This window comes from Hyalella azteca, unplaced genomic scaffold, assembly GCF_000764305.2.
Source record: "Hyalella azteca isolate HAZT.00-mixed unplaced genomic scaffold, Hazt_2.0.2 contig442, whole genome shotgun sequence".
Taxonomy (NCBI): domain Eukaryota; kingdom Metazoa; phylum Arthropoda; class Malacostraca; order Amphipoda; family Hyalellidae; genus Hyalella; species Hyalella azteca.
Genome location: NW_025930793.1, coordinates 63,568 through 135,656, shown reverse-complemented (window position 1 = coordinate 135,656; position 72,089 = coordinate 63,568). Strand labels below are relative to the sequence as shown.

Below are 72,089 nucleotides of genomic sequence, written 5' to 3'. Positions count from 1 at the left end.
ATAATTTGGAAATAAATTTCATTATTTTTTGTATGGTAGACAAGTGTTGCTGGTAGACATATAATGTACCAAAGTAAAGAGAAAATTTTCTGATACTCGCGATACTTAGCTTAATAGATTCATCATGTCAATTTTCATCTTACACTCAAATATGTCATTTCATGATGGATAAACTGGGTGCAATTTATTCCATGAAATATGTTGTTAAATAAGGTATTCGTGCTCTAAAAGATGCAGGCTTCTAATTTATGTAACCTAGGATTTGTCTTACATTTTGTGAACTGCATCTTGATACAAAGATATTGGCGCTCGAATTTATCTCGCAACAAACTACTAAATCTTCCTCTTTTACTCCTTGTCTATACTAGGACTGTGATGTTCAGTATTAAATTATAACCGGAAGGTTTACATAACTTTACTGTACGTAGGGCTGTGATGAATTGCTTATCGTTTGAAGCGCACTTTACAATGGCAGAGATATTTATCTCATTCATTGCACAATGTGTGCAATGCAATTTGCAATTTATCTCAGTCTCGTTCATTGCACATGGCACGAGTGTCAACATGGCTCCGCAAGTCTATTCCTCGCCTCTTGTAAATTCTCTTGTCGTAATCGAGTGCAAATCGCGATTTGATTGCCTTGACTTGGCTTAGCATAACATAACATAGTGATGTCGGCGCTGAAGTGTAGGCCTGATGTGGCCTGTCGCCGATTCTTTTCCTTATCGTGCCTTGTTCACAGAAGATCTAAACTCGTGTCATTTGACCGGATATTTTCATGACTGGCGATAGTTTGAAGCAGCTACTAGACTTCCACCGGCTTGGCTTAGCCTAACCTATGACTTTCCACCCTTGCAGCCAAAAACTTCGAGCAGTGCCAGCGATGGCGGTGACGTGAAGCTCTCGCAGAATCAGCTTCATTCTCTGAAAGAAAACATTAGCTTGGAGTGAGTATTGGGACTAAGTCTTTGTTAGATATTATTTGTGGTATCATGACGTTTAGGTTAGATTGTGCGGGTTATTGCTGATTTATGTGCTAGTACCTATAGTAACGTGTTTGATGTGAGGTGATATTAAATTCATTTCTCGCAGAAAGAAAAATAAATACAATTATAAGTGTGTTTGCCATAGCGTCATAGATTAATATATATGCCTAATATAATAGGCAATAGATTAATAGCAGCAAGTGAGATTGCAGACTATCGTCTGGTTAACAGCGTAGTTAATAAACTCTAATATTAGACAATTATTAGAGCGCTGAAAAGTTATTCTTAATTTAAGCCCTTACATTTATCTGCTAAAATCCTTACGGAAATGCTGGTGCCAAGTGTTAATTTGTTTGCAGCACAATTTTCAGCCCTGGCGATACAGCTTGCAGTCTCACCTGGTAAATAATGTAGGGTATCCTCGCTTATTGAATCATACGCAATGAGCTAGTTCTGAGCATTACCAACCATATTCTTGGATTCAGGGGCAATATTTTCAAAACTCGCTAAGTGAACGTAAGTACCTACTTTTGCTCTATTTCCTTGTCTATGATTGGTGGATTTTGCTTGAAAGGCCGCCAATGATTGGCTGATGAACTTACGATCTCTTACATTTTTTTGAAAGTACCTATAGGCCCAGGTCTGTTGTGCTTTGTAAACGTCTAGGTAGTTAAATTGAGCGTGAGGTTCACTGTGAATATTAATTTCGCTCGGCTTCATGCAGTAAAATTCACTATTGGCAACACGGGATCATTTTATTGTCAGGAATTTAATAGCAAAGAAAACAGCCAGAATATTAACCATTTCTTAAGAATGACTTTTGAAATGACGTTTTTTTTTCAACTTTTGAACTGACGATGGAGCTGGACTCCGAAACGTTTTCATTCTTAAGAAATGGTTAATATTCTGGCTGTTTTCTTTGCTTTTAAATTCCTGGTAAACTTGCGACTTAAGCAATATAGTAATTTTAATACATTTTATTGTCGGTCCGCATCAAACAGCAAAACTCGCTGTCGTGGCAACACGAGAATAACAAGATCATATAACTGTTCTCCTCCTATTGTTAGGATTGTTATATTCTTCAATTTATATTAAGGCGATCATTAGTATTGGCATATATTTGTGTGAAGGTAAGAATTTTAACTACGTAGTATTTTCGTTTACAGCGCCTAGTCACCCCAAAACCACCCTAGGTGTTCAAGATCTCATTATGGTTATTAATCAATAACCTATGATATTTGATGGCCGCTGTTGATTAGAGTGTTGAATCTGGAGGTATATCCGGCCTTATTCGTTTGCATTATATGTTTGTTACTGTATTGCATCTCAATATTTTCTTCTTTCCAGGAGCGAAAAAATTGAGAAGCTCGTCAGTCGCTTCAAGAACATGAAGAAGAACTTGGAACTTTAACTGCCGTTCCTACAAATGCTCAGTAATGTTACACACTCGTCCTTCTTTTCTAGAGAAATTATAATAAATTTTTTATACAATACCAAAATTATCATTATTACCCATGTAAGCTATGAGGGATCTGACGGCATTGATCAACTGTTGTACTTGTGAAACTGATCTGTCAAGCCTATTTCTTTTGCGAATTTGTGCGAAAAAGGAAACTTTCTTGGTTTCAAAGGAAGTTGTGAGTTCCGAGATGAAGACGTGTGCAGCATGTACGTAAATCTTTTACGGCGTAATTACTGGGTAAATACTGGCCATGCAACTCATCACTTGCCTGGACTGTGGCTGGCAGACGAAAAAAATTGTACCATTTTTAGCGCATTTTCTCATTTATGAAAAAATGCACTATTGTGCTCGCCATGTCCGTCTGTCTGTCTGTCCGTCCGTCCGTGACCTCACGTTTTTGTCGACGAGAAAATGCGCTCTCTGTCACTCACTACAGTGAGTACCGAGTTATATTTTTTTTTTGTCTTCTGTTTGGTCGGCTGTGGAGACATTGGGCCATTCACCAGAGGGGACACAAGAACCTGTCTTTGGGGCCCCCATGATGTACCAATGGAGGGAAACTGTGGCAGCTAACCAACTAAAATTTACAACCCTGCTATACCACAGTACCTGTAGGGCCATGTTGGATTTGACTTCAGAGCCTCCTGCAAATCACAAAAAAAACGGTAAGTTATGAGTCTGACAGTCTGATCCCACTCCCAGGTCCCAGCTAACTGCACGGCTGGCAATAATGCTGGTAATCTGTCCAACTGATCTGAGCCGATCAAACACAGCTTGTTCATGGTCTACTTGAAATCCACAGATGTAAATGTTCCTCTTCTGGCTTAACTGCTCCTTGGTAATCTTGCTTAACATTTACGAGCTTGAGCCTTTGAGGGACTCCTAAAACAGTTGTCAGTGGTGCAGGGAAACCAGTGGCAAAGTCAATTAAAGTCAAAATGTACCTGTGACCATCTGATGAGGAAGAGCCTAAGAGTTTGGGTTGGGTATTCTCCCACCAAGGAGTTGATGGACTGATGGTCCATCTGAGAATGAGTCTGGTAGAGGCAACTCGCCATCAAGAGCGTCATCAGAAATACCAGCTACATCATCAGTTTGATTCCATGCTTTAGAATTGATTGGCAGTGCTTTGTTCTCTGGAGAGCCACTTTCCATTGTTAGGATTGTTTATTGTGGCCAGTAGGGTGCCACAAAAATGAAGAAAAAATGGAAAAATGTCAATATATTTGAAATGAAGAAGCTCTAACAGATAGAATCCTAATGACAAAATTTCTATATGAAAATACTATGTGGTTCTAGCTAAAACAGAAAAAGGTAGTTGATCCTCTGTCGCTGCTGGCTCTTGATTAGAGCAAAACAAAAGGTCGCTACGACCGAATTTTCCGGAGCGAGTAAATTCCGCAGCAATGGAAAAAATAACACTGGCCATAAACCGCAACTCTAATAACCAATTCAGATCAAATTGGGAGCCCTATAAAAAATTCAGAGCCTATTTTCTAGCTTAGCGGTGCTATTATTTGATAGTCATCGTGATTCATATGAACTCTGAGCAGACACTCGACATCTTGTGCATCTGCCGAAGTCGCAATTAATAATCTTCATTTGGAAGATGATGCTAATTTTTTCTGCAGTGTTGTTCTAGTTGCTTTCGTGATTGTCGTAGTGGAGGGCTTTCTAGTATTCTTAAAAAATTATATCACGACCAGATGTAAACCTGTTATTAGAAAATGATATCACGACCAGATGTAGTCCTGTTATTATAAAATAATATCACGGTCAGATATGGTCCAGTTAATTAGAATTGGATGAAATTCTATGTTAATTTAACCAAAAACTAACAATAAAAATAATAAACAATGCACAACTTACGAATAAGTAAAAGATATTCAACGAAATAAGTGGAATTTTTCTCGTATTGACAGCAAAATTAATTCAAAAAATAAATTTAAATTTATTGTATCATAATCATTAATTCCTAATTTCATGCCCTCATCAGAAGCGACTAACATGAAAGTGCTTATGGTTTTCAGCACGGAATCAGCGGTAAATTGTGAATGAATATTGAAATTAGACAACGCAAGAAATCTCTCACAAAAGCCGGACGCTACGCAGTATGTAACGTACGGCAGTATGTAACGTACGGCAGCATGTAACTTTAATTGGCACTTGCGTAAGTAGGGCGCTAATACCTTCGTCGGTGCTGCGCCGTATCTTAACCAAGTAAGTAACTTGCGTAAGTGCTCTAAGAGAAGCAAGGAGTAACTTATGACAGACGAGGCCAACATTCGTGTTTTGACCCACACCCGCAGTTTGGTTTTTAACTTTGGAGTTTGGTCGGAAGAGTCGCTCGAAGTGCCACAACTTAGTTGGCTAATGCCGGGAATAAACTTTGTATTTTTTGCTGATTAATAAAGAAATAAACTTCTTAAGCCTATCAAATAATTACATCAAACAACTTTCAAACACTTAATATTTGAGCAACCTAGCAGCAATTATAGGACTTAATCCATCATAAGTCAGGGTTTGTTCACGTCGCACCTGCGGAAGATGCTGTCTTGTCGGTCCTTGGCTTCTTGCTGCAGACTCTGGAGGCGCACCGTGGTCTGCTGCAGCGTCTGCAGCTCCTGCGTCAGATCGTTCAGCTGCGACACCAACGCTCTCTGCAGGTCAAAGAGCGCGCGCACTCTGCTCAAACAAAGACCGCGTGTGACCCATCAAATGTTCGTTGGCGGCTCATCAGACAGTGAGTTTAAATATAAAATATTCATATACTTCTCATGCAATTTATTGAAAATGTTAATCTGTATAAGAGAATTTAATGTAATTAAAATGCTGTCAGTCGATCTCTTATAATTATTAAGTTTTCATGCATTATTATTAGACTTCCCGCTCATTTACACCAGTTGAGTCAAGTCAATTTATTCAAATGCCAATTATTTTATGAGTAAGCAGTGAGTAGTAAATGGTTTTCTAGCGCTTCAGCTATCAAGCTAATTCGCACCGGAGGTCAAAAAAATACCATCGCCAACAAGGCGGAAGGTCTCAATTATTCAAAATCTCAAATTAATCATCACCCACAATTAAGGGGTGGTATATGTCTCAATATTGTCCAGCCCGCCGAAGCTGGCTCTAAAGAAGCAGCGTTAGCATCTCAAAGAGAAGAGACGGAGTAACAAGTAGTGACAGGTGAAAAACAGAGAAAATGATTTCACGACCAGATTTCACGACCAGACTAATAATGTTCTCAATGCAGTAATTAACGTAGATGGTATCCCACTTTTTAACGGAAGCAGGCGTTCTTACGCATATCCCATATTGGTCCGTTTTGAAGAATTAGAAGGGAGAATTTTTGTTATAGGTGTTTATGTATCAAGATTCTAGATGAAACAAAATGCCGCCTGCTCATTTATTTCTGAAAAAAAATTTGAAGCTGACTTTAAATCATCACTTGATAATGAAGGTCTGTGCTTATCAGACCACGCTGTAAAGGTTGTGATTAGAGCAATTGTATGTGATGCCCCAGCAAGGTCGATTTTAAAAATACCATTAATCACTTTAAAATACTCGTGTGAACGCTGTGTTTAACAATGCGTCTATTCCTGTGCAGGAGGTCATGTCATACTTGAAAGCATCTCTTCTGAACTGAGAACGGATGCATGTTTCAGATAAAAAATACATGGTGAGCACCACAAGCCTACTGTAGAACTGTCACCGCTTTCAAGTCTGAAAATAAATATGGTGCATGATTTTCCCTACAACTGAGACACATAGTAACACCCCTCGCGCTCTGTGGTGGTGCGCTCAGGAACAATGTTCTCATGAACGCGAAGTCCCATAAGACTGCTGACAAGCCGAGACACGCGTTAGAAGTCTCTCTGTGAAGAATTGAAGAATCAACATGGTAAAGGTAGTTAATTAACGGTAGTTTGAAGAATTTATTGACTCCACAATGGATTTGAGTACCTACCAAAATGTTCCCTGCTTCATTTATGCAAATTTACTTACCAATGCATCACATTGAAGAGATGCATTGTGTGTGACTTGGTGCATGTTATAAGCTACTCGAATCTCTGAACTCGAAAGGCACCTCGAGAGCGAATATCATGAGAAAATAAAATATATTAGTGTCGGATTACTTGATTATATGTATGCGCGATGCGAATGCCTTGGCATTTTGTTGCTAGCAACTAGCTGTAATATGAATGCTAGCAACTACCCAGTGAAAATTTACAGACGCGGCAGCTTCTGATTTGGTGTACCAGAAGCTGGGGCGACTCTAAATTTTGTTAGGGTAGCTGCATTGCAATTTGGCAATGACGCTAAATGGAAAAAAATATAAGGGCGAAAGAGTGCAGTAGTGTAAATTATGTAGGCAGGAAAGAACGGTCAGCAATTGGGGACGAGCCATCCAAGAACATCGCGAGACCAGTCACGCTCGTTATTGGTATTTGCTTGCACTGAAACACTTTAATTGCGGCCGTTTAGTATTTCAGTTCTCATTTTATGTATATTATAGAAAGACACCGAGTCAAAATCTGAAAAGCTGCTAGTAGGTTCCAATAAGCAATCATGTGGAAAACAAATTTAAATTGACTTCGACATTTTTTTCTGTTCTAAATCTCAGAATTGTTTGATCGGTAGCCATGATACACATGGAATGGCCTTAAATGCGACTCCACTGAAAAATTCAACTCGCATCGAAATTTTTGAAACTGCAGAAGGAGCGATCGAAAGTACATATCATAATGCCGCCTGTTCGAAATAACATCAGAGCTGCCCGCATTAATAGAAAGTAGCTTCGGGAAAAAGAAATCGAAGCTCGGAACAAGGTCAGGGCATCGGAGTAGAAATTGGAGCAAAGAGTGAGAACGGCTGCTGCAGCGAAGGTGATGGAATAAGCAGCGATTGAAGAGTTACAGCGAAACCGGTTGAACTTGGAGAGGATTCGCGAATAAATTGCTGAGACACGTCAGACAGACGCGATTGCGGTGGCGTAGAAGAATAGAAAGATGGCATGACTACAAAAGTTGAGGGAAAAGCTCTATGGACAGTGATTTCTAAGACCCGTTGGATGATACGATTTATGCATGATTTCGATTGATATAATTTATTGCCTAAGTTATTGTAACATTTCAGTATGAATGAATGACTAACATCGACTTTCATCATGAGATAAATTTTTGGTAATGGAATCGGCACTAACAACTGCATAAGAATGATGTCAGAAAATGTTAGAGAATACAGTCGAGTGAGCTTCTTTGAGTTTATTTTTCCTTCATCAATATATTAAGCATGACGAGAAAGAGAGAAGTAATCGAAATCCATCACGAGAGTGAATGATTGCATGAGCTGGATACATGCTCAAGATAGCAGAAAAAATTGCTTTGACTACCTCGGAAAAGAAAGTTAACTCTTAGAAAGTCTCAAAATGTGCGTGCATGATAGTCAATTTCTCAACGTATGATCGATCCGACGCAACTTATGATTGTAAATTTTAAATATAGAGCACGTAGCAGTCACGTGACTGCCGGCAAATTTAAATTTAATTATAAATCCAAAAAATTCTGATGCCCTTTATTCGATGTTCCTGATAATTGAAGTGGTTACCCTTAAAAATTAGCTTTCATTTATTTTTCAGATTTAGAGTATGCTTTACGTGGAAGAATCCAAATAAAAAAATAATGTAGATAAAAATGTTTAATTCTGTAACCGTCACCTAATGTGGAAAGATAGAGGTGCCAAAATATTTTGAACGAAACGCAATAGCACTTCGTAGTGCATGCACGGAACACGATGATCTGCAGCAGTCCAAAGTTGTCAAAACGATGAGCTCTTAAAGGGAACGCAGTAGCACTTCATAAGTGAATGGGACTTGATCGGCAGCTTCGCTAAATTGTCAAAACGATGATATTTTGAACCGAACGCAATAGCACTTCGTAAATGGGTGGAACTTGGTCTGTAGCTTTCGTAAAAGAGGGTAAAAACGATACGATGTGTGAACGGAAGGCAATAGCACTTCATAAATGCGTGGGACTTGCTCTGCCTCTTTGCAACAGTGACACGGTGTCAAAACGATGATATTTTGAACAGGATGCAACAGCACTTCATAGGTGCAAGGGACTTCATGTAATGCAATTTCGTGTAGGTTGCGAGCGTCACAAGGCTGATTTTGAAAGGAACGCAACAGCACTTCGATCATTGATTCTCGGGATGTGACCTGCCGCTAGATTTCTTCAGCCTACCAAACTAGGACAGAGTTTCAAGTGTCAATGTGGGCCCCATCAAATTAACATTTCTGACTTTACGACAATGCTTCTGAACATAAACATTTCTGACTTTCTGACAATGCGAATAGAAATTTCAAATTTTGTAAGCGGCTCTCTCAAAAAGTTCAATCAGAACCAGAACTTGTCACTAACCCAGTTAAGCGCGTAGTTATGAGTTTGAAAAATAAATGTACATAAAAATAAATACATAAATAATCGAGTACACCGAGCTTTTCTCAGTGAAGTCTCTTAACGCCATACCACATTTTAGATACTTTTATTTAGACAAACATTATCCGTGGTTAAACACTTTACACCTACTCTCTTTACTAGCAAGACGTTTATCAAGGGTAATACTTGTCTTTAGAGGCTTAGAGCATCCAAGTTGACTAGGAAAAGATGCAAAGTCCCTGAGTTCGTTCTTGAGATGTACGTGACCTGAAATTTCCTTTCTCTACTTCATATTTAATACATAAAAAATCCATATCTTGTCGTGGCGATGTCTAAAAACTTTTGATTAGCACCAATAAAAAATCATTAACTAAGTTCTTCGCCTGTGCAAGTTTTTACACAAACTGTTGGTTCTCTTCAAGGTTTGTTACTGCAATCATCTGTGTCTCATACGTCCTGAAATTTGATGGTTTCTTCTACAACAACATGCAGACACGTGCAGGTTTCTTCTTACAACATGCAGACACGGTTTCTTATATATTGACAAATTATTTTCTTGCCGATCACTTGGTAGATATGTCAGGTGTAGCGAGTTGTCCTCGTTGTGAGAAATTGCGAAACACCAAACATGAAAAATATTCTAAGACTGCATGAAACGACGGTTCATATATTTAATTCATTATAGTTGATAAAGTATTTCTTCTCAAGATGGATTTTTATGAGAGAGTAATATTAAATTTCTCTGCAATGATAAGTTTATTTCCAAACTTATGTGTGCTCTAAGTTCGGTACGAAATCCGCGACATGCAGCGCAAATTTCTCGAGGAATATTCTTCAGAATTTCATACCCTGCATTAGGTAGAAGGACGAATTAAAACTATAAACAAAAAGTACTCATTATTAATTGTAGCCTATAAGCCTAAGCACGACGATTGCACAGGGATACAAGGCAAGTGTTTCAATACAAATTGTTGTGCTCACAAGATGAACATATTCCATGCATCGCAGTAAGTGTCTCTTCAACAGTATTGTCGTTCCAATACTCGATAATGAGATTATTTACTCGTACACTTCATTGATTAAGTGCATCACTCGTCAACTAATCTACCCGAGTCGACGAACACGATAATATTTAACAAGTTTTCTCTTTGCTATTTTTCTCTAAAACATATATCCATATAACTAATAACTAACGTCTCCCTCTACCGCTCTACATACCTGCCTTTGTCCAAGGATCGATACAATTACCTCGCCTTAGTCTAACATGCGTTTCAGCTTCTAATTTTCGTCAGGCTAAATGCCATTTTGCAGGACCTAATAGCGAAACGAAAATAACTCGTTGACCGCAACATCAGCTTACACTCGTCACCCCAAATCACCCTAAGGGTGCGAGACTCGTCGCCCACACTGCGCCTCGGGCTCCTTTTAATACAATTATCATAAAATTGAGGTAGAGAAACCAAGCGTTCACGTTCAAAAAATATTAAGGTGACCATAAGTTCGGTAACTAAGATATCGGGTACCGAACCGCCCGGCTCATCAGATCAACACGGCGATTTCGAGATCGCCTCCTGCGAATCGGCCAATGATCTATTAGATGTTCTACATACATCATATGATTAAATATAAAATTTATAACAACAACAAGTTTGAGGATTATAATTAACGAAGTGCAGTGGTTTATACGAGATCCAAATCAAACGTCATAAGGAAGCCTTGTGGACTCATCAAGGGCAACGCGTTCATCACACTCATGACGAGGAGGCACTAAATGACCTGCGCTAAACCTGGCGAGAAAAAAACAGTCTTGAATAACGTAAAGACAAGGACGAGATATTGAACAGCAACAGAGACGAAGACGGGATTGCTGAACAGCAACAGAGACGAAGACGGAATTGCTGAACAGACGGAATATGTGAAGAGCAACCGAGGACAAGAACGAGATAAGTTAACAGCAACTAAAAACGAAAACAGGATAGATGGAATTGCAATATTATGAGAAGAAAACATGGTCTTGGTCGCAGCAGCGATGGGAAAATTATGGCCCATGTTTCTTTAGTCTGAGATGACAGTGGCCAATACGAATGAAAAGAGGTGGAAATAATGTTCAATTTTGCAATATTCTGATGTTAAATAAAATTTTATGATGCGAATCACTCTTTAATAGCGTGTGCTTGAAATGAATACTGCTCTCAAAGAAATCAATGAGACATATTTTAAAAATATAGCCATATTAATAATAATAGCCGTATTATTAATATAATAGCCATATTAAAATAGCCATATTTTTATGGCTATTTTAATAATAGCCATATTAAATAGCCATATAATTTAATAATAGCCATATTAAATTAGCCATATTTTTATTGCCCTCCAGTGAGTTATACTGATCTACTTTGACCAGGCAAAAGGACGTAGGAGAGCTACGTACAGAAAGTATGTCACCTTTAGGACAACATGACACAATCATTCTTCTGAGTTTGACATTAAGTAAAATAATACGGAGGCAAACAACTGTCAGCTATACAAGACCAGGGCCCATACTTTCAAAAAAAGTTAAGAGATCGTAAGTTCATCAGCCAATCATTGACGGCCTTTCAAGCCACTCTTTTAAAAACAGTTAAGAGATCGTAAGTTCATCAGCCAATCATTGACGGCCTTTCAAGCAAAATCCACCAATCACAGACAAGAAAATAGAGCGTGAGTACAAACGTTTACTTAGTGAATTTTGAAAGTATGGCCCGGGTCAAGTTATGAGAAGTTGTCTACTTCGAATCCAACTTAGCCAGTGAAGTTAGTACCAGCAAACTTGTCGCCAATTCTATGATATTACATTCTATGAGAGGATTTATTGCAACTTTCAATGTCAAAAATGTCCCTCATTTCAATTAGAGTTCAGAGTCCTGGACTCTGAATTACGATCTAATATCTTGATGAATATATTAGGATCATTACATCCCAACAAATAAGCTCGTATTTATGATTGTTATCATTTTCATAACATGCATGTAAACTAAATTACACTCATCATGATAAGTCGTGTACTACATTAAACAAAATAACTTTTCCTTGTGGATTGTTACTATAATATAAATCTTTCCTTTCAATTCTACCACAAGAAAAAGCTGAAAAAAATTTCAAAATTTAATAAAAGTACATAACGATTCCCAGAACACAATCTTTTCAGCTCTGCGAGGTACACAATGCGAGGGAGGGCAAGGCACAGGTATATCCGCTCAAATTACAAAGATCGTCGGTAATTTGGGTTGACTTGGACCATTTTCAGCGCTTAATTTTTGTGATACAAATATTCATATAGCGACTATATAAACTGTCTATTTGTTGCATTTGTAGGTTATGTCATGGTACTTCATGAGCCATCAACACAATTTTTCTAAAGCAAGAAATTTTCGAGTTATAAGCTTAAATGTCGAAACACCCCAAGTAACCCCTCAGTGGTCCCAGTCACACCGTCAGAACGTATTCGAAAATAATGATGTCAAAATTTGGTGAAAATTATGAGGCTTAAAATTATATATCGGGACTGAGTATCATTAGTAGGCAAACGTAAAAAAACAGTGAGCAGCACAAAAGTGACAAAAATCTACAACTAAAGCTGAAAATCTATAACAAAAACAACTTAACTTGGGATTTACAGAATTTTCAAACTTCAATAAATAATGAAAATATTAAACGACTAATTTTAGGTCATAACACCGAAAGCACCGTCACGAAATAGAGATAATATAATATATGAATATCACTGTAAAATTTAAACATTACATTAAACGTTGCTGTGAAATTTACTACATTACAACCGATAAAATAACCAAATAACTGACAGTTGTGATTACTTCACTACAATCAGTCACTCATACCGTCTACTTTTTGCGCTAATAATTGCAACCACGAATCCAAAATATTAATAGCATTTTAAAACAAGGTGAAGGCGCCTAACTTTTGAAATTTTTGGCAGTTTAATGATCACCAAAACGTTGATGGAGAAACGCGTATAGGACTTCTGTCCCCTCCTTTCACCTGTCACTTCGTAATTCGCGCTCCTATAGGGGGATTGTTCCTGAGCGCCCCACCGCTAAGCGCGCGGTGTCTGACTGCAGGTCTCAGTTGTGGAGTTATTAAGTAGGTAGGATTCTTTACATTTCCTTATTATTAGTTATTATGTAGATAGGATTCTTTACATTTTCTTTCTCTGTCTATCTCGTGCGGGCGGCCGACGTCCCGTGTAAGCGACCTCTTGTTCAAGTGTCTTAATTTCTGTTGCTTTTCACCTGTCCCTCCTTGTCACTTCGTCTCTTTGAGATGTTAACGCTGCTTCTTTCGCGCCAGCATCAATGGGCTGTACAATTGAAACCTCCCGCCCCATGAGGGTGATGATTAACTTGGGATTCTGAATAATTGAGATCTTCCACCTTGCTTGCGATGTTATATTTTGACCTCCGGTGTGAAATAGCTTGATTGCTGAAGCGCTAGCTCGCCATTCTACTACTCAGTACTTACTCATAATTTGCGTTTGAATAAATTGACTGGACTCAACTGGTGTTGATGCGCGGTAAATCTAAAAATAATGAATGAAAAGTCATTAATTATAAGAGATTGACTGACGGCATTTTAATTACGTTAAATTCTCTTTAACAGATGAATCGTTTCAATAATTTGCTTAAGGACTATGTATATGTTTTATATTTTTCATTTTTTTTTAGTCTTCTGTTTGGTCGGTTATACTCTTGTTAACGGTCTTTCAGTACAATACAATCCTAGTGAGTTTCAAGTAAACTGGCAACTCGTCACTTGCCAAGGCTGTCCCTGGCCGACAAAAACATTCTATCTTTTAGCGCATTTTCTCATTTATGGAAAAAATGCACTATTGTGCTCGCCATGTCCGTCTGTCTGTCAGTCTGTCCGTCTGTCCGTGACCTCAAGTTTTCGTCGACGAGAAAATGCGCTCTCTGTCACTCACTACTGTGAGTACTGAGTTATATTTTTTTAGTCTTCTGTTTGGTCGGCTATACTCTTGTTAACGGTCTTTCGGTACAATAAAATCATAGTGAGTTTCAAGTCGACGGCAACAGTATACCGGTAGTACCTTTGCTGATTCGCCTTGTCAACAATGACAGAACTTGACTTGCACCTGGTAAATCCTAATTCGTTCTATGCACGTAATGAAACAAAGGGTTGCAATAAAAGTTTTAAAAGCGTTAACTTTAATTAAAAACATTTGACGACATGCAAACTTCTATTAAAACTACTTAATGACGTAAAATTTCTTTATACGACAGCAAACACAAAAAAAAATATTACGATACGCATTCAGAACTCTAGTTAACGAAATATATCCTTTTACCAGGTCCTGTTATATAATTTCCGAAATACGTAAAAGTAGTTTAGTTGCAATTCTCGTCAAAAGTATGGAATAGACTTTTGCATTGATGTAAATTCAGCAGAATTTGAACTAGAAGGAAAATTAGCGAGTGTTGAATAATGTCCCGCCTGTAAAGGTTCTTGCACTTCATGGTTTGCTTGTCTTAACTTCCCCCAAGTAAATCAAAAAGTCGGAGACAAAATTAAAATGAGCTGAGCGTAGAGCACAGAATTGTGATTATTATTTAAATACAGCCTCAGTCAACTGAACCCGTTATAATTTTGCAGGCGGTTATTTGTTAAAGCTAGAAGCTAATATGTTCCGACATGATCTGATACAGTTTCCCGCAAGAGAAAAGCACCTTTTATGGCTAGCTGTGATATTCGTGGACTAAAACTGCGAACGAAATCCCAGTTAACAAATACCAATCCGTAAATTTAAACTAGAAATAGCTCAAAAATTCTCTAATAATAATGGAATAAGACTTCATCGTAGCACCGACCATTATAGAAGAGGCACCATAATTCCCTAATGTTCTGTCTTATAAACGAGGGACCAAGAAAGCAATGCTAGCATGAAAGAATTTGACGCGTCAATGAGGAAGATTCCAACACGGTCAGATACACATTATCAAATTCCAGTTCCTGACTGGCAAGTATTTTTCAGCCTTACTTTATACGTACTTCAGATTGTCGCTGATCTCGTAGCACCAGAATTGTCATGGTATTATATCACTATAGAACAATAAAGCTACTGATTTTTGAATACTCTATTTTGGACCTCACTTTCATGTGTCCATGCGAATGAGGTCATCCGTGTGATCATTTTAATTAATCATACGAGAATCATGGTACTAAAACAGCTATTAAATTTTCACGAATCTCATCAGATAAGATTTAGTATAATATCTAGACACGATATACGAGGCTTTCAGAATACAAAGGCATACACTCAAGCACGAGATGATGAGGCATGTCATCAAGATTGGCTTTAGGATAACGTACTTGCCGAAAGTTACGAAAGTCATTATAAAATTGAATGAAAAAATTTAAACCCCAAACCATTTGAGAAACTTTCGGATTATTTCCGTAAAAACATTCATACATAAAAATTCTACTGCCACATACAGCCTTAAAAAAAAACAATTGCCACGTCACCACTTGGAATTGTCAAAAAATATAACTCAGTACTCACTGCAGTGAGTGACAGAGAGCGCATTTTCTCGTCGACGAAAACTTGAGGTCACGGACGGACGGACAGACAGACAGACGGACATGGCGAGCACAATAGTGCATTTTTTCCATAAATGAGAAAATGCGCTAAAAAACCACTGATTTAGGAAACACGTGACCTCAAAGATTCTGAAACATGTAAGGACCCTCTGATTGGAATATCTAAAGTAATGTGCAGTCGCAAGGTGTCTGTTTCCCACATAAGATCATCAGGAGGATATTTTGACAGCCTCGGGAAGAACAGTCACGAGGATGCAGCATATTGTGCCAGAGCAGGAATACGTCCTATAATTTATATAGCATCACATGAATCCTTATTGAATTTACTGGACATTTCACCTTCATACACAATGGCTACCCATTCCGAGTTCCTCAGTAACCGCGTGGGGGATGTTCGAATAGTCTGATTTGTAAATGAAGAAGAAAAATATGTGAGAAAAATAGCCTACCATTTGAATTTCACGGTGCGGCGCTGGGAGTAGGTAAGTGGAGTAGAACATCTATTGCCCCTAATATTGCCTAAGTCCCCCAAAGTGTTCGCATAGCACCTGGAAGGTTTTCGCGGATCGAAAGTTGGAAAACATTGTTCTAGAAGAACTCAGAAAGAGCGTGATACGAAGAGCCGAGAAAAGTTTTATCACATAGGATGCTCCAGAAGAGTCAGCTGCACATCACACGAGAGGGCCCAAGAGGAGTCAGCTGCACATCACACGAGAGAGCCCAAGAGGAGTCAGCTGCACATCACACGAGAGGGCCCCAGAAGAGTCAGCTGCGCATCACACGAGAGGGCCCAAGAGGAGTCAGCTGCACATCACACGAGAGGGCCTCTGAAGATTCAGCTCCACATCACACGAGAAGGCCCCTGAAGAGTCAGCTGCTCATCACACTAGAGGGCCCCTGAAGAGTCAGCTGCACATCACACGAGAGGGCCCCAGAAAAGTTTGCTTGGCCTCGTCTCGTCTTCGCTCAGGAAGAAATCTCGGCCGAGTTTGACGAACTCCTGAAGACTGAGCTTGCCGTCGCTGTTGATGTCGATGGCCTGGAAGGCGGCGGCCGCGGCCTGCACGACAGTTTACGGTCGGTTTACAATAACACAGGGTAACAGTTGAAGCAAAATCTTCGACATGCTTCGTCTTTTTTGTGATTGTGCACAAAATTATCAAAAATGAACGATTGATGATGGATGGTCGACACTAGTGAAAGTTTTTTGTTAATAAGGTTTAACAGTTATAGACAAGATATCATGTAACATAACATGATAACAAATAATTCAACATTTTTGATAATTGCGATGGTTTTTGCGTCCCAAACGACAAGATTAATGACTTCAGATTCAGACATCATTAAAATATCGAGTTTTTAGTCAACCTCACCTCCTCGGTGAGGCCGAGGCACTTGAAGTAAAGCTTGAACTCGTCGATAGAAATTTCCCCACTACCATCGTGGTCCACCGCCTGCAAGACAAGAAGATCTTCAATGACTAGAAAGGTGCAGTTCTATGATAGTTCAATGACTAGAGAGGTACAGAGAGGTACATCACACTTCATCGGAAAGAATGTCATTACCGTGATTTTATAGAAGATTTCGAAACACGAAATTAATTTCAGACCCAACTCGTTAAATGTTGAATTGGTGTTTTATGATTTACGAAAACTTTAGGTAGACTTCGGATGTTGTTTTTATAGGAAGACTTCGGTTTATGTCCAGCTACAGATGGCATCACTGGACGAATAAGCGATATATTGCAAGCCAGTAGAAAGCTGGACAAGTTCATACCTAATAAATATCAGAAAAAAATCATTGCTGCTCCTTGAAATTCAAATGAGTCCAAAATGACTTTATCTATGAATCTTTCTTTATTCGAAATCTAGGCCTCAAGCTAATGCACGGGCTTTCTACATTGCCAAATTGAAGACATGCTAGCCAGTGCAGTTAACTGTCATACGGTAGGTATATCTTTTCCATCTTAACTCTTATCGGGTCTGGTGAGATACGAAGTGGAAACAACTCACGATAATATTTTTTATAATTTTCCCATTATTTCACCAATAATTAAATGGTATTTTTTGTGAACGGATATCTTGCGCTTCGATGCGCAAGAACATTACGACATTCATCACCAGTTGTATTAGGAATTGTATTAATGATGACATTGATTGATCCACATTCTTTTAAGAGAACAGATTCGTTCGCATATGATATAATAATTGAGTAATAATTCACAAATTAAGGAAGCTACTAACTAAGCTATTGAGGCTTCTATATGCAAGACAGCTCTATATGCACTGTTAGAAAAATGACCGTTAACGGTATTACCGGCATTTCAGTGGCCGGTCGGCACGTGAAAAGAAACACCGTTTCACCGTTTTTATTCCAATTTAACACCAGAAATCCGTAAAACATCTGATAAAAGCGTCGAAACAGTTTATTTTCACGGGGCGACCGGCCACTAGGATGCCGGTGGGACCGTTTTTTTACCGTTTTTTTCTAACAGTGTGTTATTGAGCAGCATGCCGACATGGCAGTGCACTGCATCTGTGAACTGTCATCTTGGTCCTGAGATGCGACGACAGCTCCACACAAACCTGACTTATGAGCAATAAAACATAAATCTTATGATCTGGCGCAAGTCAGATCAGTTAAAGGCGTTTGATCTGTTTGATCTGGGAGGCTGGCGTTGTTGAAAGGATTTAGTACCATGAACGGACATCGTTAACATCTCATTACACGGTTATCTTATCTACCGATCGTTCGGCATCTCATCGTTCGCGATAGTGGCTCGAGCTGCAATATCATAGCTTCGATATTGAGTTGAGCTGCAACATAATAGCCTCGTTATCAATATGAGCATACACAATAAATTGTGAATTACGTGCTGTGTTAATTATTGAAGGTTTACTGCACCTGGAAAAAGTATGGCAAGGGCCTGGCGATCTTCTTCCTGAGTTCATCGGAGTTGACAGCGCGCTCCATGTTCGCGATGAACTGCTCCTGACCGATGAAGGCGTACGGGTCGCCAGACGCGCCCCACTCCTCCTCCCAAACATGCTGAGGTAAAACGTCAAGTTAGTCAACAATTTCAATTTATATACTTTAATAGTCATTAATGTGCACTTTTAAAAATTATCAATGTGTGCTTTTCAAAATTATCATGTAAAAGTATTTATTTAAAAACACGTAGACATGTCATGTCTGCGTTACCGGTCAGGAGAATTTGTAAATTTTAAGATACAAAACCACTGTCATAAAACTCTTTTTATTATGAAAACTTTCATGCAAGAAGCATGATACCCTGGCGATACAATACACTGGAGAAACAATGGAAGTACTCGCGTCTCACTTGCTTTTGTGCTGCGATAAATTTCTTCAAGAATTCTAAGTGAGTGATCTGGCATTAGCACCACAGTGCAATTATCTGGCTTCCATGGGCCTTGCATGGCTGTATTGCGGAGCTTTTCGAGTGTACTTAATTGGCCAGGATTAGGATTTGTGCTCCTTATCTATGACGTTAGTTGATGGGTTTATTATTTTAAAGTTGATGGGTTTTAATATTGTTAAGTTGATGGGTTTTATTATTGTTAAGTTGATGGGTTTTATTATTGTTAAGTTGATGCGCTTTATTATTGTTAGTATTGTTGAAGAGAGGAGGAAGAGGTGAACCTGATGTCGTTCATGCGACTGCAGGTTCGTGTCAGCATTGGGCCAAAGTTATTTGAAGTGGAGATTGCTAGTGTATTAGAAACAAATGAACAAAAAAAGAATAAAAATAACATGTAAGTTCAGTCCTTTGCATTACTATAAGGAAATTTTTTACGTGATTATAAATTAAATTGCCTAAGCTTTTTATCTTTGCTTGCTTCGTGTTTATCATTTTTTCAGTTGTGTTGTGTTCAAATAACGTAATGAATGCCGTACGTGAGAGGCAAGCACTCGACCATCGGTAAATAGGATCTGATTTGGGAAGGAACTTTTTTATTGTCACAGACCACTATAACTCGGCGACGTGGTACGGAGTGCTACAATTTCAAATTGTTTCAGCACATTTGAAGTCAAATGTTGTAGTTTCATCATTTGGCGATACGCCCTCTTCTTTTTCTATTGATTGAGGCTTTTTCGATTATAGAGACTGAGCGATATTCAGAATTAATTTTTATAAATATTCATTAATCATTAAGTGATTCTTTTCAATATAGTAAGAAATTATTAACATATCAGAATTAAGAACTAAGCCAAATGTGACAATTTCCTTGTATGCCTTAATTTTATAAATGCGAAATTTCAAAGTAAGAAAGAGTCTCCGCAAGACGTTCACAGACACGAACAGTCATTTGCTGCGGTGCTTGCATTCCAATTTTTGCGCGCGTGGATACTGCTAACTTGGCCATCGAATACCAGGCGCTTTCTTCTCATTAAAGACTTGTTGAAATCATATTTTGGTACTATTCTCCCTGTTTTGATGTGACTAGATTATGCACTGAAACTCGTCATATATCAAAGGCTTTTGCACTGGATGCCAGTCATGCGGCACGCGAAGCAATACTAACGACGCCCAAACCCGTAAGGCGCAGACACTCATCACCTCAATAATAATAATAATAATAAGGCCGTAGGCCTGTCGCCGATTCTTAACATCGCAGAACATTCACAGCATTTTGCGGTATCGAACTCGCAACTCACTGCTACAATTCTGCTTTTTTTTAACCGCCCGGCCTCCTTCCCGACTCTGACCAGAAACTGGCGCACAGAGCTGGGATCGAACCCGCGCCTCTCTGCGTCAATCTTGGTACTCTGAACTTTAACCACTGGGCCACCCTGCCCAGTAAAATGTTGTTGACTTGTTGAAGTTACATTTCTCTCTGTTCTGATGTGACTAGATTATCCACTGAAACTCGTCATATATCAAAGGCTTTTGCACTGGATGCCAGTCATGCGGCACGCGAAGCAATACTAACGGCGCCCAAACCCGTACGGCGCGGAGACTTATCACCTTGACAGCCTCCTCAAAGCTCTGTTTCTGCTCGTCCTTGAGGAGCCCCGTCTCGTTGAAGCGTTTGATCATTTGCTCGAAGTCGTCCCAGCTGACGACGCCGTCTTTGTTCACGTCCATGGCGACGTGGTGAGTACGCATCTTGCGCAGCCAGAACTCCGACTGGCCCTAAGTCACAAGCTTCAAATTACCATTTTATTATTCAGACCTTAATACTACACTAAAGTTACATCTGAATTGTCGTACATTAATAAAATTGTATTTTACATTTATAAACGATGTCCGAAAAATATGTATTAGATCAATCACTTACAGTATGTAATAGAAGGTTATAAACTCCCACCTATTTTATAACTATATTATAATATACTATTATATTATAAACTATATGTCTATATTATATTATTCATTATATTATACTCACCCTTCGCCCTTTCTTGGGCTTTTTCTTCTTCTTTTCTGAATCGGAATCAGAGTCTGAGGAGCTGCCGCTGTCATACCTCTTTCCGCCTTTCTTGCTTCCATAATAGCGCTTTATCTGCCAAACATTAAAACAATGTATCATTGCAATCAAAAGTACTTACATAAAGTTGTGGTGAAAATATTGATCTGATATTATATATTATACTAAATATATAATATATAATGGTGAAGATAAAGAATGCTCGTGACTCTGTATGGTAAGCGGCGTAAAAAATAAAATCTCGAGATTTTATGGCGGCAGCAAAAGGTGCGGCCATGGTTCTAGCATTCATCTTACAACAATTCTTATCTAAGAGCTTAGACTTAGATCATGCACGTATTTATAGACTCCGTTCATTTCTACAGTGATCTGAAATTGCAGAATCAAAACTCGCAATTTGAAACTGACAAATATCACGAAAAGAAATGTATTTCTTCATCGTCCCACGCTACGATGAGCGTTCCATGCTTTCGATGTGAGGCTCGTATATCTAGCTAACCGACCGCACCTCTTGGCCCGGCTAGGTTCTGTACACCAAACCAGCATACCAAGGTCAAACCGATTCCGGGCCTGGAGTACAACGCACAGCGTATGAATATGGGAACGCAAGCCTGACTTTTTTTTAGATGATTTTTATATGAGTTTAACTGCTAATTCTCATTATTCTGTTTTACTCGGCGCATTTAACGGAATACATCACAGGAGTAGCAATGATTATTAAAAAAACTGCGTTGTAACACATCCATGCGACAACATTTCTTCTCGCTTCGAGTCACCGACATGTGGAACAGCCTCCCTGATAGCATCGTTGACGCTCCGAGTATGAATGCCTTCAAGAACAGACTAAACGAAGCTATGCAGGAGCATATGTTCAGTCTTAAAATGCCTAGCAAATTACGGACCAGGCAATAAGCCCAGCAGCTATCTCAATCAATCGTCAGCTAAGGAAAGATCGCGTTCAGAAGGCCGGATCCCTTGTGAATCAACAGGCCATGGGCCTATTTCTTTATTGAGCCTATCATTTTTATTTCTTTCATGGGCCTATTTCAGTGCCGAAACTTCTACTCTATTATTAAACGTAAGAACGACCGAGCTGCAAGTCATGGGCGTTTGCAGTCTCAGTCTCAGGTTTTGACATCGCGAGACTTCTTAATGTCATTCACACGTATCATTTGGTGCTGACTATTTGCACAGTAAATATTAGTACATTCATTCTAGAGGAAAATTATAGTTTACGAACGTTTATGGAATCTTAAATGGCATATTTCTAAATTAGATAGGCGTTGAATAAACGAACTGTTAATTGTAGGTTCTTGGTATCAAGGTTCATGTTGCCTTCTCCATACGCTAGGGTACAATACATTGTTAATCTTAAACGCAAGCGTGCTATACAGTGTTACTCGTACACGTTAGCGTACAGTACAGTTTTAATCGCACACGCTAGAGTACAATACAGTATTACTCAGAAATGCTGGCGCACGATACAGCATATATCGGACATGATAGCGTACGATAAAGCTGTAATCGTATACGCTAGATATATTATAATACAGCATTAATCGGAAACTAAAGTGAGCCTAATAGTACAAATCGGACAAGCTAGCGTACAATGCAGTATTATTCGTACACGCTAACGTATAGTCGTGTTCCAGGGCAGCTGCAAGTACACCTGCAGTGACCACAGATGTCGCGTTACTGTATTTTATACTCAGTTCGCTATATAGGACCGTTAACACATCCCGCTACCGAGCAAATAAAGAATTTGAATGTCATGCAATCATTCCGTTCTCCATGTCATTCTGCTTCAGAGGCGTTCTAAAGTTTCATGATAATGGATGAGCGTTTTCTTTATGTATTAGGACTTTTATTTGAAATAGGAACGATGGTATGTTAGAAATTGCACACAAATCGATATTGCATGCAATGAGTAGGTAGAATACTGAGATACTTGATTGTTCACTTTTATTTTTTTGCAACCAGACATTATTTACTGTCGATTATTTACTATCGACAGTTTTGTAAGTAGTTAATATATAAAAAAATAATAACGAGTAAAGAAAACATTGAGAGGACAATAATGAATTTAAGTAATAAAATAGACCGATCAATGATATTATCTGGTTGATTATTTCGTCATCAGAATGAAAAAAATTGTCCCGTGTTCATTCAGTAAGCATGAAAATTAAACTTAAATTGAATAACAATCACGTACTATGCCTTGTTTGCATTATTGAATAGATAAAAAACTATATCAACCAATTGCGACTTCAAGGTGAAAATTTATTGTTAAAATAAAATATATTAAAGAGTAATTTCAACGGTAATTATAAATGTAGAGTGACTTAGAAAATGCAATCATGCTTGCTCTGCGAATGACTGGCAGACATGAGAAAAAAATATTTATACATAGCGAGATCTTCGTTCCTAGTGTGAGAGCAGTAAATAAACTCCTACAAATTCATTTATATTTTGAAAGTCACGTTTGATCCGAAAAATGAGCAAATTTACATGATGCCTTGCAAATTTTACTATGGAAACAATCATACTTGCTTGATGTCGAAAATTTCTCTCTGTTCATTCATGATTGGAATTAAGGTGCAGCCAATGATGCAAGTTATCAACCCTAAACTGTACAAGTCCTCCTCTCACAATAACAGAAGCTTTGTATAGGGGCTTGAACTCGACTGGCTGCATTTCTCTCACAGAGTTACTTACTTTGTTAACGTGAAGTATGGACAAGGTTTAACATGTTCGGGAAGTATGAAATGTCAAGGGTGATGATAATGGTAGAATGGTAGTGATAATAATGGTAGAAAGCTAACAAGGTCGGGAAGTATGGACAAGGTCGAACTGAGTTACTCAGTTTTTTAACTTGAAAGACAAGCTACGGGTGGCAGACTTTTTGGTCTGTAAAGACAGGATAACTTCTTAACCAAGATTATTTTCACTTAAGTATACGCGTACGTACCGTTCGAATGGATGGCCAGACTGCAATCGGGTTTGTATGTTTGGGGAAAACGAGATGAAGATGTGAGCCAGTAAATAAATAATTTTACTGTAGTTCGTATTATAAAATATTTGAATATATTTTGCCATGAAAGAGAACATGTTAATCAATACTAAACGATCGAACTACAATTAAATAACGAAATCTTTTTTACTTGGTAAATGCGATCAACATATGAAAACTACCGCATTATGTATGAAATTATTTTCAACGTGCTTGCACTTGAGTTTCTATGAATTTAATGCTTGCACAGGATCTGTCATAAAAATAAATAAGTCCGACAGGGCGACAGTTGAGCTCAAGTGCACAAGCAAAGCCAGGGTCGCATGAGTTGCGGCGGAGCAGTGAAGGCAGTCATTGAGTCAAACGACTGCACGATTACCATTCACCAAGCTTGGAGCTCGTGTGGTAAATACATAACCTCAAGCAAATGTTCAAACTGTTCGTCAATAGTATCGTTGAAGCTCCGAGTATGAACATCTTCAAGAACAGACTAGACGAAGCAATGCAGGAGCACATGTTCAGTCTTAAAATGCCTAGCAAATTACGGCCCGCAATAAGTCCAGCAGCTATCTCAATCAATCGTCAGTTATGGAAAGATCGGGTTCCAAAGGCCGGATCCCTTGTGAATCAAGTCACGAAAAGTTCAAGAATCGGCAACAGGCCATGGGCCTATTTCTTCAACGCCGACACTTCTATTCTATTCTATACCTTCAAGCGAACATAGGACTCACCAGCGCAGCTGTGGAGGCGTTCACTGGCAGAGCACAGCTCACTGGCAGCGCTGTACTGCACAGGCTGAGGCGGTGTGCGTGAAGTGCACTGCGCACCAGCAGCGCTGTACACGCGCGTGCTCCTATCGACATCGCGTAGGAAAATGCGTAAAATATGTTGTAAATTATCCGGAATAATTACACACGGTAACAAATAAATTCAGCAGCTGGAAGGTTGACGACAGAACCCGAACCTATTTGAGTTAAAACTGGAAAGAGAAATTTAAAAGTTAAACAAATTACCAACAATTTTTCAAAATGCACGGACACTACGATAAGACCAGACGACTACACTATTGAATGTTTGAATTTAGGTTCTAAGAGTAATTTTTTTAGAACAAATTAATTTGGTATATTGTGAATCAAATATCATTTCAACTAATGTCAAATGACAACTACAGCGATGTCTTATAAATATACATGGAAACTTCCCACCTCCCAAAAAATCATACGGACAGATTTAAATTATCAAACCTTGTCGTCAAAGGTTACAAATGAGCAAACACAGCGAATTTTTTTGAAGAAAATTCTAATCCCCCGATATCGTAACGACAAGCCTGAAGCCCGCGCTATCTTCCAGTAAGATGGTCTTTACATAGCATTAATTTAGACTCGCTGAAGTCTATTTAATGTCCGCTATCATTTAAAGTTTAGGTTGTGTTAATCCAACCTGCTTGACGGCTTAGTGTTTACGAATGTGACACTTTTTTACGTTGCCTGATCCTCGCTACGGAAGTTTCTGCCGTGCTGCTGAGTTACAGTATGAATAGTTTAATCCTTTGATGTACATATAATATGACTCTGAAAGTGGCGCACTTTGAATAAAAGTAAAACAGTTTGCACAGTCAATGTTTAGGGTTACAAATGAATACAGAATATTCTATGATTTGTACGAGTCGACATTATTTTTAGTTGAGTAGTAAGAGGTCCATGCGAAGTACATAATGATCGAGCAGGTGCAGCATAAAGTAAACCACAGATGAAGCTTATAATTGAGACACAAAAAAAATGCTCTAATACAAGACACGCATCGAGCAACATTCGAAACCGCATATTTACGGACACATTTTTATTTGCAATATGCGTGGAAGTCTGTAGTGCACTTAGAAAATCTTACATAGTATTATATTCAGAAAAGTTATTTGTAACTTTTTTAATATATGATATTATTTATACATTAAGTGATTATATATTGAATGTGACATCCATCTGCTGCAACTACGGTTTCTATATATATGCTCAGAGGAAAAGCTTGGTGCTGATGGCCGCATCTTACGCGCAACTCAGTCCATACTTTGTGATAAGGGAAGCCTTCTGACTCGCGGTTAGAAAACAACATACAGCAAGACTTTAACCCCGACTGGTAGAGTGTCACAACCTTATATGTAGCTTGAGTTTCAACACTGATATAACTTGCGTTAGCAATTTTATACTTCATGCTCAGTGTCACGCGACGAGTGTTAGCTGCACATTGCCAACACGACCTCCATATGTATGATACTGAACACCGGTCGCTGTACAATAAAGGAGCGGAAACAAACATAACGCATTAAGACTTCTAGGAATTAAATACAATTTCAGATTAGAGATAATTTTAATCTCGCGCTCAAACTTCCCACAAACAGTTCAGTGTTGTTACAGTTCGGTCTGATCATCACAGTCGTTGAAAATTAATGAACTTAATTTTCAAATATTTATTAACCTAACTACTTAACTATACAGTAGTGGTTCATCGATGTTATGAGTAAATGATAAATATTGAACAACCATAACTCATATTTTCACATTTACCGTTTACCACATTTAATTTTTTTACCGTATTGTATATTGAAATGAATCTAGGCGGCCTAGAACGCGGGAGTCGGTCCCAGACAGGCCACTGCATAAAGACCTCAAGACCAAAGTGTGCACTGGCCCTGCTCTGTTCAGATGTCAGGCATCGCATGCCAGTCTACTTAGGAGCGCACGAGGCAGTATTATATACTTACGTACACGAAAAATTACGTATTTACTACGCACGAAAAATTAATATATACTTGTAGAATATTTCACAGAGCAACGTGCGAATTGAATGCAAGTGAGTTTTTGCGAAACATCAAAACTATTTCAAACGGCTAGCACGATAAAAAAATTATAAAATAAATGCATAAATAACTGTTAATGATCATGAAGAACTTGCACTGTATTAAATGATTTTGCTTATCGTATAGCTTCTCGGAGATTTTTAATCGTCAACTGAAATTTAGTCATGAATGTAATGAAGTTGTTGAAGCTCACGACGGCCACAGGGATTAAAGCAAACTGATTAAATCATGTGATTAAATCACATGATTTTTTTATAAAAATCATGATTTTTTGATTTATTTTATTTTTTTATATATTTAAATATATTGAGTGTCAGTCTTTATCGTAGATTTTTAATCGTCAACTGAAATTTAGTCATGAATGTAATGAAGTTGTTGAAGCTCACGACGGCCACAGGGATTAAAATTAACTGATTAAATCACTTGATTTTTTTTATAAAAATCATGATTTTTTTATTTATTTTATTTTTTTATATATTTAAATATATTGAGTGTCAGTCTTTATCGTAGATTTTTAATCGTCAACTGAAATTTAGTCAAGAATGCAACAAAGTTGTTGAAGCTCACGGCGGCCACTGGGATTAAAATTAACTGATTAAATCACTTGATTTTTTTTATAAAAAATCATGATTTTTTGATTTATTTTATTTTTTATATATTTAAATATATTGAGTGTCAGTCTTTATCGTAGATTTTTAATCGTCAACTGAACTTTAGTCAAGAATGCAATGAAGTTGTTGAAGCTCACGGCGGCCACTGGGAGGTCAGTGACACGGAGTCAGGCAGGCAGGGCGCAACAAGGGAGAGCAGCAGCGCAGGCCTGCGCGACGCAGCGAAGAGAGGGAGACATACGTGCGTCCCGGCACGGACCTCTGGCGAGGACTCGGCACACGCGATCCTACAGTGTCATGTTACTTGTTGATAATACGGCACATACATAATTGATAATACACATTAATATATATGGCACGGACCTCTGGCGAGGACTCGGCACACGCGATCCTACAGTGTCATGTTGCTTGTTGATAATACGACGCACACCTAATTGATAATACACATTAATATATATTGCACGGACCTCTGGCGAGGACTCGTCACACGCGATCCTACAGCGTCATGTTGCTTGTTGATAATACGGTGCACACATAACTGATAATACACATTAATATACATATATGGCACGGACCTCTGGCGAGGACTCGGCACACGCGGTCCTACAGTGTCATGTTGCTTGTTGATAATACGGCGCACACATAATGGATAATACACATTAATATATATGGCACGGACCTCTGGCGAGGACTCGTCACACGCGATCCTACAGTGTCATGTTGCTTGTTGATGATACGGTGCATACATAATTGATAATACACATTAATATATATGGCACGGACCTCTGGCGAGGACTCGGCATACGCGATCCTACATTTTCCTTAGTTTCCCTAGTATTTGTTTGGGACGTAGCAGTCAGTGAACAGAAAATGTTGAGTATCATGTTACTTGTTGATAATACGGTGCACACATAACTGATAATACATATTAATATATATGTGCTATTGATGACCAGAGAATTCGTCATCTCTAGCGAGGACTCGGCACACGCGATCCTACAGTGTCATGTTGCTTGTTGATAATACGGTGCACACATAACTGATAATACATATTAATATATATGTGCGATTGATGGCCAGAGAATTCGTCATCTCTGGTCATTCTCTGGTCATCAATCGCACGTGTATAAACAAGTAAATTTTGCCATCTAATACTAATTAATATATACTTTGGCAGTTGATAATACACATTAATATAACTATGTTATATTAATGTGGAGTTTTTTCTAAGAAAGAGGTAAACACATTATCAAAATGAAGAAGAAGAAATTTGTGGATATTTTTGGCGGCAAGGTTTTGGTTGCGCACAAAGTTAAGGGAAATCTTTTGATACAAAGGATAGTTAAATGAGTAGTTCAGGCTAACATTAACTGTGATTGTGTATTCAATTTCCAGCCATTTGGTTCTAGCCCTGAATTTGCGTTTCACGTTTGTTAAAATCATTGATGGAGTTTTGAATAATTCATAAGAAAATATATAGCCTCGTTGAATTAAATTTTTGTAATATCAACGCTGATCATTTCTTGTCATCTTCCATGTTTGTATTTGTTTAAAAATACTAATAAGGAACTGAGTTAGCACCGACTGAGCAGTCATTTATGCGTACTTTTTTGTGCGCTTTTGTTCCAGAACTATTAATTATACCGCATCGAATGGAGGTGAGTGCAACATAGTTAGTCGTAAATTAATTAGTTTAACGAACTTGTTTAAATGGATGAACTCGCTTGGTTTATTTGCTGAATTTTATTTGCCTAAAAACGTTGAAGAAGTTCTGATGTCCATCACGATAAATCAATGCGTATTTACATGCCTCGTATGTTTCATTAAGTGCCTTCATTTGTTGATGATGCCCTCCTTCCGATAGATGAATTTAGACAGTTTTTAAATAGTGAACTGTATTGAACGGTTACAAATAAATCTCAGGACAGAAGAACGCTTGTGACTGGCGCGTATCAGGGCTACAGAGAGCAAGAGAGTCATGTGGCAAGTGACTGCTTCCTTTCAGAACAACGGCAATAATTATAAAAAAAATCATGGCATGAAGATGGATTCATTATGAAATATTTGTATGACATTCTTGATAATTGAAAATCACTCGTCAGAAATAAAACTGAGAGAATTGTTTCACTTATGAGCATTTATTTGTGGTAGGAATTTACATTTCGACGCGATCCTTGACCTCATTTCCATTCGGTCCTTACTAGCCCAGCAGACAGCGGGCTCAGTTACATCAATGAAAAAAATTCGGACGAACACCTATTGTAAAAAAAAGTTGTTTTAAGTACCGTCAAATTAACATGAATCCAAATCTCATCTACATTGAAAACTTATTTAGGAAGAATGCTCACTTAATGAACATGAAATTGCAAATAGTAAAAATAATAATGAGCTCACAAAATAAGCGTTACTGCCTCAGAGCAGCGCACCAGATTATGCATTTATTTCTTAATAAGGAGTTAGCACTCGGCTGATTTACAAGTACGCCACACAGCCTTTGTCGTCGAGCTCGTTAAAATGCCTACGGAAAGTTATTAGCTTGGAAGAGAACCTGTTGTGCTGAGGGCCTGTTAAGAGGATACTGGCTGCTTAGAGGATACTTACTTAAAAAAACAGATCAATAAAAATCTGAAACGTTCAAGGAAATTACTCTAATATACGAGAAGTATTAAAACAAAGAATAACATCATCTTTGATGATGCGCATATAAATTTGTCTATCATAGGGTGCGATTTCACACAAAATAAAGAACGCATTGTATTCCAGACTATCAAATTTTTCGTTTGGAAACGCATTGATGTAGTATAACCATACTATAAGCCATGTTCATTCAAGACGAGAAAGAAGGTCATAAAACGCACAGTAAAACAGCGACTGTGCATATCACACACCACCTTCCCGGACTGCTAAAATGACACTGAGCTCAAGCTAGTGAGTTAAGTGATAGTTGGCAACAACGCGCGACCAGCGACTGCAATGCCGTTCGTTCAATTGAGATTAGCAGCTGTGACTTTCTGACTCGTTATCTTCTCTGGCTGCTACACTGGTTCTTTGGTAGTCTAATGGCCTCATTACTTGTTTATTCCATTCACTATCATGTAAGTCAGGTTTCATTTTGTGACAGTCCTGGGAAATATTAGTCCTGGTTGTTACACGAGATCTGCAATTACAAGTAAGCATCAACGTTTTTTCATTTTTCAATTCGAGACATATAGGACGAGCAGATCTTAACAGCTGTTTCCCGATTAGTGATTGAAATCAAGAAAATGTTTGACTGTCCTTGTAAAATTCCGAGATGAAACGTTCCGAAAAAAAGCTTTGCAAATATTCGTAATTAGCATTTTTATGGCAAGATATGAAGTGAAATGCAAGTTAATTATTTTTATCCTCTCAGGGGGGGGGGACGTCTGACGCGTGTCTGAGCTCGTAAGAAGTCCTATGGCTTTTCGCGCTCCCAGGGGGATTGTTCCTGAGCGCCCCACCGCTGAGCTCGCGGTGTTTGACTGCAGGTCTCAGTTGTGGGGTTATTAGTCTACGTGGAAAAAGACTTGGGAGTTAATGTCGATAGGGAGCTGAAATTTTATAGTAATATTGAAACGCCAGTTAATAAATAGAACAAACTTCTTGGACTGATCAGACGCTCCTACGAGTTTTTAGATGCAGAAACTATGAAGCAGTTGGTTGTCGCTGTCCTGCACCCGAACATAGAGTTTGGAGGAGCTATTTGGTCACTGGTCACCGAAACTTGAAAAGGACGAAATGCAGGAAAGTGTTTAAATACGTGAAACATGGATAATTACAGGCTAGAAGTGCAAATCTTACGAAGAAAGATTCAAGATTATGAAGATTCCAAGCCTCTGTCATCGACGTCTGCGAGGTGACCTCATCGAAGTATACAAGTATACATATGGTTTATACAAGGTCCCAAATAGATTACTGGAATTTGAAATAAGAACCAACACCAGGGGCCACGGCCATAAATTAAAAAAATTGAATTGCAACGCGACAACACGAACACAACGCGACAACACTGCTGCAACAACAGGGCCATCCGGGATACATGCAGGTAATTTATTACAAATGCCCTACAATTCTATCAAATAATTTCTTGTTTATCTGGATTTGAGAGCAGTAGTAATAAGTAATTGTAAATTTCAAATATAACGTTGTCACTCTAATTTCATTTCGGAATACGGACGGGTTGTATATTAAATATTCAATCCTGGATTCCTGGTATTCGAATATTACGCGCCTTTCGGCAAGAGGAAGAGGTAATGTTGCCTTCACTGCTTGACATCGGTTGTAGACAGATAGTTACTACTATAACAGTCTATAAGTATAATTCATAAACATTTTGTTCTGTAAACAGCACATGTAAATAAATAATTTTAATGTAAAAACCCTTTACAAGGCCGGTGAACCAGTAGGTAGGTACCTGACTACCTGGTACGTATATGCCCACACGGGCGGACAGCCGGACACGGCCACACCACACTCCACAGGCTGTGTTGGTGACTTGCTGTAGCTTCAATGCTTCACCTTTCTAATTAATCCAGAAGTTCTTTCGTTTCATGGTTGATATGATGATAACACTATCAATGAATTATTCAGTTTTATTTTAAAATTGAATAATATGTAGCTTGGGGCCATGGTGGCAATCCATAGGTTATTCAAAAGAACCTGTTCTTATGTCATTTTGAACCGATCAACGCTTCTTTACGGACCGATCGTAAAACACCTTCACCGGCAAAAGCGGTATTATTGCAGATTAACTACATCCAAAAAAAAGGGTGTTTTTTTTTTTAATTATATGTTTTTTGGGGCTGTCTCTTATACACATCTAGATGTGTATAAGAGACAGGTTTGGTTCTAGCCCTGAATTTGCGTTTCACGTTTGTTGGGGTTACGTAACTTACGTTACCCACTCACCTTTATTTACTAACATGGGGGTTACGTAANCTTCGAAACTGTACATATTTTAAAATTGAGTTGTTATGAGACCATAACTGAGAAAATGTTGCTCAATGGGTTAGTCCAGTCGTAAATGAGACTTTCGTTATTCCCTTCCTACCCCCCCGCTGAGCCGGACCGGGCGATGCTCTTGCAAACGCATAAGTACTCACAATAATTCCCTGCCACCATGCTTGGGGCCCTTCGCCTTTGGGCAATCATGCAATGGGCACAGCAATCATAATAGGTAGTACCAGAGAGGCAGAGACTCAGAGAGAATGAAGTCTCAAGAAAGGAAGGACCTAGAAAAAGTTAATTTAAATAATACTAAGAAATAATTTATGTTTGATTGACTTGATTTGATTGCATTTATTAAATGTGCATTCTCAATTTCTCAATCAAACAATTATCTTTCAATGTACCTGAATTGTTGCTGGTGTTGCAAGGTCTATTCAATCTAATACAAATCATAGAACTGGCTACAATTTATTTGAATGGTATTGATACATTCAATACAGTAGGGCAAACGCGGTATATTCCGACACAGACACATTAAGGACGCATCGAGAAATGAAAAACTATAAAAAAACGTATGCGTTACGTAAGTTCTGTTGCCTTCACGCGACTCTCAAAACACTTCACTACGTGTCAGCAACAATGAAACGTCACAAAATGTTGCCATATTTATTAAAAAGCCTTTAGAATGGAAACCTACCAAATCCCTATATTCTGACACGTGGTGAGTCGTATTGCGTCAGCGCTTCAAATTTAACTGATACGTAATGCCGACATCCACGTGTTTGAATTCCGTTTGCTGTGTGACATAGCTAGTGGCAAAGCAGAGAGTTTTTTAGACTCTGTCTCAAGTTCATTTTTGAGTCCTATAAGTAAACCAGTAAAGTATCATGGATACCAGCATTAGCTTACTTAAGAAATTGGTTAAAATCTTGAGTAAATGAGGAAATTAAAAATGAACTGATTCTAAAAAATCTCTGGTTTGTCACTATGGATACCAGAATTATCATACATAAGAAATCTGTTAAAATCTTGAGTAAATGAGGAAATTAAAAATGAACTGATTCTAAAAAATCTCTGGTTTGTCACTATGTCAGACACTATACAGCTCACACAGTGTGTGAGCTGTATTGGGATACAACACGGCTTTGAATTAGAACACTAACGAATATTGAACACTACTTAATTAGGTTTTAATTAACAGCTATTAGGCTTTTAATTAAGCAAATTTCAATTTTTGTACAAAGCTTGGAATGATCTGTGTGTGTCCAATTCAAGTTGTGTTGGAATTAGTTTTGATGGGTCTAAATCCATCACTCAACTTAATCATCTAATAATTTATTTACAACTTGAAATCAGCAACTACAATTTTACTTAAAGGATTCCTAATATATTCACAGACGTATTTAAAAGTCTCAAACCATAATATTCTTCCTATAAAAACAGGTATTCACTATTTGGTAGAGCAAGGTCAACTGTCAAATTTGACACATTTTTTGATGATCTCACCAGGTGGCATGCATTGTCTCTCTTTGGATCTCAATAATTTCCCACTAGATAGATGGCCAAGACCCAGTGTTTTTGCAGTACCTATTTCGACACGCAAATGTATGACGTCACCATTTCAACCATCAATGAACGCATGGAACTAAAACAAAGCTTAATATAAAGGAAAAACTAGAGAAGTGACGGAATTACCTACGATGTCGGAATATACCGCGTTTACCCTATATTTTATTATGATGCTGGTATTGTGAAGTAGGTACCCTGGTGCTGGAGTTAATAATTGCTCACTGCTCAGTGTTTTTCCATTTGAATCTACTTCAATGATCTAGCTGGTTATGATTTTTTTATACCTAAATTTATGATGTACAATTTATATTTCAGATTTGCTGTCTTCTTGCCTGGACAAGTGGACTAAGGTTGTTTTCAACCAATCACATTCCAGCCTGAATCCTGGAGTTGAAGCCAATTCTTGTAACTTGGAGGTGTGACTTGTGAGTACTGAGTAATAAATTTGAAGCTTGACTCATAAAAAGTTAACTTTGAATGACTATCTGTTACACTGAGTGCAAACTTGCAAATACTACCATATTCTTACATGGCAATGCCTCAGGAATATGCCAGCTTAGCAAAGTGGGCAAAATTATGGTCTCATTTTGGATGCATCCCAATCTTAATGCAATTCACTAGAAGTTACTTGCACCTAATACCCCTTTGACACTGCTACATGCAGATGATTGCATTAACATTCAAGATTATGTGAATTGATGCAAAGTTATGCTATATTTGGCATTGTGGTATTGTCAGATTCACTAAACATTGCTTTAATTTACTGAGGTTAAGCCTTTTTTTCATAAAGTTAATAATTTTTGACTACATATTTTTTATTCATTTCTATTTTTTAGCTTATGATTTGGTATTGTAGAGAACCTTGTTCAAGTTTTATATGGGCAAATATATTAGTCCCACTGGAAGATGCATGAAATAACTTAGATAAATTAATTAACAAATTTTGTACAATTATCTTTCAGTGACCCTGAATTATTGCTGGAGTTAGGTTTGTTTAATGTTACATGAATCTTAGCACCGGGAAAAATTTGTTTGAATTAAATTGAAACATTCTATAGATATTTGATTATTGGGCTGGTATTGTGAAGGAAGTGGTTTTTGTGTCTTGAATAAAATGTGAATGCAAATTGGATTAGACATCCAGGTCTTATTTAGACTACCTTGAGATGTCCTTGGAATGGATTGTTTCGTAAAATGCTTTCAATATTTTTGATTCTACAACTTATCATATTTCAAATTTCAGGAACTGGTGCTGCCATGTCTAGACGAAAAGGGCTTAGCTTGGAAGAGAAGCGCTCTAAAATGCTTGAGCTTTTCTATGAGAAGAAAGATTTTTTCATGATGAAAGAGCTTGAAAAAATAGCACCTAAAGAGAAAGGAATTATAGCACAGTCTGTAAAAGATGTTGTCCAATCATTGGTGGATGACAACATGGTTGACACTGAGAAAATAGGAACTTGTGTTTATTTCTGGGCATTCCCCAGTAAAGCTTCTATTCAGTTGAATAAGCGTGTGTCTAAACTTGAAGAGGAACTCAAAACTGCACAAGAGAAACTAATTGATTTGAAGGCAAAAACTGAAGTAGCTACTCTTCAAAGATCAGAAAACGATGAACGCTGTGAAGCTTTGTCCACCCTTGAGGTAGAGAAGCAGCGGAACGCGGCGCTCTTAGCTGAGCTGAAGCAGTATGCAGATAGCGACCCTGAGACGCTCAGAGTCCTGGAGGTGGAGACCATCACAGCGCTTGAGGCCGCCAACCGGTGGACTGATAATATCTTTACCATCAAATCCTGGTGCAAGAACAAGTTCTTTATTGAGGATGATGTAATCAATAAGCAGTTTGGAATACCAGAAGACCTTGACTATGTTGCAATCTGATGATTGATGAATGCACTTGAGGTACATTGCATATCTAATGAATTTCTGTGATAATGAGCTGTGAATTGGAGTATTCTTATGACTATATACACGTTTGTCATTGGATTTCAAGGTTGTCTGGCACATTAGACGTTTATTGTATGATGAATAGGGACATGGCATTTTTTACGCTGGTTGCACAAATAGCCATTTTTTGTCAGTTTTCACGCAGTGAAAACTAATAAAAATTTTTCATGTAAATGGAAGATAGAATCAAATTACCACAAAACCATTATATAAGTACGTACCTATTTGTTTTGATGACTTGATTTTTGAGATTCAAATTTTCTGTACAAGTGATTCATCCAATCAATTTAGACATTACATCACGAGTTTCTCCATTGCTTCTAGTAAAAAAATTATTTTAAAAATATGATGGTGGTTGATAAAGCTTTTACAATATGTTAAATATTCTAGTTGGTTAGCTTGAAGCGTGCAAGTTTCTCTTCATTCAACGTGAGCTGATCATGTGTGTTACACTGTCAAATATTTCCTTTTCATGTACTAATGTTCAGGATGCAATGCTGACTGCTCAAATTTTTAAGAAGAAAAGAAATCTCCATTGAAACTGGATTTAGATGAAATATTGATACAAAACTTTATTTTTCTATTGTTACGTATATGAAGTTTACTCGATGTACCTGATTCTTTACTGACAGCGAGCACTTTTTTGCAAAACGGTATATTATTCAAGTTATTGTATTCTGCTCAGTTAACTGATCAAGGGTAGGTTTTGTACTCAAGGGGTCGCAATGAATATGACTAAGTTAATACACTGCAGCTACTTTTGATCAAAATGTCTATTCATCACTTTATGTTTGGATTCACTCTATTGAACTAGAAGTATGCTTTGCGATAACGCTACCGCTCGATTTGTATTGTGTTCAATGTGTCATTACAAGAGTAAAAATTTATACGGTTCATCTATGCGTTTATCTGCATAATTTTATCCTTAGCAAATGAGAAGAGATGTAATGGAAGCTTGTCAAAAACCTCAATGTTGGCATTATGAATACTACTTGCAATCGAACAGAATTCGGCTTTGGGTTATGAGTGGGTTCCTCTATCTTCATTGACGTGCTGATTGGGGACAAGATTAGCTTAGTCAAATTATTTAATGTGATGCTCGTAAGTCGAAAGAATTGTTTTTTGGTATAGGTAATTTGGTCACTAGCTGCTTAGTTAAACTATAAACATGAGCTCATGAAAAATCATACATCTCTTGAAACATTTTCAGTCTCTTGTCGCACGCGAATTTTGTAAATTGCTTTAGAGATCGTACATATGATCCCCCCTCATGGTTGTCATCTGTTGTGCGTCTGTGCTCGTCAGAAGTCCCATGGGATCCCGCGTTCTAGGGGCATTGTTCCTGTGTACCCCACCACAGAGCTCACTGTTCCTGACTGCGGGTCTTAGTTTGGGGTTAAGTTATTATGTAGGTCAGATTCCTAAAATATATCCATTCTCTGTCTCTCGTGAGGGCGGCTGACGTCTCGTATAATTGACATATTTGACTGTTTTCGTTTGTATCGATTCACATGTCCCTCTTTGTTACATGTCTCATCGAGATGTTAATGCTGTGTCGTGACGAATGATCAGAGAAATTTCCATGAATTGAGATCTGCTTTGTCGGTGATGTTTATTTTCAGCATCAGGTGCGCTAGTTAACCATTCTACTTCTAACTAACTGATGATCGGATTCTCATTCATAATTCATTGAAGAAACGGCATATATATACACACCGTTTAGCTTTCTTTTCAGTTGGAAGCTTTTTGGAGCTCAACATATCGTTACACTTTCCTCTGCGATACAGGCTTATTATGTTTCTCCATTATACTTCGGCAGACCGTGTTGAAAAATAAAAACGTTCTTTCTTTTGTTCAATAACATTTGCCGACAGCATCAAATATTGTTTGTTTGTGAGTAATGGATTATCAAAGGTCTCATTTAGTGACACCTTTCAAAATGCTATCCTACAATTCTTTTTGCGGATGAGCTTGCAAGATATGTTGCCATTAAAAACTTCTCTATTATAATGACATCCCCTCAGGGGGGACTTCTGACGCGTGTCTGAGCTCGTAAGAAGTCCTATGGGATGTCGCGCTCTTAGGGGGATTGTTCCTGTGCGCCCCCACCACTGAACTCGCGGTGTCTGACTGCTGGTCTCAGTTGTGGGGTCAAGTTATTATGTAGGTAGGATTCTTCACATTAGGTTATTATGTAGGTAGGATACCTCCTTACATTAAGTTATTATGTAGGCAGGATTCCTTGCATTTCCCTTCTCTGTCTCTCTCGTGCGGGCGGCCGACGTACCGTGTAAGCGACCTCTTGTTCGAGTGTCTTAGTTTCAGTTGCTTTTCACCTGTCCCTCCTTGTCACTTCGTCTCCTTGAGATGCTAACGCTGCTTCTTTCGAGCCAGCTTCAGCGGGCTAGACAATTGAGACCTTCCGCCCCCTTGTGGGTGATGATTAACTTGAGATTTTGAATAATTGAGACCTTCCGCGGTGAAGTTCCGCCTCTTTGGCGATGTTACCGTATATTTTGACCTTCGGTGCGAAATAGCTTGATAGCTGAAGCGCTAGCAAACCATTATACTACTACTACTATTATTATGAAAGCACATGACTCGTTGTACATATATCCATTGACTTTCGACAGTCCGCAGCTGCACCAAGGATGGCAGTTCTGATTAAAGATCGTGAAAGGTCAGTGATTATGAAGCTTTCAAGTCTTTTATCGACGATTGCGTGGGGACCTCATTGAAGTATACTACTATACTCATGGTTTGTACAAAGTACCAGAAGGATTACTAGAATTTGAAACAAGAACCAACACCAGGGGTCACGGCTACAAACTAATAAAACTGCGCTGCAACTTCTCCATGCGAAAACATTTCTTCTCGCTTCGAATCACCGACATGTCGAACAGAATCCCCGATTACATAGCTGGCGCTCCGACTATGAACGCGTTCAAGAAAAGAATAGATAAAGTTATGGAAAAATATATGTTCAGACTTGAAATTCCCAGCACGAACCCGGTGGAAGTCTAGTAGCTATTTCAAACTATCGTCAGTCTTAAAAAGATCCGGTCAAAGGACATGACTTTAGATCTTCTGTGAACAAGTCACGAGAAGTACAAAAATCGGCGACAGGCCTACTCATCAGCGCCGACATCACTGTGTTATGTTATGAAGATTTGTACGGGCTCACTGGCTGTAACGCCTCAGACTGCACTGTTTAAAGAGATACGCGAGGTGGCGGGGAATCACAAGTGATGTTGCGGTTGATATCAGTGGGACCAAAATCTTGTCGTCTGTACCGATTTTATGCTAAGGAGAATTCGTACCCCATTGAACCGTTTCAAAAATGAAGCACCTATATATGTTTTTAATAACAATATATTAACTTCGCCGACGTAACTTGGTGCGGAAATGTTTTGAAGTAACCATATTTTGGAGTTACGCGCACGTAGCGGACTTATGCTGTACTTAAGCCGTTACGATCACTTAGCAATGTTTTGAAAGTACCTACCCAAGCCGGTAATCTTCAAGCACCTACCGACTGTCTCTCACTCTTTTACGTCAATTGACACATGCAGCAAAAGCAATCAGGATAGCGTTGCTTCTGCATTGAACTCAATTTGTTCTATATAAAATTGCCAGTTTATATTTGTTGATTATGAGTGGGAGGTGTGGTAAAAGTCGCGGATTACATGTTTATACTCTTTTCGTAGATGGTGGTGCTTCAATATTCTAGCTAAGTGGTACAAAGTTATTATATTCACTATTTGTGAAGAAATTACTGATCCTCTTATTTGAATGGCTTAATTATCCTGATGTACCTTTATCTACTAACCACTCAGGTGTTTCACTGTTTTAAATTTGAATTTATACTGGTTTGGCCCGAGTTCTATTCAAGTTTGAAAAGGAAGTTATGAACGATGCTAAAAAATGTGAGCTAACTGTACAGCGAGAACTTGTTGAACAGTGATTGTTAACAAATGATGTTGATACTCGGAAATTTATATGCTCTCATGCTTTTAACCGAGATAACTTTAAAACTGATTTTTAACAGTGTGGAAGTTTCAAGAAGCTCGTGCATACGGCACAAGCCTCTTATGTAAGTTTTTGTACTTTTTAAGCAATATCACCATTCAAGAGACGAGGCTCAGTATTTCGAAAATTGAAACATCTGAACCATCGCAGAAATAAATTTAAAGATTTTTATATGCATATTGGCATTTTAATGTGAGTTTTTGAATATATATTCGAAAGCGTAAAATCAAAGTTGGTCTCAAAGCCCATTTTGCTCTTAGAAAACGTATTGCTGTTCCAAACATGACCGACAACAACAGGGAGCGAAGGACAACGAAATTAATAATTAATGTGTTTAGCAGTGTGCGATCACACGAAGTGTAGCAATGTGCATGTGCTAATTATTGACATAACGTTCCTTTTATTGCAGCTTGCGCTGCTTTCTCAATTTTAATGTATTGAGGGACTATAAGAATCTCTGGCTGAAAGGAATGAAAGTGGGCTCTTTTCATTTGAGAAATTGCACTCATTCCACGCGACAGCAAATAATGTTCTAAAGATATACATTTGGTATTTCCATTCGAACAAAAACGACTATGGAATTATATTAGTTTTATTGTGATACAACCATGTTGATGGTTGGTTACCGGTATCTGAAGCGTTTCTGAATGCGCCATTGTGATACGAAAAAAGGTAAAAGGTAGGACAAATGTTTGTAAACGTACTTCATTGTGGAACGAGTGGATACACTAGAAATTTTCGTAAACACACAAGCATTATTGAATGGTGGGAGTCGTGTTTTCGAACAATCTAACAGAATACAGAGTTAAAATAGGCGTTAGAAATACGGCAACCTAAAACTCGAATTAGTATATACAACTATTTTGATAAATATTTCCACCCGGCGTGAAATGCGAGACTGATTTATTTCATAAATATTAAAGCTAAAAAAGGATGAAAAATCTTGAAGATGATAAATAGTTAAGCTAAAAAATGATCATAAAATCTGTAAAAATGAAGCTTCTATTGGACACGACATGACTGAACACCTTGGAATATATTTACGTCTCTTGGAGTTTCACGGTGCTTATGATGGCGTCGTGTTTGCATGAGATTCCCCTCAAAATTTCTCGACAGAGTAACGCCTGCCGCCGCTCGCAAAGCGCGTCTTCAATTCCTGCGTCTAAAAATGCAATTCCACTTCGCATAGGAATTCTTATTGAGGCACTGAAGGCGTATGGAGATGAAAAAAATCCGGGGAATCCCTTAATTGCCCTGACTTCTGCTGGAAACTTCTGCAATTCTTCGACTGCGTTGCGCAAAAAGAAGCATATCTATGACGACCAAATTTTCTGTCGGATTTCATTTTATATTGCTTTCACTGGGATCTAGGGCAGCGGAAACTGGTTTAAATGCATTACGAAAAATTTTGAGAATAATGCATGTCAGAGAAGAGAAATTTTGTACCATGCTACGAACTCTGAATAATTTCACACGGAATGACAGAGTGAAGAAACACGCTAAAAACCCGTTAATTTTTATCTTTCATTGAAACTAAAATCAACATTGAAGAGGAATTTTTCTCCTCACACATATTGCACCGTAAAATTTGATGGGGACTGAAAAACATTAATAAAGAAAATTCATCACGCAGTATTTCCTAAGAAGCTAAGATAGAGGATAGTAGTATTCAACGTTCCGATAGTATTCGATAGTATTCGATAGTATTCCGAATACGATAGTATTCAACGTTCCGCGTCAAGATTCGCTGACAGGCAAGTACTGTCGTTGATGTTTGCAATCATCTGTTATTTTCGTAACTTGATTGTTTGTAAATATCAGTTTAAACACACACTAGTTACGAAAAAATAATAAATTGAGGAATTACACAACATCGCTCAATGACTGATGGAACAATTTAGGAATAATTTCAAATAAATGAATTTATGAAACAATTTCTAACAAATTTGTCAACTGGATAGAACTGGACGGTTCTAATAAACGAGTTGAAACGTCCCTGTTAACAAAAGTAACTTCTCAGATCGTTCACAGAGAAGAACCTCGATCAGATCGTATCCATGAGAAGATTTAGGGTCCACGTGAGAAGTCAACTACAGAATAAGACGCACTAATTTTTAAATAACACAATGACACTATCCGATACGAGGATGCATAAATAAATGAATACAACGCCACATTCATGTCATCGACACCTCACACGGCTCTAGACCTGTTGATTCCTGGCTACTCACAGGGCGGGTGGGATCTGTCTTTGGTCCCCTAATGCTTTAATGTTAGAAAATCTCATCCGTGTGATGAATTATTATATTGTTGAGGCAACCACGACACGCCCAATTCTGCCTACACGATCGAGCGACACAGAAGCTTGTTGGGAATTCATGACTCCTTTAATAGTAAGGCTTTTTTCTTCGCAATAAACCACATCACATCTTCGCAATAAACCACATCACATCTTCGAAATAAACCGCATCACAACCATAAATGAATTTCAAGTAAAGTAATTCATGATTTGCATAATCAATAAGTATAACGGTCATATTGCACTTGAAAATTACATAAAATTTATACCGAGACAATATTGAAAAAATGTATTATAAACGTAAAACTGCTTGATTAACAAATTTGCTACCATTCTTAAATATTGAACATGCAATATAATAGGACTGAAATTTCTGTTCCGCTTTGATGAACTCTCACATCAAATGGGATTTCAACCTTAATACTCGAAATGAACGCGGTAAAAAGGATAAAATATTAATATTTATCAGAAGCTTTATAATCAAACGTAGCCGATTTCGGGCTACGAAACTCCAGCCAATTATATGCGAGCGTAGCGGACACACTCCTACGACCTCGTCCCTCACTAACGTTTCGATCTTACCAGAAGCTTCATCTATAACATCATTGATAGAATTTAGCAGGCCCTCATAATCTTCTTTTTTTTGCCAGTAATGTGCCACTGATACGACGACATGATTCATATGTCTACGCGTACGTGCGAAGATTTCTGTCCGGGCATCAATCTACTTAATATCACCTCACGATACAATACTCGTTACATCATCCAACCACGCGTCATTTAATATTCGATAAAATCATTGCTCGGTGTATGAGGGGAGCGCAGCCGTGCACCACCAATTTTGTGCACCAATAAGCCCTGAAGCGAACACCTTGGATCTCTCCGGACATCCACTAATCAGCCGCGAATGGAACCTGCTATCCGTAACCGACACTTGACATCATTCTGCTTTGAATATTTGAGCTTTACACCCCCAGACACGAGGTCGAATAGCCTAGAGTCGAATGGCCGTCCACCACTGAACGTTGCGTCGAAGCATCACTTCATACTCTGGCCACCGCTCGAACTGGAACTTGCGTGCAACAGCCTGCGAACACCCGGCGTTGTCATCCTCCGGCCTTGCTTAAAACCTGCCGTCCACCACTGAACGTTGCGTCGAAGGATCACTTCATACCCTGGCCACCGCTCGAACTGGAACTTGCGCGCAACAGCCTGACGAGGAATTAACAATAAATCATTTATGCTGAAGAAAATTAGAGTACATATATTACATCATTTTTCGAAAATCGAATGTGCAAAGGTTTAAACATCCCTCTAGGTATTGAGATAATTCTTTACTGTAATATTAATGTAATCGTGTAATCGTAGAATAAATTTAGGGAGACATTTCGTTAAATATTAAAGAATTGTGAACACTGGAATGAAATTTTCTATAGATTTATATATCATTCCATCACCATAAATACTGGCCATTAACTGAACCATAACAGGAGGAAAGAATTCTTCGTGCCTGCATTGGCTTCATGACTCTCTAAGCCAGTTCATTGAGTTCATACTTTGATGTGAATTCAGGGAGTCGTTAGCTTCCTGAGTCTCCATCACAAAGGCCATTAGAGAACGGAGTCGCAAGGGCTAGGCAATCTATTACGCGCTTATCTCGACTCCCTCTCAAAGTTGTCGAGTCCTGACGACCCAAGAAGAGGAAATTATTGATGCCGGGCTGCTGTTCCTGCCCCATGCAGCTGCACGCGTCTGCAGGATGTTGGGGCATCAGGCTGCTGATGTTTGATATCATGTTTCGTGTGCGAAAAATATTACCGAGTAAAAATACTTGCACATGACAACGACTTTGGTTAATATAATGCGAAAGCTAATCGATCGATGCCAGCCCGAAAAGAATGCGTTCATTGCGTCAAATAATTTCTGAAGGTTCGTCTAAGATTAGCGTAAATTTATAAATTTTAATAGATTGATATGATTTTCTATTAGGATATACTCAATTGAATATGTCAAATAAGTAGTAAATAAAGTTAATTGGTCTTTGCCAAAATTTAGGAATGGTAGTAGTGTTTTTTTAATATATTTAATATATTTTCGATGCCATGTAAGATAGTTATTTGAGCATCATGAATAAGCCAAAGAGTTTTTTATTTACTCAAGGAATGTAATCCGGATCTTTTCATATAGAGTACATGTGGGTTAGTTTATCCCAAATACTGTCAGTTTTGTAGCTTTGACTAGTTTGCTGTGAAGATTTTTGGAATATTAATTTGAATTTATTTTTATCTCTTCTGACATCCCGAAGCTCCACCATCAGGTCGATGAATCAAGTTAAAAACTTGGTAATGATTTTCAAAATAAGGTTTTGGGATTATATTTCTCCTTACGAATACAGTCTTTAATCATAAATGGTTTTCTTCAAGCATGCATTTAATACTTTTCACTGCTATGGCACGATGTGCCATAGCAGTGAACCTTGGACACCGGAAATATAACAGATCGAGTGACAGTGACGTGGAATGTCTAAAAACTTTTTGATCAAGTCGTTGGGCGACTTTAAATGCAATTCATGAAAAACGTATGGAAAGACTCACAATGATCGTGTTTTTTGTTAGGATGTTATATTATGTTCATCAGTCCTAACATTGGTAATAGTCCAAAAATATTAGCTATTTCAATTATCGCAGGATCTTGAGCTAAGGTTAGGAATTTAACGATGTTTTTATGAGCAAATTTTTGTGAATGTTAATGTCGCGTCAGTAGTTGTGTCGAAAAGAAATTACCCCTACGTCTACTGGATATACTGTAAATGCCTCGTAATCTCTTCGTAATTACGGCGCAGCGTTTTGTCTGATGGTAACTGAAGTTGTCTTCCCACACACAGATTACTCACTACAGTAATTAATGTCAGTGTGTGGTACATCACACGAATCACCCATTGATCAGGCCCCTCGGGCAAACAATGAAGTTGGGCCGACTTGTCTGTCGCAGAGCCCTAAAGTGAAGCTACTCTGCCTAATAGGCAACCTTAATGAAGGGGTAATCAAGTCTGAGGGTCACTTTAATTAGACTCCTAAATGACCTCGCGGCAAAATGTTTCGTGAATCTCGGTGAGGCGAGAAGCACATCTGCCGACGAATAACTTGTCTTGCTATATAGCAGACAAAAAGCATTTGTAACGTTCACTAAATGGAAGCTTTATTTACATGGTTTGCGTGGTTGAGGTTCGAAGAAAGGAAAGAATGATTCGTACAACAGATTTAATGCCAAACCGTTAAAGCCATTTTTTCATGAACATTCTTTTTAGCAAAATTGAGCATACAGTTCAATTTTGCCATCATCGTATTACTGAGTCGCTTTTAAAACAGGCTCATGAATCCATTTGCTTTGCAACTAGGGAGATAATCGAGCTGATTATATACGAAACATTTATTTTTGTTTTAATCAAGTTAAATATAGTAATATAGTATTCATAATGTTAACGCTATGCAGCATGCAAATCATTCAGTTACGTTATTGTAAAACGTAGTCATGTATAGCATATATCGTAGTCTTCGATAGCATCCGAACGCCGTTGGCAGGTTTATAAAATCTTCCCTTAGGAACACATTAATTTCGATCTAACTTTTCACAATAACTCGGGATACATCTTGACTTCGGTCTCTTTTTTCAATGCCCTTTTTTTGTCTTCATGGTCCTCGAGAGAAAATCCCTATACCAGTCGGGCGTCATGGCAAAAACTTGTGACTGAGACGCACTGTTTTTGGGAAAGGCTGTTCCTCATCTTTATTTTGAGGCAAGGTAAGCTGTATTGTGTACATCATTAATTAAATCTAGCAGCATTAATTATGATTAATTCCATTCAATAGGGAGGTCATTCTGCAATTAAATTGGATATTTTAACAATGAGATAAAAATTTTCCTTATGCTTCTTTTCTTGTCCGTTTTTTTCTCCAGTCTTTATTCTAACCTTATGTTTATTGGCAACAAAGGAAAACTTACGGGAAATAGTCGTAAGATAATAAAATGAATGAAATTAATTTACGACGAAATTAAGCGTAAATAAGACCAAAGAAAGTCGATCAAACCCGAGAAAGATCGCTTTCACAGTATTATGCGTAAATGCCGTTAAAAATTGCGTGTATGCCAACGTTAACGCATTGAAAACAATTAATGAGTTTTCAAATTTGAAGTCCATTACTATTGTTATTTAAGTCTGTCATTTGCTCAGACAAATAAACTTTAAATCCCTTCGGAGAGCATAATCCATAATCGAGTTCACCTACTTTATCCACCTTAATGCTAAAACATTTATTAGTAGGATTATAATGAACGGATAAAAGACTATAAGTGATAGCAATTATGATTCTAGTTCAGAAATGTGGGAATCAAAGAGCGACCTAATAAATTTCTATGATTCATCACTAATATTTAACCTCAGCCCAAGCCCTGTAATTGACTGCCAAAGTGGAGTGTTTGGAATCTAAAACTTAACTTATGAAAACATTTAAATGTAACTTACAAGATGCAACATAATGAAATATTTTGTAACAATATTTTCGCAAAATGAGGGTGAAAATTTAGGGAAGTATATATACACGAGTTATCGATCTATGCAGTCAGTTCCAGAAAACCGTGTGCTAGGCGAGAGAAATGTTGTGCAATAAATAAATTCTTCATGATTCAATAGAAGGGCAAGGTTTGCCTATTTTTAGTGCATTTTCTCATTTATGGAAAAAATGCACTATTGTGCTCGCCATGTCCGTCTGTCCGTCCGTTTGTCCGTCCGTCCGTGACCTCAAGTTTTCGTCAACGAGAAAATGCGCTCTCTGTCACTCACTGCAGTGAGTACTGGGTTATATTTTTCAAACCATGATTTACTATCTTGTTGCTCCTTGTGACGCACTTGTAGACTCTGTCACAAACACCAAAAACAGTTAAGGAGAACATTAGTCATTTCTCTTCAATATAATTTTTTACGGATTTCAAAACAAAAGGACGCGTGTCTTGGTTATCTCATGAAATATGTCCTTCTTAAAGTAAACATCAGGGATTTTGAGTAATGTCTCTCCTCAAATATGAGTCTCTATATTTTAATTTTTTCTTCTGGAGATCGTTATTCTCCATCTGCAGCCGAAAAATTAAAGAAAATAAAGCTTGTGATTCTAGCTCTTGGCCTTAGAAGAAATTTGGACGAAAAATGTAATATAAATCTCTATTAATTGAGGCTGATTCTCTGAAAAACGTTCAGTTGGATTGAAATTTTAAACTATTACCGCTTTCATGTCAGCATAACGAACAATTTTTACAAGCAAAAATAATCAGCGGTCAACGCGGAAGCAAAAAATGTCTGCCCGTTGGTAAATTACCTTCTCGGTTCTCTGGCGGGAGAGCCAAGATTATTAAATCAAATACTGAGAAATATGTCCGTGGACTTGTGAGCGTAACTGATATCGCCACACTCGACTATTCTCAATCTCGATTAGTGATGTTACGAAAGTTTCCGTTCGTTCTGTAAAAGAAAATAAGAAAACGCACCAAATTTATTCTACGGTGCGTTAATATTTTTCGCAACTTTCCCGAAAAAAATGGTCATGGCAGGACGCTGAGAAGTATTTCTTCTGATATGACCGTAGTTTCGGAGCTCGTCTCCGGAACTAAGGAGAGATATTCGGCGGCCGGTGAGAAGACGGACGGCGGCATGAAGACGCGATATGAAGTTAAAGCGTCCGGGCCACCAAGTGCTTCCGGGAGACTTACGGAAACTTTATTTTTTCAATCCTTAAACAAATTATATTATAGTTTTATTTATTTAAACTTTTTACTCCGGGAGACTTACGGAAACTTTATTTTTTCAATCCTTAAACAAATTATATAATAGTTTTATTTATTTAAACTTTTTACTCCGGGAGACTCACGGAAACTGTATTTTTTTAAATCCTTAAACAAATTATATAATAGTTTATTTAAAGTTTGTTCATTTAAACTGAATCTTAACGTCTACAAGTTTCGCATTCTAAATGACATAGTGTGAATGTTGAATTTTAATCTCCATAAAAACTTCTTCAGGGTTTGATAGGATTACTAATTCATCCGCTCAGGGACACAAGTTAGTTATAGTTACAAGTTTCCCATAACCGAAATCAACATATAATCTAAATTATATCACTCAATAGTGATACAATCAAATTATCAATTAGTTGAAACCACATTGATGGAACAAGAATTAAATGAGTTCACTTTGATGGGATAGTAATTTAAATCCCAAAGTTTTTTTCCTCAAGAACAAAATTTTCTACCGACGAGAATGGGTTTTGAATTTGTTGCAATTTATTAGACTTTTTAACTGACTATCGCTTATACTAAACTGTAAAAATATACTAGGAACTAAAAATATGCTGCACAATAAATAGTCCACAGCGAATAATTTTTTTCCGATTGCATGATATTCTTTATGAAACAAAAAATTTTGATTTCGAGTTCTGAGCATACATTTGAATGTATAGGTGTTAACATATAGATGGATTAGCGAATATCAAACAAAAAGCCCATACTTCATTTGCTTCTTGTGATTACTGACTTTTGAATTGGGGTATCAATGTCGATCATTGATTCCCCCATTAATCATTGATTCAAATCAGTGTCAATCAATCCACAGAGTTGTACACTAATAGAATATTCCGAATACACAATCCTACCTGCATATACAGTATTTTAAATTCAAAGCCTCAATTAATGGGGGAGTATTTTACTTCTTCAAACGTTTACAGGAAGAAAATACAAATTCTATATGAAAATTGATAACAATGATCTGGAGATCTTATGTTGATCTTTCTGCAACAGTCCCCAGCCTTCAGGAGCCATATTTTCAAAAAAAGTAAAGAGATCGTAAGTTCATTAGCACATCATTGACGGCTTTCAAGCAAAATCCATCAATCATAGACAAGAAAATAGAGCGTAAATACTTGGGTTAACTTAGCGAATTTTGAAAGTAAGGCGCCTGATCTTTCCACTTCCCTAGTCCTATTATCTTAAGTTCTGCCGTCGCGCTGAGCAACTCATTGCCCCCGTGGCTAGCTCGGTATACGGTTGCCTACTGCACAGCTCACTGCAAACGAAGGGAAGCTGGATTAGCTTCCTACGCCGGCAGGGGCCTCCAAACTTTTTTCCCCAAGGGCCAAGAGCAAGCTTTCTAAAACAATCGGTGGACGGGTAAGCCGCGTTATTGTTTTTAGTTCACGCGTAACCAGAAATGCCACGCTCGATTTTTGTGTACATTATGTTGAACTACGAGATATCCTCGGCGGGCCGGATGGAACCTAGCCGCGGTGGGCCGGATCCGTTTCGCGGGTCGTACTTTGGATACCCCTCATAAATACCCCTCTTGTACCCCTCTCGTACGGGATCATGGATCAACTTTGCTGCGTTGTGCTGGCACATGCTGAAAGCAGACCGGAAACTGGCCAGATCTGCCGATGCGTTAATTGTTGGAAATCTTCACAGAGAATAGGAATTATGGTTTGTAATTCCTACCGTATACAACTGAACACAATATAAAAATTAGGTAATTTGTATTTTTTTTTGTAGCGATGTTAACTTCACTGCCGATTATCCATAAAAATTTATCGCATCTCATTATTCCGAGTGTCTGAATGAGCTGATCAAAAGCCAAGAATATCTCGAATGATGGTTTAAAATTCGACTCTTAGAAATTCCTAACTAATTTTCTAGTTAAGACATACGAAATTCAAGCGAAAAACATTGCTAGGCAAACATAGAACATTCCGTTAATTATTTCTAATGACGTCATCGTTCTGATCCGGAATGACCGCTGCCATCTTGTGATCGTTGTGTCCTAGTTTCCCATCATGGAAGTAAATTATTACAATTAAATATTAAATTATTAAAAAAGATCGATTGGCGATTTCTGAATGAAACACCGTGAAAAATCAATCAAAGGGTAAGAGATCGTTTCAACATCAATGCCTGTTGAATAATTAAAAATTTTCTCATGTAATTCTCACTTTCTTGAACAATCTTGCCGAGCTTTACGAGTAACTAATTAATTTAACTATGTTATTCCGTTCTCCAAAAGTTTCCACTATTACAATTAAATTGTTGTCAATTTATGACAGATATATTCGAACAACTGATGCAAAGTGAGAGGAATCTTGAATCATTTGCATACTTTTTGATGTAGTTCATTAAAATAATTAAATTTTCTAGTAGTGTCTCATTACGTAGCCATATTTTCGTATCTATGATTACTTTGCCTTCAATTAAAACAAACATATTATTGATATACCTCGCCGTAGCCACGATAACTAACGATTCCATGAATTGTTCCGGAATTTTTTTTGTGAGATCGAGGCAAAGTCGTGACACGAGTAAACACACGTGATGTGATAGATGAGAATAATTAATTCGAATCACTTTCTTGGACCGCAATTTAAATGATTGCTCCGCGTCACAAGTGCACGCTTTTTCCTAAACAGCTTTTAATAATAAATGACACCATTAAATCTCGAATTTTGACTAGATTCCAGCAAATATTTTACCGGTTAAATCTGGGCCTTCTAAAATTATTGAGGTTTTACTTTTCCACGAAAGTATTTTGTTGCTAAGACACATGCTGATTGATGAAATATTTGACTGTGAGATGCCATGCAAGCATGCCTGCAATAAAAGTTTTCCTTAAACAAATGAGTGCAACTGAGGTCATACATAATAAAATTAACGTGTAGTATACGAACGTTAACGAACGGTATGCAGACGTTGCAAGATGAACCCACTAACTTGCTCACTTTGTTTCATTAATGAAAATCATGTCATCAACTTACTTTAGCTAACAAACTTCATCAATCTATTCTCGAAATCCGCATATTGGTATCAGACTATGTGTTGCCATTTAAACGTTTTATTGAAATAATTTTTGGGCATAAATTTCTACGTATAATCTACTGAGAAGCACATCAATATTGCAATTTGAAGCTATCGTGCTGTGTGCTGACTTTCAACTGCCGTACTGCGAGTGCTGACTTTCAACTGCCGTACTGCGTGAGCTGACTTTTAACTGCCGTACTGCGAGTGCTGACTTTCAACTGCCGTACTGCGTGAGCTGACTTTTAACTGCCGTACTTGCGTGAGCTGACTTTTAACTGCCGTACTGCGTGAGCTGACTTTCTAACTGCCGTACTTGCGTGAGCTGACTTTTAACTGCCGTACTGCGTGAGCTGACTTTCAACTGCCGTACTGCGTGAGCTGACTTTTAACTGCCGTACTGCGTGAGCTGACTTTCAACTGTCGTACTGCGTGTGCTGACTTCCAGCTCTGCGTGGGCTGACTTTCTACTGAAGTTTCCAACACAATTTCGAAAGATATATTGATGTAGTTGTACACTTTATTTGGGTTTAAATGCTTCAAACCAAAACATTACTCATCGTTTAAACATTATTCATCAAGAGCATCCAGGTTGATTGACCGACTTTGATTGACCATACATCAACTATCAGCCATAAATATTAGACTTTAAAATTATTTTTCAAGCGCGAAATCAATTAAACAAAGTGTTATTTGGTGAAAAAGATTAAAATAAACTCGGTTGCTTCAGAAATATTGAATACGCTTCAAGATTTGTGCTTTTTACGATGATAATAATTAATCAACTTTCTTTCAAACTTACCAAAGAATGATCTTTCTCGGACTTCTCAACCCATTTAGGTGCATCAGCCGATGACTCATTTCTATCGTACTGTTACATTTTTCTCTTATAATTTTTATTTAACTGTTTTCAAGCCACAAGTACTAGTTCATAAAAACTTGACTAATTACTATGCTAAACGTTAAGCTCGCGACTGAGTAATTGCGTATGCATCGATAAATTAGAAACTCTTGATTAAGAATAGTTCTGTAAGGAGCAAAATTATCCAGCATGTATAATAATAATAAGGAAGTGATAATAATAATGAGGAATTGCTAGGGTTCTCAAGTTTCAAAGCCGTGATCTTTGCAGGCATAGGCGTACTTATATGCGACTGCGGCTGACGCTGTGGCATGGCGCTGTGTGCGCAGCATAGGTGCTGGCATGGCAAGGAGGGCCATTTACTAGGAGTAGATTTATGGCTTCCAATATTGGGCCATCCTTTTAGGTAAGTGCAGCTGTTTAACGGCTCCTCAAACAGATCGTCTCTTCCTTTCCTCGCTCAACTCTTAAGCTCCAGGTTCGAGGCTCCAAAAGGACATCGGGAAGACGTTCGTGTTCTGCCGCACGATGTTCTGTCGTGCCATCAGAGTGCATTTCTACCGGCGATACGAGGACATTTTGACACTAAGTTTCAAGGAGAAATTTACGATGGAAAATAGCACACTCGAATTGTCTGAAGGAGAGTGTAATCGAGACTGGGAATTCATTACATGGTGATATAGTGATTGAAATTCAACGCATGTTTAAAAATAAGTATCAAACATTTTTAATAGTGAAATGAGTATTATCATAACAAGGAATAAGTGGTAATAAAAAAAATGAATTTAATAGAAATTTATTATTATTATCAGAAAAACAAAAATTGAGAACATGTAAAATTAAACGGAAAGTATTTTTTATGCTATTCAAGAACATATGTTTTATTTTACTATTCAGAAAGCTTCACCGTACTGTTAAAAATAATCTGAAAATGATCAACAGCTCATCGACATATCTTCCTCGATTATCGTTTAATTTCAGCAAGGTATGAATGCGTCACTTTAACTGAAGATACCTTCATTATTTTGCAGTTTATACATATCTCGATAACTCATAACTATGTTTTTACCGAATATCTGTTGTACATGCAATCCTTATGGAATATTTGCTGTATAAGGTTAAATTTAAATAAAGTTAATTAAATTTAAATTAGTTGGTTAGCCTTACCGATTTGACTAGCGTTATTAGCAGATAGATTATTTTTATAGTACTTTGATATCTTAGAATAATAATACTCAAGTGTCCATCATCGCATAGTAAATGGTTAATTTGATATTTCTGAGGACGCATTGCGCGTTTTATTTTTAAATTCATATTCCAACATCAACTAACATCTGAAGTCCTGCAATCGAATTTGCATTACTGCAGGTGCGTTCGGCTCGTCGAGAGCTGCGAGAGCTCCAGACAGCCACATGTGGTCTCCTCTCTTGGAGCTAGTATAGCTTACAGAATTATATGTTAGGAAGTTGAGCTGCAGAACACCGTTGTATGTCTACCGCTCATCTGTGACTAAAAATAAAAGGATATCATTACTAATAATATGCTTCTTGATTAAATAATTGAGCTTTGTAAAATACTATTAATCTTTTGCCTGTTAAAAAATTGCGTCAGTTTTAAGCGAATAAATTGAATATATTATTTGGGTTTACGTTACAGTGTAAAAATGAACTAAATCGGAGACAAATAAAATTCAACGGGAATGTAGAATAAATAAATAAATAGGAATGTCGAGATAAAAGTGCAGAAAATTTAACTTAAAGGACTAGATCGTTTCGTTGATAAGTTCTTACACTCGGAAACTTTGCAAGGAAAATCGGAGAGAATAAACAGAATTCAGCGTAGAATTGATTGAGTTATCAATGAAATCAACTAGCAACCTTAATTGAGCCTATGAACATATCTGCATTTGCGAAGGTTGCATAGTAGTGATGAACTATGAAGTGGATTAATTGTTGCATTGGATCACGTCTAGAAATAATAAGAAGTAAATAATGACATATGGAAAGAACAATTATAATAATAACCAATAATAATTTTACATTAAAATAATAACTTTACAGGAAATGAGACAAAATCAATGTCTCCATAAAGTCTCATTGACTGAAGAATTCTGTGCAACACATAATATATTGAGCAAAATCTCATTGACACGATTTATCATGCCGAGCTTATCATACTCACGACAGATAATTATGTAGAATAATTAATTGTTTTAAAACATGCAGATAACCAGAAATTGTTTACGGCACACAATGCATTTCATGGTCTCTCCCAAAATTTATTTCTTGGGAGTTTTTCAGTCCTTGAAATTTATAGATTCTTTGAACGATGGTATTCCCAAAAATATTTATGTCAATGTTAATGAATGTCAATGAATGAATAAATGAATACGCATATGTCAATGATGTCAATGAATGAATAAAATGAATACGCATTGTATAGAATTACGATGAAGAATTACAATCCGATATACTCTGAATTAGATCATCAAGACTAGAAATATTATTATATATATCATATTATTACATATATTATTATAGATCAAGGCTAGAAATATTATTGGTCAAGACGCATTGATTCTGTCAGGAATCGTGTTGGGATTATGAGGGAAGTCTTGGAGGCTTCTGGCCTCTCATCAAATTGATTGTGTGGATTAGAGCCCCGACCTTTGCAGAGTTCCCTTCAGTATTTGCTCGCAGTAAATTCAAGTCATCAGACCGTGATAAACGCCTGCTCTCTAGAGATATGTAATAAGAACTATAAAATGCATTAAGAATAAATGTCCTATTTTCAACATTTTCAAGTTCACAGGCGACGGGACTTTCTTTTGCTTCACTGGAAATGTTTTTTGGTCACTAAATTTCGCACGTCGCAGTTTCATTGTCGATTGTGGATTTTAGAACGAAATGTAAACTTTTTTTGTTATCATAAAAGGACAGTTTTTCAATAGAATTTGTTTCAAGAACTGAAAAAAGAATTATTTATATTCAGAGTACTTTTCGCTTTAAACTTAAATTATCAATCAAGGAGCGTTTTTAAATGAATTTAACTAATGATTGAGTTCTGTGTACAGTATTTACTGAGTCAAGATAAATTCGTTCAATAATCTGAATTAAATTATTCATTTACTAACTTTCAGCTAACGAGACGAATTTATTATTTGTGGCGGAATCTTCGCAATCTTGGATGATTTGAAAATTACAGATACCAGATGAAAATCTCCAATAAATTTAAAATAATCAAGCCATAACATAAGTTTCAAATGTTGAACTACGCCGCAAAAGCGGTTTTATCTTATCAAGGTAACGATTTTCAGTTTTAAATTTCGATATTAAATTCGTGTCAGAAAGTTGTCCCTTCGATGTTTGCAAATTTAAAGTTTGTAAATTTCATTCAAATGAACAACGTCAGCATTGCAAGACAACAAAATGACCTCCGAAAAGTAAGAAATCGTTCATATACTCAAAAATTCCATTGGGAATAGAGGAACATTTTAAATTTCTATTTTCTTTTGAATATAGCCACCAATAGAAGCACTTTATTTCAAACTCAATGGAGAATAAATACATCACAAAAAAATTCAATATTTAGTTGATTGAAATAATTAAATATGTGCCATTATAGCAAACGTAATCACTACATATTAAAATATACCTAATATAATTCAACACTACTCTCGGGCCGTGGTGTTTCAGTGAGTAAATAAAAACGATGAAAAAAAAACGATGAAATCTCTAGAAAAACGATGAATCTCAATTTTATCAGTGGGTGATCAAGGAAAAGTCAAATGATACACCATTGCCAATACTGGCTCTCGTATGCTTTATAATGCTTAAAATTAAATAATAACTTATGAACAACTGCTTCCATTTGAGTAGAAATATGCGCGCTGAAGCGTCGAACAGCTTAGGGTAGAGCAAACAGGAAACTAAGTCGTTTTCTGCTGAGGCTCTGAGGGCCATCGGGTGTTTTTTTTTATTGCTGCCAATAACGGGACGAAGAATGTTTCCTCCTTCCCTTAATTTCAAAACAATACCAGGAACGGCGCCTAGCTGTTGGCATGAGGCTCTCGCGTGTAGCTCATTTCTCCCCCGTACGTATTGTTCATATCGATTGATGCTTGCGTTTCGCGATTAGAAACGATCGTATATTACACATCGATTCGTGGCATTTATTTTTTTTATAGCTTCGCTGAATGGCTAGAAGATGATTAAAAGTAATTTTTTGTTGAAAATAAATTAATGAATTTAGTTATTAACACGGTCAGAAACGGAATATATTGATTATAATGATCAGCGCACCGCACAAGCAGATTTCTCGAAATTAGTGCATTTGATACGTTACGATATAAACAAATAGACAAATACCAGGTAAAATATGATGTTCTTGCATTAATTCCGTATATGCTTCAATTTTGTGAAAAATAAGGTCATAATTAAGTTAGAAAAGTGAGAAATTGTGTGTGTCATTAAAATATTCTGTACGGCGGAGATATGATGGAATACGACTGGATAAATATATGGTAAAACTCTGCTAAGCGTTGTTTGTATGTAATTTATGAAACGCGTGAACTGACTTTGTAAATAATTTATGAAACGCGTGAACTGATTTTGTAAATAATTTATGAAACGCGTCAACTGAAGAGCATGACTACTAAAACAACAGCGAAATGTCTACATTTACTTTTTTCTAAGGATATTAAGAGCAACAAGTAAAATTTGAGTGCAAATTTAAATTAGTTTTGCAAAATTAATTTTCTCGTAAATGGTCATACAAATGGCATCATAAATGGTCATGCAAATGCTTCCTGTAATTTGTTCATCTATTTTATGAGTTAAGAAGGAACATAGCGCGACCAAACCTTGGCGTGCACACAAGGCGCAAAGAGCGACGAAACTTAGCCTTTATTTTAGTGTAGGGACGCCCGGTATCGACACGAAGATGCCTTACGAGGTCCTTGTATTTTCAAACGAAGAAATTTATGCAAAGTGGGCGCCATGCCAGTGCAATGAATCAGGAATATGCCTAGTAATATGAAAGGCCGGTAGCTTCCACTGAACAAACTCTATTGAAAAACTTAGAAAGCGCTCTGAGCGATGGGCAATAATTCCATGCTAACGATACGACTCCAGTAATAAATTAAAGGGTTACATACTAGACTTATCTGTAGCAAAAATTTAAAAAAAATGGTTGGTAGGTTACCCTTGCTTCACATTTTTGAGGAATTTATAATGAGCCTGTTATTTTGGAATCTACTTAAAATAAACAACAATAAAGAATTTTTTAACTCTTGGAACTTATATTGAATGTTTTTTCCATATTCTAACTCAAAACAAGAACATTATCACAGCGTTCGACCGAGGTCGAGTATATAAAAAAACGCCGCCCGATATAGTGAACGTCAAAATAAATTCGAAATTGTATTTATTTAATAACTTTAATGAAAAGTTAATGATAATGACGATGATTAGTTGAATTGGATCAGTGAAAGCGAATGGATGGAGACTGGTCACTTGAAATTTAGAAGTTACAGCTTAAGAAATGATCAAGGAGGTTTTGGATTCTTTATTACAATATTTACCTTTCACCCATTGTACGGAGCCAAATTTGTTGCTTCGACATAACAGTGTCAATGTTCCAAATCAACATTTATAAGATGCATGTTTTTTTCCTTGTTACGGATCACTAGATGAACTTCGTTGTCAAAATTAAGTTGCTTTAGGGCGATGAACCCGTGTTTTACTCACCCTCAATTAAGCAATATTCATTCTAACAGATCAGACATCAATTAAATAGACGACTAGGGTAGGTATGTACCGAAAAGTACGCTACAGATTCATTCATATAACATCAGAGTCACGTCTTTAGCACGGAAACTTCGTTGATGAACAGGATATGAGAACAAATTAAACCCACACCCCAAGTTTCATGATGCGCAACTCTAACAAAATTCGGGGTATGCTTCAGCCTGTGCCCCAGAATTGCTATGTTCGCGTAAGAGTTATTCTGGGTCAGTTGGCCAACTTAAACCTGGTTAATTCGAGATGAGTGTTTATTAATAATTTAACCTAGACTCAATTTTTGTACATTTAGGCTATTTATTGTATGTTATTGTCCCTCATGAGAGTGTGGAACTGTGGATAGAGCAGCCAGCATCTTTTATTACTTGCTTTTCGTTGGGCTTCGTGAACGAGTACTTAAAGTACGGCTGGCGAACCTCGTACTGTGGTGCTTCGAATGGTACGATTTTCGCATCCAATGATATTTATTAAATCAGTGTTCTCCCGTTTATGTTATAAGCTGCTGTAGCTCCTGAAGCATGCATGAACTTTTGAGGCATGATTTTTATGTTAGTAATTAGAGACTATTTGGCAACCGTAAAATTGAAGGTGAAGAAGCAGAACTTTATGTAAACTTGAATTCAGCGAACCCAAAGTTGTAAAAATACTTGACCAATACTTGTTCATGTGACCCAATGAAATTATTCCCGATGTATTGAAGGTCATCTGAGTTATGGGAATACTTTATTATGGGCATGCAGAATCACATAATTTATGGCAATCACTAAGCTTTATGTGAGGTAGGTAAGACTAAATACAAATTTGTTACAACATACTCATTACCAAGCACATTCTTCCACAAATTATTTAATAACATCTATTTCTGATGATATAATAAAAACCAAAACCATTATCTTCAAATGATCTGAGAGACATCCCAATCGTCTTGTCGCCTCAAGTTTCCGGGGGCGACTGGCTGGCAGTGACTGACAGCTACTCGGAGTTCCTCTGACAACTCCAAAGCAAATTTTTCAAAGTTATTTTGTAGGGATTTAAGAGTGAAAAGTAGATCTTGAGTTGGTAGATTAAATCTTGGGATTTGGCTTACAAAATCAGGGAACCTCGCGTTGCCAACTTTGTGACATTCTTCCTCATATATTTGCTCGAGTTGGATAACTGTATAGGCTTGCAATTAAATATTGTGAGGATATCTAAGCATATAAGAATAATATCAAGTATGTATCCTGTACATCGCGCAAAGAAGACTGTTCTAGGCAAAATACCTGCAAACTTGAATAGGTTTTATTCAAGTTTTATTTCCTTATATTTTGCGATTTTTTGAGACAAGTTTTTTTCAAGTTTTATTTTCTTATATTTTGCGATTTGCTGGGACAATTTTTTTTCAAAATTTATTTTCTTACATTTCACCATTTGTCGGGACACTCATTCAGGATCATGAGTTACTGCCGTCACCAACACGACGCACTGAACAGCCATACATCATCTCGGAGTCGGCAGCCGGTCACATTATATAACATAACTCATGAACATTTCAAGGGTACTGGTTATGAATGTTTTCCAATACATCGGTTGCGATCATTGACAACACATAATTTCCGGAGCGAGTGTTTCTTCTATAAGGAAGCGTCAACGAGAGAACATTCACGAACAGGCTTTAGTTAATGATGAGAACGGGAGAAGAGACCGGATCAATGAATTAGTTGAAAAATGTAAATGTGACAAATGTAATCAAGCTCTTATTAACGACACTGATTAGACTTGTTTCTTTACGGTACCAATCATCCATTATAATATTCTGGTTCTCTTCCCATTTACCTGAAATAATCAATATAAATTTTTTTGTAAACTCATCTGGCAAAGTAAAAAACTATTCGTAATTTCTTCATAATTTCGTGCAACTTGTTAAAAAGGTCGACGCTGTTCAATAATTTGCTCAGATCCACTCGATAATGGCTTAATTTTGCTGCACAGATAAATTTTGAGTAAAGAATATACCCTGAACAAGAGTCCTGTTTCACACAGCCGTGAAAACGAATTTTGCGTGATTTTTTCCAGAATATGACTACGTAAGTGTCTGCGTCCCCGCCATTCAATTAACTTCTTTAAAAAAATCCTCCATATCGAAATTTTTAGTCTCCACTTTCATAAAGGAGCCTCAAGCGGCTCTGAATGGTGGGCCTCAAGACGCCTTTATGAAGCATTGAAGCCGCAACTTCGAAAGTGAAATATTTGCTTGACTTGAAGGCCAAATGCGGAATAAAATTTATTTGCTTTTGAGAAATAGAGATTTTATAGTAATTTTCAGAATGCTGTGGTTAGATTACAGCTAGGCCCAAATTATATTAGCAATTTAATCGTGTCAATTTCTAAAACTAAGCTAACATAACTCAAAAGAAAATCTTGTGACAGTTATACAGACGCACGATTTATATAAAGATATAGTGCAGGAATTTAAATGATATATTGCAGGAATTAGTATTTTACGTTGATATTTTACAAAATACAGTTGAGTGCTTCACTGACTGAATACAGGCAATAAATTGGCTTCACACTGCTAATGCCATTTTGAATCAAATTAATAATGCAACGGATAATTTTTAACATCAAAAACTCAGTGAAATTATGCAAGGACGTTGTCAAGCCTGTCAGCTGTCGCCTTAGCCCCGAGGCTTCGCCTACATCTTTCAGTCCGGGCGTCGGGCGACGATGAGAACTTGGGACTCGGTGTAAAGGCGAAGGCAACACATGAAGCATCAAGTTCAGCAGATTTATTAAATAGAAGTTTGACAGAGATTAACAAAACTGCGGCTGCGATTAAAGATCCAAATCTCATTTGAGCGGAACTCCTGAACAAAAGTTAGAACAACTAAACACGATTTGAGAAACGGTTTCTGAGGTAGGAGGCGTCAGCTCAAAGTGTATCGATGAACTCCTGCTCCAGCTACTGTTTCGTAAACCCATCATTCATTTTTTATCGCGACATTCCAGAATAAGTTTGAACAATAAAAAGAGTGGAAAGTGGTTCTTCACGCAACGTCTATGCACTGAGAAATAAGATAAGTTAATCAACACATTTTAACAGTCGTTTTCAACATCAGTAGAGGAATTTTCGTGGAGTTTCATACATATACGAATGAATTTATAAATTTTTATTGTATGATACCTCAACTATGAAAATAGTTTAGATTATTTTATATAGTTACATTATTTTTCTTAGCAGAAGAATTCCAGTTTGAAATGAACAGGAAATTGTCGGTAAGAAATTGCGCAATAAGTGTGGCAGTTCCTACCAGAGCGCATGCCAAGGTCCGGCACGCTGGCGAGATTTCATATCACCCCAACGAGGCCGGGCGCTTGTGAAGGCAAGGACAGTTTGCATTCAGCGTCACATTGAGTGCACTTGTTAAGAATGTTACGAGCTTAAGTGGCCAGAATCACGGGTGTGCTGCTCAACTAACCTATATCACGCTGCCGCACAACTGTCGCGACTCTTGTGTTATTCCATCGAGGCAAATGTATTCAAGCTGTACAAGGTAACGAATGTTAGGGCAACATTATGCCACACTCAGCACAGCTTTCAGTTGATCAGAGTTTAGTAACAAAAGCAGCATAAGTGAAGAAGGTTTGAGTCTCTGCAAGTGAACGAGGTAGTTATTTTTGTTATTTATTTATCATATAGTTATTTTTATTATATTTACAGAAAATATTATTTTTGAAAATCTTTTTGCCTATATTTTGCTACAATAGTCAGTCTAACTCGAACTAATATTTCGAACTTTCATGGCTTGAGTCTCTTATTTAAGGCCTTTGTAGATCTAGCTCATGATATTTCTTTCAGATGTGAACTTCTTTTGTAATAATAGCTTCGCTAGAACTTTTAAAAGGACAAGTTTAAATTATTAAGTTCAGTCCATTACATCGGAGCGCTAAGGATATCTTCTGTTCATTATTCGAGTCAAATGGAGCTCCAGTTCAGAAACAAAACAACTTGGAATTCAAATCTCTGACGCTCAACATGCACATCTCACGTATTCTAGTCTTTTGAGGAGCTTTAGTTTCATGAAAACTTCTTATCGAGGAAATAAGTTTGTTACGGTTGGCTCCAAGTTGTGAATAATAACGAGCGTCAAAACACGTTCTGAGTTCTATGACCTTTTTCGCTCAGATTGATGAACTAAAAATCTGTAAAATGGAAAAAATTTCTACCAGGACTTTACATGCATTATTGCACTGTTAGGGATCGCCTTTCATTGTAATACATACTTTCATTAATAGTTAGGTTATATGTACTGTTATTTCAGTTTTTGAGAAAACTATATTACGTCACCTCGTGTATACCTTGTCATTGCTGTGTGATACACCACAGAGCTTAGTACTTGGATTGTTTCTTGTGTATTAATCTTGTTGATACAGTGGTGGCTTTTGTTGGTAATATTTAATAATATAATTCATATTAGTCTATTATTTATGAGAGCTACATTCATTAGTTTGATTTAGCCATAGGTTAATATACAAGTCCTTAATTTAGGTTTATTTGTGCGTTTTCAGCGAGGCTCCGAAGCCTGAATCCGAGTCGAATGTAAGAACATGAGCACAGAAAACACACGGTTTATTTCTTTATATTCGTTTATTTATTATAATAGTTCTTCATTTATAATTTTTATTCATCCTAAATTTACGGTAATTTGTCAAATGTCCGGGGTCACCGAAAGCTTATTTATTTAATAGTCCCTAGCAACACAATACCGACATAGCCAATTTCAATTGCGAGTCAAATTTATAAAGATACATTCTATGTGAGCCTCCGTTTTATCAGAACAATAGGTTAATTCTACATACTTTCCAGAAGATCTACCAGCGTCTGATGATAAGGAGCTCCAATACAATAGAGTTGGATATAAGATTTTAATAAATACCTACCATACAGAATTAGCAAGTAAAATAACAAACGTCTTTTAACTCACAGACAAACATTACTTCTTTCTTTGTTTCCGAATGTATCAGTCGTTAAAGCTGATGACGTCATCTGGTCTCTCAACTTAGTGATATGCTAATTTCTGTAACATTGCACAATGGAATGGGCAGCGTTCCTATTCTATTGTGCATTCCAAGTCCTTAATAGCCTCATCAGAGGACGAGAACTGCAGTTCACGGCTCGACCACTTGGCGTGGCAGAGGTTAAGGTATATATATATCATCATGGGGTATGAGGTCGTTAACATGTGATATAAAAAATATGTGAAGGTGTCGAAAATTTGGGTAATGAACTGTCTGCATTATAACCATTGTCCCGCAATGCGATGAAGAGACCGAATGAGTTTCCAGCCAAGAAACACGGAGAGGTTCGCGGAGCTTGCACTGCAGAACGGAATCGATTTTATCTTAATATTTCTCATTATTAGAAAAACTACCGCCTATTTTTGCGTCGTATTATAGTCTTGACTTATAGATCATGTAATTATTCTTTACATTGAAACTTACATAAAATGAATATACCTGCTGTATAGAGTCTTCACTGTCCGTTTCAAACGAGTAAATCAACTATATGTGATGTCCTCTAGAACCAAGCAGTGCTATATAGTGAAACACAACGCAGAACGCAATGGTTTCTGCTCTGAAAGTAAAGCTTACATATTGAACAATTATTCAAACCGTGCTTTCTGTGTCACAGAAATTAGCAGTGATATTGTAAGTGAACTATAGACACTATGAAGAAACATCAGATAAAATGTATCAGCTTGAATATTTCTCGGAACGCAAGGTGGTTTAGCGGTAGCTCATATTCGGTAAAATGGAATATCTTTTCAATGCTGCCGATTTCTTTCAATTTAGTTTTATGTCCTGGTGTCGTTCATTGACAGTTTTGGCTGCAGAAAATGCCTCCAAACTAGTTTTCCAAACTTACATATCGTGTTCTTTTTGGTTTCAACAAAAGTTCTCGCATAATAGATTTCTTATTTACTTACATGAGAGCAAATTCGAGTGAATCTTGAGCTGCAGGATGACCAATAAGCTAGGTGGATGACTCAAACAATGTAGATTTTCATTCTGCATTCGCAAAGAAATATATTTTAATGTTATATAGCTTAGGGGCTAATTGTATTTAAAAAAATAAAGTAAAATTATAAAAGTCAGCCCAAAAAACAGCATCGTAGGAATACAGAACAGCACAATAAGGCAAAATGTTAATTTAGTAGCATCAATTGTTCAATCAATTGTACGTCATTGCACGTTTCAGTAATGAGATAAAAAAAGTATTCCTGTAACAAAGTTTAGGCAACTATATATATCAGCTTCTCGATAGTTGTAAAAATTCCCTATTTGTTAACCAACTATCAAATGGCCGCTATTCTGTTCGTAGAGTTCCATTCTTGAACACTTTTCTTGGAGGGTCGGAAAGTTTTACTGTTCATGTTTTCAGGATCGGCCATATTGCTGGAGCAGGCAAAGCAAACTCACTTGACAGCTCGAAAGGAAATCTCTGCCTCAGCGAGCTGGCCTTTATAGTCCGGCCTACCTCAGAAAACCACGAATAAAACCAAGTGAAAAACCCGGCGAGATGGACGATCTGGCTTAGAGAAAGGACCCCAGAGGGAGGATGTTTTTCTGCCTGAGATGTAACGGGAGACGGCGAGCTCTATTAATCTTGCCTAATAACCCTCATCTTGGCAAAAAAATTCAATTCACGGAAACCAATTTATTTCTAGAATTTATGTCCATCGGATTGTATCACTGCCAACGGTGATAATGTTGATTTAGTTTCTAGATGATGTGAACAAAGGGTTGTTGGCAGCACAGGAAGATCGTTGATTCAGTATATGAACAGTTATCGAACGTTCAGATAAGCACCGTCGAGTTGAGTGCATGTATCATTCGAGACAACAATGAGGGTATACAATGTAGTGGTAGGTACAAGTTATTTTGAGACTAGTGAAAGCAAATAGCGGATTTCGAGGTTTACAAATAAGAAACTATGTGTTCATCCTCATTGCATGCGAATTGAGTGTAAGCTTTCAATATCATGATTTGTGTTGACCACCAAATGCTCATTTGAGATTAATTGAAACGCAACATTCAATTGTAATTAGTTCTTCAATTAAAATCTGTGAGTTTTTCAGCAACGTAAAATCTTTTTTGCCTCGGTAAATGAGATTTAAGTTTTCTGTTTTGGATTTTTACGATCTAAATGAACATTAGGCTATCTCCTAAGTGATAACCGACACATACCAATTGAAACGCAAGAACAAAATATTCATGTTCCTATTGTTCGCTAAATTAAGATCAACTGCAAATGGGCGCGGCGAATTAATTGAAATATCATTCACTAGCTCGTAGAATGTTTATGGTTTGGAGGTAGTTAATGAATGTTTTTTGGTGGCCATTATTATTAAATTGACCGTGAACTATAAACATTTGCATCGCCGTAATATGAGTTCTTTAGCATTCTTATTGAAGCAAGACGTTAATCTAAGGTTATGTCATCAGAGTTCGCATTAATTTATAACTGAAACATCCAAATGGAAAAAGGCATACCAGTAAGCAACTCAACAAAATTAAAAACTTGGACACACTAAAATATGGTAGAGATACAGCAAAGTTCAAGGAAGATATTCGAGAATTTGACTTATGGACTGATAGGGAACGACGTTGATGAACAATATGACGGCGTCAATAGGCACTGACAGGGTTCCGTCACTGAAGCAGCTCTACCCTCCACCGCAAGTCTGTGCGAACACTGCTGAATCTTCCGGAATCCGGGCCGGTCCCCAGTTCTATGCCTACAAAATCTTCAAATAAACTTACCATAAACTAATCTTAATATTAACCCAACATTATTTATAACTAAATTCAATTTAGAAATTAGAAATTCAATGAACGGTGGGTAATTTCCCACAGCAAATTTGTGTATTTCCTCTCTTTTAATTTCTGAAGTTGTAATTAATATACGGATAAAATTTAATCATAAGTGAAATAGATAATTATTTTGAGTTTGCCAAACTTGACCTTGTGTGCCCCTATTTTCAGTGAGATATAATTAGTGACGTGTTGATGACAAGCTAATGAAGGGCAGTCTGTACTGCAGCGAGAAAGATGGATTCGTGAGTCTAACTGAAATTTTGTTGAAAATAACCAAACTTCACTACGACCAACGTCACTTTATGCGGTAACCTAAAATTTATGTAGAATATCGGACATATCAACATTTATGCTAGGCTCAAGCAATCATTCATGCCCATTTTCTCCCTATGCAATCAAGAAATATATATTTGCTTTAACACCTCTATAGAGGTATCGAGTAAACTTACAATGCGATAACCGAATATATGTGGACAAAGTGGAGGGTTTACCATTCATTTGTTATATCTATTTCCCGCCAAAAAAGAATATAATGAAGCGCAGTTCAATAGCCAGTTTTTTAATAAGTTAATTTAAAAAACTGACTTCGAATTATTTTAAGACTAATGAAAAATTTACTTATGGCAAAATTTCAATTTCACGATATTGATGGACGGGCGCACAACGCCCTAAAGTTTCTGGCGGAGCGACACGCGCTGGCGGACGCGAGAAAAGTATTGAAAATTTGGACGGTCCGAATAATGTGGAAATTTTTGATCAGCAGGTGGAAATATTGTCGCTTAACTTTTCTCCCGAGTTTGCGGAGCCATGTTTAGAAATCTTGCACAGTGACAGAGAAAACGAGAATGCATGGAAGGTGATCTTTGAAATATTTTGACACATAATTTGCAAAAAAATTAATGAATGTGAGTCATTAAATGTTTGCTGGAATTAAGAATTGGCCATTCAAAACAGAATTAATGAGGAAACCAATTAAATATAAAAGCGATGATGGCAATGTTGAGAATATCCTTATTCCCTCACAATAAATTCTTTCATTTGGCATTGAATCATAGAAAATTTTGCATCCTTGGGAGCTACTCTTACTGTTCATGAGCATCTGCAACATATATTGAATTTGATTATTTTTTCATCGTAAAATTTTTAGGTAATTGCAACAGTGCGCTGGGTAAGATATTTTCGAAAAACTCCATCTAAGAACTAGTTAGTCCATCTACCTTTAGGTTTAACGGTTATTTTTCGAGCGATTTTCAAATGCTTTTACGGAGTTTTGCTATCACGACCGACATGCAAGTTTATGTATAAAAACGACAAATATAAGTCTATGTGTATGTATATGTGTGCATATTTAACATGTATTCTTTTTATACAAGTTAAAAACACTGTAACACTCAACGCAATGAATGCCTCGTGCGTGGAGGCATTCCTTCGAAAAAATTTCCCCCCAGCGTGCTGCCGGTAATTCCGAAGCTCTGTGCCGCCCGACGCTGCCGTCCATCTCATTATGCCTAAAGCAGCGCTCGCGGATCAAAAGCGATCTGCGATGAGTCCCATTAATATTGATGAGTACATGGAGCGTCAAAAATTGAAGGCTCACTAAACTTGAAGGCGTGCAAACAAACCCGAGTTAGCACCTAATGAAGCTTACGTCTGATTTAATAAGCTACACAAAGACGCGGCTAGGGCGAGGTATACGCAGAAAGTTTCCTGAACTACGACTGATGGAACGTTCTTAGCAAGCACTGCATTTGAAATAAAAAACTGTGAACTCAGACAGTGATTTTAGCTTTATTTTGATGTGACAAGGGCCAATTACAATGCATAAATTAGGGAGAGTGGAGAAGCGTTGGACAGGGGGAGACGGGACGAGTCGAGTCAATGGCTTTATATATTAATGCTTATTAATAATTAATATATTATTGTTTATATATTAAAGGTTTAAATATTTCTCTCTGCCATGTTAATCGATTCAAAGACGATTCTTTAGTGACATAAACTGCTTTTAAATATTACTCAACAAAATCTTCTGTACCCCACTTTCGCCTTAACATTTTGAAGCGTTCAAGTTTACATTTAATTACTTTCAAAGTATCGAAAATGTCGCAAGGTATTTTTCTTGAAAATTTCATGCTAGAAATGAAAAATAATACTTCGTTCTTCACAGAATAAATGATGCTTCATAAGACACCGGAATAAGTAATAGTTACGTTATAAAAATAAATATCAAGCTGATTGTTTACTGAGAGTATATCATGATAAAGTCATCTAAGACTATTTCACTGAAATATTGTGGGAAAATTGAGACCCCCACTTAAACTTTACTCTGCAAGTTCATTGTGAAAATCGAGTGCATCATTGAAATTTAATGACGCACTCAATGAGGGATAAGATGAGGAGGTTGGGGTCCGGTTATTGGATGTAGTAAGGAAGAGAGACAGGGTAAGCGAAGAGGTAAGGCCATGATGAGTTTATATTGTACGAAGTGCGGGATGAAGTAAGCCAATCTGGCTATGTAGAACACTATCTATTTCTCTTCAACTGCGGAGGAGTTGATAGGGTAAAACGAGTATATGCCATTTTGTGATATAAAATGAATTAGGGTTTTCCTGAAGTAATAACTGATATCATATAAAAATCAGGTTAGGGCAGGTCAATACCACGTGGGATTTGTTCGTTGCACTGCACACTTCTACAGTCATAAACCAGAGCTGAATGCATCTGGTAGTCATAAAATTCTTGTACCTGAAGAAAAAAATCAAATTTAAAATTATTGACTGACAGCAAATGCAAATTAACATTCTGAAATATTCTATGAATAAGATTTTCAATTACGTGGCCATTGTTTCGGACAATTCTACCAAAGTAGGGAAAATTGCAATATTTCGAGTAAAAAATATTTTATGAATTTAGAGCTTTTGAAGACGCAAATTTGTTGATAATTCATACAAATGAAGTTTGATTGTGCCGACCACCTCTCGCAATTGCATAAAATAAACATTACTGATCCTCTGCGCCCACTATCTAGTTTTGATTTCTCTACAATTGTTGACAAAAGAAAGTTACATTGCGCGTCTTAAATAAATCCCCGTGGCGGCCGGACAACCTCACGGTCCTTCACCTCAAAACACCTAGAACCCCACTTTTTCTACATTTTACACTCTGTACCCACTTTTTCTACATTTCTGTTTCGAATGTCACAATCCCTGTCATCTTGAAGAACTCTACAACTAAAACCTATAAGATGACATTTGTTGCTGTTCGGTAAATGTTAGGTCATATGCTGCTGCTTTGATCGGCATCACCTGTTTCTCCAGTGGAAAGAGCACTTTCCAAGAAAATTTTTTACTGCGAAAAAATCATCATTGGGACCAAGATTGTCAGATGGCCTTAAAAACGGTCAAGTCTGCAAACAAGAAAGATAAAAAAACAAAAACGAACTATAAGGCTAATAACTCAATATATACAGGGTGCGCCAGAGAAACTTACTTTTTTGGAAAAATTCCTGTGCGGTTAGTTGGTCGGGTAGAGGGGCGAGAGGGGGTGCATCTGAAGGAGAAAGTTCCCAAGTTTGTTTTTCAAAGTTTTTCAAATAAATTTGCTGTCATGCAAGAATTAACTGAACGCGATTTTGTTACCCGTCAAAATGCACGTGAAATGCTGGTTGACAACCTGCCTGAAGACGCGGTCGTTTTTTTCAGTGACGAGGCTCACTTCCACGTTTCCGGCTGCGTCAACAGGCAAAACATGCGTTATTGGTGTGGTGTAAATCCGTGTGAGTTTCACCAGAAGCTACTTGACTGTGAGCGAGTTACTGTCTGATGTGCGACGTCGGTAATGGGAATAATTGGTCCTTATTTTTTTTAAGAAAACGAACACGCAGTTACCGTTAATGGAGCTCGTTAGAGGAACATGATCGAGGAACTTTTTCTTCCAAGACTCATAGAAATGAACGTTAGGAACGTGTGGTTTCAGCAAGATGGAGCCACAACACATACAGCACGAGACTCAATGAATTTGTTGCTACATCATTTCCCCGACCGCCTCATCTCTCTCAGCGGCGATCTCCAATGGCCGCCACGCTCTCCAGATTTTACTCCATGTGATTTCTCTTTATGAGGTTATTTGAAATTTCTGGTATAAGTCGATCGACCACGGACCATAGCACACCTCAAGAACAACATTCGCGACGTCATTGCCAAAATACCGATTGATATGCTGCATAGAGTGGATAAAAATTTCAAAAATCGACTTCGTCAGTGTATGCGCAATGGGGGCCGTCATTCATGAGATGTCATTTTCAAGACTATAATAAATAAAATTTGGGAAACTGTATTTTCAAATAAGAAAAAATTTAAAACAATAATTGAAGTACTTTTGTTTTTATTGACCTTTCAAACAAGTAAGTTTCTCTGGCGCACCCTGTACTAGTAGATTTGTAGGTTCCAGTGTAAAAATTCCATGTCTTTTTTTTTTTTTTTGCAGTTTTTTAAAATTAATTAGGAAGTATCCCTATCATAAATTTTAGTCGGCCTACGCAATTGAAAAAAACAAAGTTGCTGAATTTGTCCGGAAAAAAGATCGTCTGGAAACCCTGATTGGGACGGAAAACGCATCAATTTTTTATCAAGGTTTGTGTGTGAGATACGTTACTTTCTGGGGTTAAGGAAAGAAAACCGCAGTGAAGCGATAGGTGATCAATGAAAATCGTTTACTCTGTTCTGATGGCACTATGGGATATCTGGTCTCCTGATACTTTTGGCTCATACAGAATTTTCGTGTTGTGGTTGACGCAACGTCTGATGTGGTAATATTGGCACTCTCAGGATAAAATTTGCCCTAAGTTTGTTTTGCTGTAGCGTGATCATGTGATGAGTTATCATAGATCAGTGTATAGGTAGTGCAGGTGTACGTAGTGCATAGGTAGTACTTTATCTTCAGATGAAGATAATATTGAGATGATATTAGAATCTGATTTGCAAAGTGAAATCTTTTCTGATCTGGAAGGAATATTACAAAAAGTAGCTGACAGACCGTTCAAAGTCCTCATGATGAAGAAACAAAATTTTAGTTTGAAAGTTCCAGTCTTTGATGTATATAATTCTGTGGTTGTTTATTAGATTGAATAGAAAAACTCTGAAAAAAATTTCAGTTAATCTGAAGAAGGGTCTTCAGTTGAATGCGCGAGAAAGATACTTGAATTACAGTATGTCACTGTTCATTAAATCCTTCAGAAATGATTTAAAGAGGAACCATCTCCATGTAACAGAACTTGATAACCATTTGTGATCTAAAACGACTTGATTGCTAAAATCGCTAATTTAGCAAGAATTCAAAATCAAAGAAAACGGCCAAAAAATTCAACATTTCTAACGAGAGAAACGTTTTGGATTCCATCCCCATTGTCATTTAAAAAACTTAGAACACAAGTACTAACAATTAGTAAACTAAAATTCACATAAAGGATTTCGAACGGAAATCTTCAAATAAAAACAAATATAAATTAAGAAAACATCAGCATAAAAACATATTTATTTACATTTAGGGAATTGGAACTGTTGGCGGCATTTGATGTAGAAAATTTGTTTATATACACCTCTTTCTGAAACTGTTGATATTTGCCTCAATTCTATGTCTAAAAGTGTCAATGACGGTGCCATGGGTTTGAACCGCATTTTAAAAAAATATATTCTTGAATGATCAGTTTTAAACCAATTTTTCGCATTTTCCGGCAAGTTTTATAGAAAAATTGAAGGTTTGGGTATTGGTTTTACTTTGCATTTTTATTTGTTTTCATTTGACGATTTAGGATTTAATATCTTTAATGTGAATTTTAGTTTATCAATTGTTGTACCTGTGTTTTAGGTTTTGAACTGACGATGGAGCTGGACTCCGAAGCGTTTTCTCTCAAAAGATATAGTGAATTTTTTGTGTTTTTGCTTATAAATTCTTGATCTAAAACGATTTTTTATACTTTAAAGTACAATGTTTGTCGCTATATAGTGATGTTTGTTTCATTTATAATTGCATATCTAACTGTTATAATGGAAGTTTTTCAAATAAAAGAAGGAAAAACATAAAAACTAATAAGTCTGAGAATAATTTTATCGTGTATAACTTCAACCCAACAAATATTTAACAAAGGTTCCATGGGTAAAGTGTGATACAAAATGTCCCCAATTAATGATAACGTTGTCCCAAAGTCACAGCAGAGCATGATACTATTTCAAAATGATTGATAGATCTCAGTATGGTATTAATTTATTGAAAAAAATTTGATTACACAATTATAATCGTTTAAAATTAATATGATCAATGTCATGATATATAGAAGCTGACAAAACTATGACAATGTGTTAAATTTGGATCAATTTTAGACCGCAGCTGACGTTACGTTGTGGATTGTGATCAGTGAAAGTAAATTAATACTTTATTGAAAACAAAAACTCAGCATCATAAATAAT

The 72,089-nt window shown here is 37.2% G+C and overlaps 2 protein-coding genes and 1 long non-coding RNA gene across 6 annotated transcripts in view; 2 read left to right on the top strand and 1 right to left on the bottom strand.

Annotated features, from left to right (window-relative positions):
• Positions 1 to 2,485, top strand: part of LOC125177715 — a 3,177-nt gene extending 692 nt beyond the window's left edge. The window contains exons 2-3 of the long non-coding RNA XR_007156630.1: positions 859 to 947; positions 2,334 to 2,485. This is a non-coding gene — a long non-coding RNA (uncharacterized LOC125177715). The remainder of the gene's footprint in view (positions 1 to 858; positions 948 to 2,333) is intronic.
• Positions 2,486 to 15,541: 13,056 nt separating this feature from the next.
• Positions 15,542 to 24,937, bottom strand: LOC108679299 (sarcoplasmic calcium-binding protein). The gene is made up of 6 exons (XM_018167898.2): positions 24,689 to 24,937; positions 20,909 to 21,022; positions 20,485 to 20,652; positions 18,402 to 18,545; positions 16,871 to 16,951; positions 15,542 to 16,557 (listed from the first exon to the last, which is right to left on the bottom strand). Exons 1-6 carry the CDS (start codon positions 24,818 to 24,820, stop codon positions 16,414 to 16,416), a joined length of 783 nt encoding a protein of 260 aa, XP_018023387.1. The 5' UTR covers positions 24,821 to 24,937; the 3' UTR covers positions 15,542 to 16,413.
• Positions 24,938 to 31,422: 6,485 nt separating this feature from the next.
• On the top strand, positions 31,423 to 36,796 carry LOC108679297 (meiotic nuclear division protein 1 homolog). 4 transcript variants are annotated; one of them, XM_047879977.1, is made up of 3 exons: positions 31,423 to 31,485; positions 34,272 to 34,381; positions 35,200 to 36,796. In XM_047879977.1, exon 3 carries the CDS (start codon positions 35,214 to 35,216, stop codon positions 35,832 to 35,834), a length of 621 nt encoding a protein of 206 aa, XP_047735933.1. In that variant the 5' UTR covers positions 31,423 to 31,485; positions 34,272 to 34,381; positions 35,200 to 35,213; the 3' UTR covers positions 35,835 to 36,796. The 4 variants fall into 4 exon arrangements, with proteins under 4 accessions (XP_047735933.1, XP_018023383.1, XP_047735938.1 ...); XM_018167894.2 differs by lacking the exon at positions 31,423 to 31,485 and adding an exon at positions 31,631 to 31,690; XM_047879982.1 differs by lacking the exon at positions 31,423 to 31,485 and adding an exon at positions 31,697 to 31,846.
• The last annotated feature ends 35,293 nt before the right edge of the window (positions 36,797 to 72,089 follow it).

Excerpts from the sequence above, each read along its gene's own strand:
- LOC108679299 (XM_018167898.2), bottom strand. The coding sequence starts at position 24,820 with ATGTCGATAGGAGCACGCGCGTGTACAGCGCTGCTGGTGCGCAGTGCA. Across the intron at positions 20,653-20,908 it reads AGCCCAAGAAAGGGCGAAGG|GGCCAGTCGGAGTTCTGGCT; the intron begins GTGAGTATAATA and ends CTTGTGACTTAG. Across the intron at positions 16,558-16,870 it reads GCCTCGGCCTCACCGAGGAG|GCCGCGGCCGCCGCCTTCCA; the intron begins GTGAGGTTGACT and ends ACTGTCGTGCAG.
- LOC108679297 (XM_047879977.1), top strand. The coding sequence starts at position 35,214 with ATGTCTAGACGAAAAGGGCTTAGCTTGGAAGAGAAGCGCTCTAAAATG.